Here is a 71,722-nt window from a genome sequence, read left to right as displayed (position 1 = left end):
ATTGTATTTGGTCTTCGCAAAATCAGCGGAGTGAACATGATATCAGTGACACCTTCAGTTTGTGATCCGAAAATATCGGGAGGGTACCGAGCCCAAATGCTTCTGAGCTCAAGTCTACATGCCCTCCTCTACCAACTGTGCATCCTCTTCATAAAACTTGGAACACCTTCCATCAAAGAGTGGGGTAGAAAATCTTTACTATACTCAAATTTTATCAGACAATTCGTTAAATCTGCTATGTCATCGACCTTAATTTTTCGACGGAAAGTCATGGTCTGTGTGGGGCACGGAAATGCCCGGTCGTCTGGTGGCACAAGAATCTGCAACATCCTTTGACTTTTCCTTTGCCTTATCCATTGACCTCTGCTTGGTGTTTGCTATGTGCCATTTATTTACAATATCTGAGTCCTCCTTCTAGTATGACTATATCACTCGTGGTACATACAACTGCCCAAGCTATTGTTGTTGTGGTGGGTGAGCCGGTGCCGTGTGCGCTCGTGGTGGTGATGATACTTTAGCTGGTGGCGGTGAAGCTTGAGCTGCTGGTGGCAGTGAAGCTTGAGCTGCTGCTGGTGGTGAAGCTGGAGCTGGCTGTGGCCATGCTGGAGCCGATGGTGGCGATGCTGGAGCCGGTCGCGGCGATTCTGGAGCCGGTGGCGGCGATGCTGGAACCGCTGGTGGCGATGCTGGAGCTCATGGTGATGGGGCTGGTAGATAATCTGGAGCCGGTAGTCTGCTGTGCCGGCCCTTCTGGTGAAATAAGAAGTATGATATCTCGTTTGTGCCATAGAATGGTGATGCCAATGTACTATCCAAGCATGGTCCACCCATCCGAAGTAGGGATGTCTATCTCATTGTCCTCATAGCTTGTTTTCAGGAGCTCTTGCACTCGGACGCATGCATATAGGGGCGGGATTGGTTTTCCATCAAATAAACCCGCAATAGGATCCACATGGGCCTTGGCAACTTCTTTCGTATTTCCAGCTCTGCCTATTGGATAGAGTAGCATGCATGGAGTAATACTTGTTATACAATCTACCGGATATGGTTGTGCTGTGGTTGAGGCAACACTGCTCTGAGCACAGGATGTATTCACTTGGGCTAATACCAGAGGGGGCATCGTCACCATTTGGCCAAACTGCTGCTTCCCCAACTGCAACGGATTCATCCATATTTGCCCAGATTGCTGCTCCGCTAATTATGCAAACATTGCTTTAAAGTTTGATTCCGCTGCTTTCTCGGCCCCTTGTATCATCTCTTCCTTGTAGCGGTCATGCCTCTTTTAGGTAGACCAGTCCTCCTCGAATCCTTCCCTAAAGGTCAACTTTGAGGACACGCCTCTGACGCGGCCTCTGTGCTCTTTCATCCCAATGGCTGTACTTAGCACATCCTTGTCCCTCTTGACTCTAAACTTTCCTTCTTTCTGAAGCTCGGTAAGTTCATACATTTTTTGTGCGACGGCTTCAGTCTCAGGTTTGTCAAAATGTGGCTTACCTTCCACTATCTTAGGCTTCCTTGCTTCATGCCAGAACCAGCCACGCTCAGTAAGGCCAGCAAAAGAGTCAGGTTGCCCTGCGGCTATTGCAGCCTCTCTTTCACGCCGCCATGTATCGGCCTTCCTTTGGTATCCACCTGGGTCAAGATGTCCCTTATTGAAAGCATCGACACTAGGCCTAGAGGGGGGGGGGTGAATAGGCCTGTTTAAAAATTCCCTGAAAAACTTGGCAGAAAACGTCAGGGTCGAATGTTCCAGCCTAGGGTCGGATGATACGATCCTGGTCAGGCCCGTATGACCCGGCCAAGGGTTGGATGATCCGAAAGGAGAAGGGAATCTTGCACGAGATTTGAAATTTACTTAGCTTTTGACGATTCCCTTTGAATACAAAGTTGACAAACAATATAACCAAGCCTGTAAAGCACTTTAGCACAAGAGGAATACAACTAACAAGTAGATCAAGACAAGATTAACACAAGAACAATAAATACAACAATAAATGAAATAGACACAAGATTTATCCCGAAGTTCACTCCACAAAAGAGCTACGTCTCCATTGAGGTGCTCACAAACAGCAGGGTTGCCTTTTAACCCTTTCCCTCACTCAATCAACCACTTAGGAGGATTGAGGTGCTCCCTAGCAAGAGTCCACAAAGGATGGGTAATACAAACTTTCGGCGGCTCAACCACAAAGGAATGGAAGCTCACCGGCACCTCTAACCGTCTAGGAGCAAAGCTCCAAGAGTAATAAACGCGAATCAATGAATCAAGGTTGCTTCGAATGCTTCTTGAGATGAACAAGTGCTAGCTCACGGAGTGCACTCAAATCACACCTCGAATCTCACTTCCTCTCAATCCCTAGGTGTCTCCTTGCAAGAATCATGCTCTAGGATGGAGAGAAGTGGAGGATTTAATGTTTTGGAGGCGAGGTTGGTCGGAGAGAGAGAGAGAGAGAGAGAGAGAGAGAGAGAGAGAGAGGTAAATGAAGGGGGAGAAGGGGTATATATACTCCCACCACCGAAAGTGACCGTTGTGTGTTTTCTGGAGGAGCCCGGATCATCCGGGGTAACCTCGGATCATCCGGGGTGTTGACAGAAAAGGCTAAATACACACTGAATTTCCCAGGTCCGGATCATCCGGTGTAGGGCCGGATCATCCGGCTTGGCCTTGATCTGGATGCTCACATGTCACCAGGTCCGGATCATCCGGCCCATGGCCGGATCATCCGGACTTACTCCGAAACTTTGGGCACTGTTCGGCCGGACCCAGTGCAGAAACTTTTAATGTGGAGTGTTTTGTGAGTTCTTTCTCTCAAGAATTGCATCTCATGTGAAGCATTCTAACAACCAAAAATTCATTCAAAATGCGTCCCCCTTGATAGTACGGTGAATCCTATACTAAAATTCAAACCGAAAATTAAAATTAAATCCCGATTGAATCCACCATACTAATTTTGAAATTGGGGACCTTCCTTTCATCTTCTTCTTATTTTTCTCATTTTATTCCTGCACACACTTTCTTCAAAGCATCATATCCCCAAATTGTGTGAAACAAACCGGGCCCACCATACTAATTTTGAAATTGGGGACCTTCCTTTCATCTTCTTCTTATTTTTCTCATTTTATTCCTGCACACACTTTCTTCAAAGCATCATACCCCCAAATTGTGTGAAACAAACCAGGCTATGGAACGGACAACCCGACTCCCTGTATCGTCGTGATAGTCCCAGCTATCACATACAGAACTCATTTCAATTACATATCATAGCCATGCTTCGCGATAAAACACAACAAAGGTTTAATTATTACATAATCCAGCGGATTGTGGTACAAAATCATCTGGTACAAGCCCATTGGATAAAAGGGAACAACCAGAAAACGGAAGCGGTAGCTAGACTTCTGGGGCATCCTTCATCTTGACATCTTCTTTCATCCGCAGGCAAACTTGAGCGAAGCACGAGTCGTCCTTAGTCCTTCCTTCAAAGTCATCGTCGATCTTCGAGTCGGATCTTGCATCTACCAAACTATCCCCAAGGACGGGATAGGTTCACATCACCATCCGTATGCAAGCTTTAAGTGGATGCATTATGGTATAAGAAATAGTCAACGGATAAGGCTAGGGTTTCCTATGCGTAGCATCAATAAAGTATAGCATCTGCCAAGTCACCTGACGCGGGCCATTCCGGCATCCCGGACTCCATTCTGGCAACCCGGACTCCCGATCAACTCACACCTCCGAGACTCACCCAAGACCCTGATAACCAAGTCGGTGCGAGAACTCCCTCTCCTCGCACCTCAGCTGCTATCCAAGCAGGAAAGTAGGCTAGAGGGAGGTAGAAAAGTATCAAGTCACACTAACTAATGGAAGTAACAGAAGAGTAGGAATGTACATGACCGAGTACGCGGCTATACGTATAGTTTTCACCCTGCAGGGGTTGTACACCTATACCCACTCGCCCCATCGCCAGCCAGCAGACAACTCCGACTGACTACGAGGCACCGGTCTACTGAGAACAAGAACTAGCAGCCATGGCACCATCCTGCTTTCCCGGGTTTGGGCGCGTTCTCTCGCAAGAGGTCGCCCCGGGACTGTGAAGCCATCTAAAATAGGATTCCCATGAATCCCGCGAATCGGGGAACGTCAGGTCCACCCCTGCTCCCCCTGCACCGATACTACATCTGCCTACAGGCTTGGCACCACGCTTACTAGCCTCGGACCGGATCCACCCGCATAGTGGATAAGTGGTGTGCATGCTCACAAAGTCCCACTAATCATAGTTACACCAACCGGTTCCTTATATGCTGGGGCGAGCATCTCCGTCCTCATGCGTATCCACCACAGCGGTCCGCGACTGGCACCCATTACAGGTAAGGCCCACAAAACACCTCCAGAGTCTAACTGTGTCCAACGACACCAACATGCACCCGCAACAGGTGCTCACAGGGTGTGCCCAACACACACCCCCAGCAAAGTCAACTTGCTCGCCCCCTGCTAAAAGCCCTAATCACCAACTCTTGATATGGTCGATCTCCACTCACGCCAAGACTATCATATCACGAGGAAATCCCACACATACACATGCAAGCATATCAACTATTCAAACATGGTTTATATTAGGAGTTCAAGGAATAAGGGCACACAATTGGCTATGCAGGTTCATCTCATAACAGTAATAAAGCGATAGCAGTTCTAGCAAGCAATGTCTAATAGGTAATCAAATCATAGATGGGCGTGAACCTAAGACTTCTCGTAGTCGTCCTAGGTCTTTGGAGTCATCTCGTAGTCTGGGACGTCCTCCTGGGTCCTCTGGGCGTCCGGGACGTCGATCAGCTCCTCCTCGCTAAGGGCCTATTCGTAATTACGAATTACTAAGGGGGCCAAAATGCAAAAGTGCACAAAAGTATCCAAATAAGATCGAAATCACACCAAAACCTACTCTAACGGGTAGATCATGATTTTAGAAAAATTATGAAATTGGTTTCATAATTTTCGGAGCTCCGGTTAATTAATTAATAATTTTTGAAGCCTAAATCTATTTCTGAATTTAACAAATGATTTTCGGAAGAGAAAAACACACAGTCAACGGTCAACGTCCAGGTCAGCGGGTCCGCGGTCAGTGGAGCCCACCAGTCAGTCTCACAGGAAACACTAACATGCGGGTCCCGCATGTCAGCAGGGTTTAAAGCAAAAGAAAAGGAAAGGGCGGCTTGTGTTCGTGGGCTCAAAGCAGCTGAGCCGGCTCGGCGGCCCAAGATCTCGGCTTGGCTTGATCCGTTCCGCGGCTCGGTGTTTTGAGCTGGCTTTAGGGAGCAGCTCCACTGGCTGGCTCAAGGTCCCGATGGCTCGGCTTCAACGGATTGGGCCGGCTCAGGTTGACGGCCCACTTCTTCTCTTCTTCTTTTCTTCTCCTTTCCTTCTCTTCACGGGCTGTCTTGGGCCAGCGCAGCACGGGGGCATGTGGCCGTGTGTGCTACAGGGTGGGTGCTAGGTAGAACAGAGAGGCGGCGGTCCAACGGCGAGGTCCGGCGGCAGAGCGGAGTACCGGTGACGGTGAGCATCTCTGCGGGGCAAAGCTTGGCGGTGGTCAAGGTAGGACGAAGGCGGGCTAGGTACGGGCAAGGCGCTGGCAGCGCGGCAAGATCCGACGGCAACAGGGCGGAACCTTGGTGAGGTAGCTCCGGGGCGGCGGTGAGGATTCCCGGCGGTGACGACGGCGTCGGCGGGTGGAGAGCGCAGCGGCGGCTCGTGTGAAGCAGGAGGCGTTCTGGAGAGGTGGGGCAAGGGCGAACCAGGGCAGAGCAGATCAGGGCCGCAAGGCGCGGTGGTGGCAACAAGGTGGAAAGGGACTGGGCGAGGCGTGTGACTGCGTGTGGAGCACGTCCACGGCGTGGGCGCAGGCACCATGCGCGTCGCGACCACGGCGGGGCACGACGGGACGGCAAAGCCGGCGGCGACGAGGGTCAGGACGACGGCTCAAGGCTAGGGTGGAGCGGAGCCAAGGGCGACACGGCGAGAGGCGTGCGCGTGGGGTGCAACGTGTGCATGGCCACGGTGAGGCGTGGTGCGTGGCCAGGGTTACGTGCGTGCGCTCGGGGCGCAGCCACGACGTAGCCATGGCATGGCCAAGCGGCAGTGGAGACAGGGTAGCACTTGTTTGGTCTGGTGGTGGCGGTTCAGCGCGACGCCAAGCGGGATGTTGCAGCCAAGGCGCACAGGCGGTGGCCGAGGGGCACGAAGGTGAGGCGGTTCAATCCAGCGCAAGGCAGGGCTAAGGACCGACCTTGGGCACGGACGTGTGCGCACACGCGCAAACGCGCGCGCGGCGAAACCATGGCGAGGCCATGGCGGCGGCGTTCGGCGGCGAGACGTCGCGGGGCGGCTCGAAAGGGGCAAAGGCCTGGCCTAGGTGGTGCACACACGCACGCGGGCACCTAGCTTCCAGGGCCGTGGCGTGGCAATGGCGAACACACTCGCCATGGCGGCACAGGGTCAGGGCGACAGCGGGCTACGGGGTTACACGGCGGCGTGGCTCGTCGGGTCCCTACAAGCGAGGCACACAAAGGGGATCCTAGGGTGGCTACGGCTCATCGGCAGCGAGGTGGAAGACGGACGGTGGCCTACCGGCGGCTCGGGGAAGAACAGGGCGAGGCGCCGTGATGAGTCGAGGCCGCGGCGAGTCGGTGCTGTGCAGGGAGCGAGGCAACGTCGATGTCGTCGATCGGGGGCACCGGCGTGATGAAGAGCTCCAATGGGCGGCGTCCTCGGCGGCAGCGGGATCTCCTCCTCCTCTCCTTCTTCTTCTCCTCTCCTTGCCCTTCCTCTGCTTCTCTTCTCTCCTTAGCGGCGGCTGGGAAGGGGAAAACTCCCCACGGCTAGGGTTTGTGGCGGCCGCGGTGGGGGTTTTATAGTGGGCGCTAGGGCTTGTGCACCACGACGGGCCCGGACGCAGAGGAGAACGGCACGGATGGGACGGCTGGGTGCCGGGCGATGTGGCGGCCATCGGACGGCTCCGCGCCAAGGGTTTTCGCAGGCTCAGGCACGCGTGGGCGGTCAAGGGCCCCGGCAGGCGTGACGCATTGCAGGCAGCGCGATGTGCGGCGGCGGTTGCGGCTTCCTGTCGTGGAGCAGGGATGGTGTGCTTGCGAGTGCGCGAGCAGGTGAAAAAGCAGAGGAAGGCGGTGTCCTCCGCATGGGCGAGCGGCGTGAGGTGGGAGGAAGGGGAAAGCTGCCGGTGGGGACAGGGTGTCAGCGGCTCAGGGAGAGGGGTGAGGGCGCCGGTTGAGCTAGCGTGCGGCTTTGGGCCGCGGGTTTGGGCCGGTGGATGGTTGAGCGGGATGGCAGGCCAGAGCGGTGCAGGCCGGCTAGGCGATCTGGGCCGAAAGCACGGGTTGGGTTGGTGGCATGGCTATCGGGCCGTGCAGGCCAAGAGCAGGACGGGCTTGGTGGGTTTGGTTAGATCTTGTTAGATGGGTTGGGTTAGATGTTAGTTGGGTTTTGTTCCAAGGCCAAGTTAGAGATTAGCATTGATTTCAAATTTGAATGGCTCAATTCAAATTTGAAATCCACACAATTTTCAAACAAGTGATATAAAATCAAAATTTCAAATAAACAAGGTAGATCCAAAGAAAATCAAATAACTCCAAATGTTCACACTAGCAATAAAGTCCTTACTTCAAACAAAGTTTCTAATTTACTAGGAATTTGAGATAGAAGAGAAGACATTCTTAAATTATTCTAGCTATTACCTCATTCAGACAAAAAGTTTTTGAAATCTCACATTTTTGGAGAATATAACATTCCGTAAAAATACGGGATGTTACATTGTGATTGTCAAAAATCACCAAAATCAATTAGGGGCCTAAATGCACTTTCAATCTCCCCCTTTTTTGGTGATTGATGACAATACCAATTTGGACTCAAAAAGGGAGAATAAAATTCAAGAATTCTAAACAAGAGATAGGAGAGCTCCCCCTAAATATGTGCATAAATATTTCAAAGTCGCCTCAAATGCCAATGCACATATTTAAGTGAGCTCCCCCTACAACATTGCATATTTGTGCTTTTGTGTGATATAATATCCGTGATGCATATGACAAAATCATCACAACAATAAAGTGAGAAATAACATTACACCATCCATAAGCATCACACATTAGATAAATAAAGGATTCAACATCACACTAGCAAATTAAGTCTTACAAATAGAAATTGTTCACGTGGCACACACCACACATAACACCAAATAGTTCTTACATGTCCATAACATAAAAAAAGATAGATAAAAAGATGAAGAGCGATTGAGGGGCCTCCAAGTGCCAAATTCACTCTCCCTTTGGCATCAAGTGCCGAAAAGAAAGCTACTCATCGTCGTCGTCATTGCCATCTCCATCTCCATCTCCGTCAGACTCAGTCTCCTCATCATCATCACCCTCTTCCTCTTCTTCATCATGAGCTTGACCTGGCATTTCTTGACCGCCATAGTCAAGCTCAATGTCCTCATCTGGATTCTCTTGTGGAACATAGTCATCCCAAGGATTGTAGACTCTAGGAGGTGTGGGAAAATCCCGAGACTCACGAACTGGAGAGTAGGGAATATCAACCTTGGCCATGATTTCTTTCTGCCTCCTCTCAAATTTCAGAAGCTCCTCATCCATATGCCTTCTGTGCTCACGGATCTCCTGGGAGTTCTGGCGACACATATTGAAGCAAGCAAATATCCCTTGAGCAATGAAATCTAACTTGCCTTTCTTGCTTTTGGGAGCACGTCACCCACGTGAGGTGGAAGGTCCTGTAGGTGCTGCCCGAGAAGATGAAGGAGCTCCTCTAGAGGGTGGAGGAGCCGCTCCAGAAGATGATGCACCAGGAGCAAATGTAGATGAATAGGCACCAGAAAAAGGTCCAATAGGATCAATACCAGTGCTATGATTGCCGATGTGGAGAGACTGCTCAATCTTGCCCTTGCTGCTATGATACGACACATGAGAGGTGTTGGGCACAATGTTGAGGTGAGTCACATTATTGATCATGTGAAATATGTAGGGAGCATAATGACAGGCACTAGAAGGATCTGATGCACAAGTGATGATCTCATTCCAAATGAACTCCATGACAGCAAACTTGCGCTTCCCAGGAGCCATCTGTACTAGCAAATTCTTGGCCCTATGTGATATATTATCCGAGTCACCCCCTGTAGGAGTGAGAGTGAAGCGGAACAATGTGTTGATCAATCTATAAAACAGACCGAGACCCTTGAATTGCCCAAGCACTATATCACCATAAGCTCGATCATACATAAAATGCATCTTGGAGGCATCAAGTTCATTACCTTCATGTAAATCCACCTTTGACGCATCACAATTCACAATATAGCTACCACCATAGGCAACTTGATCTCCACCATGACCAAACAAGTGGCAAAACTGAGCCATGGTGTATGTGAACCTCTTTCCTCTAATGAAAAATTGAAAGATTCTTTCATCATCACTAATATGAAGTGTGGCTTAGAATTGGGCCACCACTTCCTCATTCCAATCACAAGTGAAGCTCATAATCTCAGTCAAGTCCATCTCCTGACAGTGGTCAAACACAGCATCTACATCTTCCTTGAGAGGTGAAGCTAACCCCTTCAAATATTTCCAGTCAATCCACTTCATCTGTGTGGTGACACGCTTCATGGTCATGATAACCGACTCATACCAATCGGCTTGATGGGGAAACCAGAGGCGAGAATCTACAAGAAAGATGCACTCAATCTCAGATGGAACTTCACTGTATCTCAGATGCTCAATAGAATTCCCACCTTTCTTGTAGTTGACCATATGTGGATCACGACGGTGACGAGTTGGGCATTGAACCGTAGCCATGACATTCTCAAGATGTGAAATATCAATATCAGGCAACGGATCAACTAGAGCAGAGCTAGATCCTCTAGACGTACCTCTGCCACGCCCTGGTGGATTTCCTGAGCCATGGCCTCTGACATTCCTCTTGGATGCACCCTTCTTAGTGATTTGTGGCCTAGCATAGACTTCCTCTTCAGAGCTCCCCCTATAAGATTTATCACTGTCTGAGTCGGTGGGAGGACCCTTCTTCCTGCTCACTTTGGTTTTTCACCATCTAGAACACAAGATAATTAACCAAGATTTAGGATACGATGGATAGGAATTGAAAGATTCAAAGAAGTGATAGTTCATCCCTGGACGTAGCCGGATCATCCGGGTATGCACCGGATCATCCGGACCTGTCCAGGTCCGGATCATCAGGGTATAGGCCGGATCATCCGGGCTAGGCTCGGGATGAACACCACATCCATGAATTCGAGGATTTGACCAACAAAAACTTATGAAAATCTAGGCATGACCTCTAGATAGATATATGAGATGATTCACCGGAGGAAATCCTCTAGAACTTCCTACATTAAGAGATCGGGGTGAGAGGATTTTGAATCAAAATACCTTTGAGTTTCCCACAAGAATTGATGAAGTTCCGGAGGGGTCCGAATCTTCCGAGGGGTGGGGAATCAAAGGAACAAGAAAGCTCGACAAATCCTTGGTCCAAACTTGTGATCACCGCACGGAGTTTTGGAGGAGCAAGAGGTGGCGACAGTGAAAAGAAATAGGGTTTGGGGCTCCCCTACCGCGGGCCCTTATATTGGGCAACTGCTAGGGCCGGATGATCCGGGGTACTGCCGGATCATCCGGACTTGACCAGAAGGTTTGGGGCTCTAAGGGCCGGATGATCCGGAGCAGGGCCGGATCATCCGGTTTGGCGCAGAAAGTTTTGGCCGGATGATCCGGCATAGGTCCGGATCATCCGGGTTTTCCCAAAATGTTTTGCCTAACCAAGATAGATTTGAGAAGAGATTCTTGATCCGATGATTTAGAGAATAATGTATGGACATATAAGATCCTTGACTTAAAAAGATTAGGCACAACCAACAATACATAACAATAATCTTTTGAGGCAAGGGGTGATCCAATGATCACAACATCAAAAATTTTAGAAAAAACTCACACAAATAACAAGTTTTTCTCTAGTCTAGGCAACAATACAAGATATGTGCAACATGTCAAGCCAAGTTACGAGAATCCAAGATATTTAGCTCACTCCTAAGAAAACAAAACCTTTGCTCATCGAGGGGCTTTGTGAAGATATCGGCTAGTTGCTTATCGGTACTCACATGACTTAAAGCGATATCTCCTTTGGTTTCGTGGTCTCTTAGGAAGTGATGTCTTATGTCAATGTGCTTGGTTCTTGAGTGTTGGACAGGGTTGTTGGCTAGTTTGATGGCACTCTCATTGTCACACAAGAGAGGTATCTTTTTGTATTCACAACCAAAGTCACTCAAGGTTTGCCTCGTCCAAAGTAGTTGAGCACAACAAGCACCGGCTGCAACATACTCGGCCTCGGCGGTGGATAGCGCAACGGAATTTTGTTTCTTAGAGCTCCAAGACACCAAGGACCGACCAAGAAATTGGCAAGTCTCCGTTGTACTCTTTCGATCAACTTTGCAACCGGCATAATCCGAATCGGAATAGCCAAGTAGATCAAAAGTGGAGCCCTTGGGATACCACAAACCAAGGTTTGGAGTTAAAACTAAATATCTCAAGATTCTTTTAACGGCTACCAAATGGCATTTCTTAGGATTGGCTTGAAATCTTGCACACATGCACACACTAAGCATAATATCTGATCTAGATGCACAAAGATAAAGCAAGGAACCAATCATGGAGCAATATACCTTTTGATCCACGGATTTTCCATCTTCATTTAGATCAAGATGTCCATTCACAACCATAGGAGTCTTGATAGGTTTAGCATCGGCCATGTCAAACTTCTTGAGCATATCATGTGTATATTTAGTTTGACATATGAAAGTCCCTTCCTTCATTTGCTTGATTTGAAAACCAAGAAAGAACTTCAATTCACCCATCATGGACATCTCGAATCTCTTTTGGTCATGATCCTACTAAACTCTTCACAAAACTTTTCATTAGTAGAACCAAAGATAATGTCATCAACATAAATTTGACATACAGAAAGGTCTTTATCTACTTTTTGAGTAAAAAGAGTAGAATCGGCTTTGCCCATTACAAAGTCATTCTTGAGAAGAAATTCCCTAAAGCATTCATACCATGCTCTAGGAGCTTGCTTAAGCCCATAGAGCGCCTTATGGAGCTTGAACACGTAGTCGGGATGCTTGGGGTTTTCGAAGTCCGGGGGTTGCTCTACATAGACTAGTTTGGAGAGTGGTCCATTCAAGAAGGCACTCTTGACATCCATTTGATATAACTAGAAATCATGATGAGCGGCATAGGCTAGCAATATCCGAATTGATTCAAGCCTAGCCAACGGAGCATAGGTTTCACCAAAATCCAATCCTTCAATTTGAGTGAAACCTTGAGCAACCAATCTAGCCTTGTTTCTCGTGATGATGCCGTGGTTATCTTGCTTGTTCCGGAAAACCCACTTGGTTCCAATGACATTTTGCTTGGGTCTTGACACTAATTCCCAAACTTCATTTCTTGTGAAGTTGTTCAACTCTTCTTGCATAGCCATTACCCAATCCGGATCACCAAGTGCTTCATCTACCTTAAGAGGTTCCAAAGAGGAAACAAACGAGTAATGTTCACAAAAACTTGCTAAACGAGAATGAGTAGTTACCCCTCTTCGGATACTCCCAAGAATATTGTCAACGGGATGATCCCGTTGTACACTTTGATTCACTCTTGGATGAGACACTTGGCATTGTGGTTGAATAGGTTCACCATCATCATCTCTTTCAACTTGAGGTGCTTCTCCTTGAGTTTCTTCACCTTGTGCTCCCCCTTGATCCATGCCATGATCATGATCGTCACCATGATCATGACTTTGATCTTGAGGAACTTGAGAGCTTGATGGCTCAACTCTAGTGGATGATGATGGGTCGTCATTTCTTGCTTCAACTGTAGCATATCTCCTTTCTTCTCGTGGCCTTACTTCACCAAAGCCCATCCTCATGATTGATAGATTTGGAGGTTCTTCATCATCTACAAGGTTCATATCAACTTGCTCTACTTGAGAGCCGTTGGATTCATCAAACTTCACATCTACCATGGTCTCAACAACACCGGTGGTTTTATTGAAAACACGATAGGCATGTTCATTAGTACCATAACCAAGTAGAAAAATCTTCATCAACCTTTGGTGCAAACATTGAGCTTTTGGCTTTCTTGTTAAGTATGTAACACTTGCAACCAAAAACTCTAAAGTAGTGCACCTTAGGCTTGTTACCGGTGATTATTTCGTAGGGTGTCTTGCCCAAGTACTTGTGGATGTAGAGACGATTGATGGCATGACACGCCGTGTTGATTGCTTCGGCCCAAAAGATATCCGGAGTTTTATACTCATCAAGCATGGTTCTTGCGGCTTCAATCAATGTCCTATTCTTCCTCTCCACAATGCCATTTTATTGTGGTGTATATGGAGCGGAGAACTCATGCTTGATTCCTTCTTCATCAAGATATTCCTCAACATTGGTGTTTAGAAATTCCGAGCCATTGTCACTTCTAACATTCTTGATCTTCAACTCAAATTCATTTTGAGCTCTTCTAATGAATTTCTTGACAATCCCTTGTACTTCGCTTTTATCATGCACAAAGAGTACCCAAGTGAAACGAGAAAAATCATCAACTATAACAAGACCATATTTATTACCGCCAATGCTAATGTAGGTGATTGGCTCGAAGAGATCCATGTGTAGAAGCTTCAAAGGTCTTGATGATGTCAAGATGTTCTTAGGAGGATGTGGAGCACCAACTTTTTTCCCGGCTTGATATGCACTACACAACCGATTTTTCTCAAATACAACATTGGTTAGTCCTAGGATGTGCCCGCCCTTTTGAAGTTTGGCCAAGTTCCTCATGCCAACATGGGCTAGACGGCGATGCCAAAGCCAACCCAAGTCAGATTTTGCCACTAAACAAGTCTTGGGCTCAATTTTCTCTTTAGAGAAATCAACAAGATAAACTTTGGCCTTTAAAATACCAGTAAAAGCAATAGAGGAATCCTCCCTTCTAGTGACGGTCACACCCTCGTTAGTAAAGAGACAATTATAGCCCATCAAACAAAGTTGTGAGACGGACAACAAATTGTATCCCAACTTTTCAACCCAATAAACATCATTAATTGAATTATTATGAGCAAGAGCGATTTTACCCAAACCGATCACTTCTCCTTTGCTATTGTCTCCAAAGACAATAGTTTCTTTGGTTATGTCATCCGTTTCCAAAGAAGTGAACAAGTCCTTCTCCCCAGTCATATGATTTGAACAACCACTATCAATCAACCATGCACTTCCACTGGAGGAGTATGCCTATAAAACAAAGTAAGGCTCAAGATTTAGGAACCCAAACTTGTTTGGGTCCTTGAAGGTTAGTATAAGCCATCTTGGGCACCCACACACTCCTCAACTTTTTTGTGTGAGCACCAATGTACTTGACCACCATCTTCCCATTTTGAATGACCACGGTGTAGTCAATGGAGTAGTTGCGTGATATGGGAGATGGCACATTCTTGTTGCTTGAGTTGACTTTTGTTGTGTTCTCAATCTTGTTCTTGCCTTGGTCAACATCCATCTTTGTGCCACGGTGAGCCATGTTCATCAAGTCACCAAGATTTGCTCCTTTCTTCCAAAGAGGGACGGACTTGCCATTCACAATCTTAGTACCATTTGCATTGTTTCCTCTTGTGTAGCCAAGTCCATCATAAATGCTTGGAAACCTTTGAGCCGTGTTATAAGCTGGGTGTGACTCAAAATCACTCTTTGGCTTAAGGTTTCCCTTTCCAACTAGCATGTTCAACTTGTAGATTTGAGCATCTTTGGCCTTGATTGCTTCTTCTAGCTTTCCAAGGTTAGTAGCACAAGCATTTATACCATGATTATGACATTTCAAGCACCCTTTGCTAGTGGAGGCATTAGAGTCAAGAGTAGCTTTGGAATTAGACTTGGTTTTCTCCCAAAGAGTGCTATAGTTCACTTCAAGATTTTTGTAAATATCTTCAAGGCGTGAATGCCTCTCTTGAAGCTCACTATGTGTATTCTTTAGGCTAGCAAGTAAATCATTTGTCAAAGCATGATTCTTAGACATCCTCACGTTTGAGTCATTGGCAAGAGACAAGTCCATTGCCAATTTCTCAACCTTATCCTTTTCCTTGGCTAAAGATTCTTCTAGAGCAAGGTTTTCCCTCCTTCTCAAGGATGAGCAATTCTTCTTGTTCTCTAAGAATCTCTTTCTTTTTCTCTAATTTCTCCATAAGTTTCTTAATTTGTTTATAGCCTAGTTTGTTCCAAACTTCTTTATCATGTTTTCTTTGAGTTGGGCCTCCTCTTCCTCTAAATCATTTTCTAATTCACTAGATGTGGAGGTAGGAGAAGATGGAGGGTTGGCATAGTTTGTTACCTTAGTCCCTTTTGCCATGAGGCACATAGGGCCTTCATCTTCATCATCGGAGAGGTTATTGAAGAGCTTTGGTGTTGATGAAGTAGAGAGCAAGGCAAGAGATGTTGTGCCCTCATTGTCGTAGTCGTCACTAGACTCCCATTCTTCACCGACATGTGCCTTGCCATGCTTCTTCTTGTACTCTTTGCTCTTCTCTTTGTACTTTTTCTCCTTATCATAGCTCTTGTCCTTGCTCTTGCCCTTGTGCTTCTTTTCTTCATTTTCATCATTGTTATTTTGAGGACAATCCGCTATGAAGTGATCTTTTTCACCACACTTGTAGCATGTTCTTTGTTTGGTCCCTCTCTTGAAGTTTCTTTTCTTCATAAATTTCTTGAAGTTTCTTTTCTTCATAAATTTCTTGAAGTTTCTCACCATCATGACCATTTCTTCATAAATTTCTTGAAGTTTCTCACCATCATGGCCGTTGACTCAACTTTCTTCTTTTGCTTTGATGGCTTCTCACTTGTTTTAACTGTCTTGCTAGGTTCGGCCTTAAGAGCAATAGTCTTGACTTCATCTTGACCAATTGACTTGGCAACATCTAGATCATTCATCTCATGAAATTGCAACTCATTCAACAAGTTGATTGGCTTCATCTTTTTATATGATTCTTTGCCTCTAATGATGATTGCCAATATTGGATTCTTGGGTCCATATGCTCTAAGCACCTTCTTAGTGACCTTGAAATCATCCCAATCTTTGTTACCAAGAGTTTGAATCTCGGTGACAAGAAGAGTGAGCCTATCATGCATTTGTTGAAGGGTTTCATCATTTTTCATGACAAATGCTTCCAACTCTCCTTGAAGAAGATCCATCTTTCCTTCTTTGACTTCCTCATTGCCTTATCATTCCTCTAACTTTGTTGTACTCTATTGTGCAAAGAGAGCTTTCAATGACTCTCACGGCTTGGGCATTGCGAAACAAATCATGCTCATGTTCCGGAGTAACCACTTCGCCTTCTCTGAGTTGGGGTACACCAACACACACAATGGTCCAAATATGTGGATTAAGTCCATATAAATGCACTTGCATGTCATCGCTCCAACATGCATAATCGGTTCCATCAAAATGAGGTGGTTTGCCCATTGGAACAGTAGAGAATGAAAGATTGGAGGATTGGAAGTTTGAACTCTAATATGTATGAGACATCGAGTGAAATTCTTGTTGATCCTTCTTCTCACTTTCCAACTTCATCTTCTCATTGAAAAGAGCTAGAGCCTTCTTTTCAACCCTTTCACTCATCTTCTTCTTGATCTTTTCTTTTCGCTTGGTTGCCCGTTCTTGCTCAGTCATTTCACCTTCAACATCACTAACTTCGAAGTCACTATCATTGACTTCGTATGCGGATGGAGCACCACCACCACTTGGGGACTTCTCGGAGGCCATAGTGTTTTTTCCTTTAGCGGTTAAGCCTTAATCAAGAGATTAGGCTCTAATACCAATTGAAAGGATCGACACTAGGCCTAGAGGGGGGGTGAATAGGCCTGTTTAAAAATTCCCTAAAAAACTTGGCAGAAAAACGTCAGGGTCGGATGATCCGGCCTAGGGTCGGTTGATCCGACAGGAGAAGGGAATCTTGCACGAGATTTGAAATTTACTTAGCTTTTGACGATTCCCTTCGAATACAAAGTTGACAAACAATATAACCAATCCTGTAAAGCACTTTAGCGCAAGAGGAATAAAACTAACAAGTAGATCAGGACAAGATTAGCTCAAGAACAATAAATACAACAATAAATGAAACAGACACAAGATTTATCTCGAAGTTCACTCCACAAAGGAGCTACGTCTCTGTTGAGGAGCTCACAAAGAGCAGGGTTGCCCTTTAACCCTTTCCCTCACTCAATCAACCACTTAGGAGGATTGAGGTGCTCACTAGCAAGAGTCCACAAAGGACGGATAATACAAACATCCGGCGGCTCAACCACAAAGGAATGGAAGCTCACCGGCACCTCTAACCGTCTAGGAGCAAAGCTCTAAGAGTAACAAATGTGAATCGACGAATCGAGGTTGCTTCGAATGCTTCTTATAAAGAACAAGTGCTAGCTCACGGAGTGCTCTCAAATCACACCTCGAATCTCACTTCCTCTCAATCCCTAGGTGTTTCCTTGCAAGAATCAAGCTCTAGGATGGATAGAAGTGGAGGATTTAATATTTTGGAGTCGAGGTTGGTCGGAGAGAGAGAGAGAGAGGTAAATGAAGGGGGTGAAGGGGTATATATACTCCCATCCCCGAAAGTGACCATTGTGTGTTTTCTGGAGGAGCCCGGATCATCCGTGGTAACCTCAGATCATCCGGGGTGTTGACAGAAAAGGCTAAATACACACTGAATTTCCCAGGTCCGGATCATCCGGTGTAGGGCCAGATCATCTGGCCTGGCCTTGATCTGGATGCTCACATGTCACCAGGTCCGGATCATCCGGCCAATGGCCGGATCATCCGGACTTACTCCGAAACTCTAGGCACTGTTCGGCCGGATCATCCGGCCCTAGGCCGGATCATCCGACCCAGGGCAGAAACTTTTGCTGTGGAGTGTTTTGTGAGTGCTTTCTCTCAAGAATTGCACCTCATGTGAAGCATTCTAACAACCAAAAATTCATTCGAAATGCATCCCCCTTGATAGTACGGTGAATTCTATACTCAAATTCAAACCAAAAATTAAAATTAAATCCCAATTGAATCCACCATACTAATTTTGAAATTGGGGACCTTCCTTTCATCTTCTTCTTATTTTTCTCATTTTATTCCTGCATACACTTTCTTCTAAGCATCATATCCCTAAATTCTGATTGTCAAAAGTCACCAAAATCAATTAGGGGCCTAGATGCACTTTCACTTATGTACATTGCTAAATCAGTATTTTTCTTGCTTAGCGCTAGAGATTCTTTGGTGCTCCTTGGCCGAACAAACTCTTCCCATTGTGCTGGTGTGATTTCCCCATAATCTGCAAATGGTGTTCGGCCCCTTTTCATATACTTAGTATTTAGTTCACTCTTCCACCAGCGAAAACCCTCACCCAACATCTTCCTAGCATAATTCCTGACCCTATCTTGAGTTCCTCTTGACAAAATAAAGGTTTGCCTTAACAGCTGCCACATCGCCTCCTTCCTTCCCTCAGGAACTGTTGGCCAATTGGGGATCGTTGGATCCAAAACCATCTTTGTTCTTATTATAGAACCGATTTTGTTCCAAAACTTTGCGCACACCTCTGGAGGATCTATGGGCTCGCCTGCTGCACTAACTATGTTGACCACCCATTGGCCTTCGAGGTATTTGTTTCGTCCACACTGACCCCGTTTCCTTTTTATTTTGGCTGCCAGAGCAAGTAGTTTGAGGTTCCGGACCAGAGCTTTCATTGCCTTCAAGTTCTTCCTCTGTTGCATTTGCAGGTTGGCCTAGACGTCTACTTCTTACTGTCGGAGCATCCTACAAGGATCGTACCCGAATTCGACAACTTATTACGCGTATTCCTTGAAAATGTATAATAAATGCTCGGTTGTAAGTCCTTACTCGAACTAGGCTCGAAACGTAATCTGGATCAATATCCAACAATAAACACCTTCGTTTTGGACCGAACAGATGTAGATCTATTGGATCGTACCACACTCCTGCTACGTAAGCCCCTTGTCCTTCCTGGGGACCTTCATCATCCCCATGTTCAACTCCGGTGTCGCCCTCATCGTCCCAGTCCATCTGAGATACGATTCGTTCAAATTCCTCGTCTTGCGACATCGGAATTTCCCTTTGCGGGGAAGATGGCGACGGATGAGACATTTACAACTTTTAAATTAGAAAGCACAAGAAGATATTTTGAATAAAATGATATGTTACAATAGAAACATATGAATAAAATCATATTTGAATACAAGAAAAACTAGTATGGCCAAACAAGTTTGTGCGTCATTAAACGAGTTGTATCATGCGAGGATGGCCAAACGAGTTTAGTCGTGTCATGCGATGGCCAGCAAGCGGCAAGGGAGGCGTGAACGGAATGCGACATTAAACTCCACAATTTAAGTATATATATACAACAATAAAATCCTTAAAATCCACAATTTATATATATACACAATAATAAAGTCTTTAAAATGAATAATGCTAAAATCCTTAAAGTCCACAATATATATATACACACACACACACAACAATAAAGTCCTGCAAGTCCATAATATATATATATATATATATATATATATATATATATATATATATATATATATATATATAGGACAGGGCTAATCCCTACCTTGGGTAGGGAATAATATTCCATACCCGAGCCAATCGGCGGCGCGCACTCGAGCGCCCCCCTGGCACAGCCCGCTAGCGGTTTTTCTTCGAGCGCGAGCCGTTCCGACGCGGCTCACCCGCACGCACAGAAGCGAGCGCGTTTGGTTTTTTGTTTCTTGACCGACGTGTACGTGGACCGAGCAGGCAGTGCTTGTTTTTTTCTCTCAGTAGTCAGTTGCACGCACGCACGTCTCCGGCAAGCATCGTTCCTGTCTCCGCCAAGCATCCTTCCTAGATAAATCTTAATCGCTGGAGGAAAATGATCGCTAAATTTTGGAAACGCTATCTCTGCCTGTCTCCATCTCCGAACATTGTATTCGAAAAATGCATTGGCAAAAGAATTTGCGAGAGAATGTGTCACGGATAGGCAGAAGAACACCATCAAATACAACAGACTGACTTTACTAGCAGCATATGTGTTCACCAAGTTAATTTGTGTAACAGGGTAACATGTATAGATGGACAATGAAAGGAGGCACTGGGACACTGATCTAGCTAGCACACACTATACTTCAGATAAATATTTAAATGGAAGGGGAACCCTTCAATACTAAACTAGAGAAGCTCATCGGTAATGCAGCATCTCATCCCTCATCCCAGCTGATCGTGCCTGCAAGAAAGCAACTATAATATTTTAACAAGAAAATTGGGGTATTGCAGAAATGGGATGTAGTTTAAGAAAATAATATACTGTGCTTACCAGATTTATATTAGTCTTTAGGCAGCCATGGCCTTTACCATCACAGTATTCCAGAATTTTCATTGCATAGAAGGCAGTCATTAAGAGACTTCTGGATACATTATCCGCACATCCGAATGCACTGACATGTTGAGAATCATATCAATCATCCTAATTTGCTCCAATGCACCTGCTCGATGCCTCACCTATGATGATTGTATTAGATGATCTCCGTGCACCAATAAACTCATCAACAATCACACTGCACTGCGCAGCCAGCTTCAAACTTAGTCATTTAGATTTCTGGCAACTCACCCACTCCTGTATCTTCACCTCCTCCCTCTGGTATCTGCAGCATCACACGTAGTAATATTAACAAGTAAAATATATAAGTATTTCTTGAAGAATTTACAACTTACAAAGAGCAATTCAAGTTTGACTTGGATGAAGATTTTCCATTTATTATGTTGCAACTTGCAACCTTTGAAAGCAAACAAATCCAGGCAATGTTGAATTTTCTAGAACTAAATGTGTGTGCATTGCATCTCTGGACTACCACACACTGGTGGACCAAACATGGCTCATATTGCTAAACTGACTGAGATGCATCATACCTCAAAATACTGAGTGTGAGACTGCACGGTTACAGGAACTAGCAATTGTTTCATGAGAAAGATGGGAATGAGATACTGGCTAATCCACTAATGCCCAAATACAATAATAGTTATCTCCCTTGACCTGATGAATTGGTAATGCCTCCATTAGCTGCAGAGTTTGATAGTGCAAACTGTGTGTGCCCAGATTTTAATTATTCTTCCTTTCGTCACCTGGCAGAACATTGAACACCAAAGATCATTGTTTACACAGAAATCAATCAAAGGCATAGGGCATGTATCACAAGCATATAGATGGAACAAGACATATTTATCAGGGAAAATATAGTACAATGAACCATTATTTCCTCTCTTGAGTTAGATTAGCAAAGTATATTGATCCGAACATATGATCTCATATATGAGGCATTAGGCAATTAAACGATCCAGGATTTGGCCTAGTTCCAAATAATTGGTTGGCTAGTCCAGTCTCTACAAATTTTGGATGTACACATGAAGTCATTAGGCTCAATCAGATCGACTAAGATCTACAACTGGATGGGATTTGTCTGTATTATACCTGGAATTCCACCACTGTACGCAGCTGCACTTGCCGATCCGGTGATGTGAAACTCATTGTCCACCTCTAGAAACCTCGTAGCAGCTTGCTCGATGCCGTCGCCGTTGGACCACCCACAACTGCCAGCTCCATGCCGTCACCATTGCCTAATTCCCCGCATCTGCATGCCGGTTCAATAGAGTTCAATGATGCTAAGACTGAAAATACAAAGATAGTTACTTCGACCAGAATTCCTTTAAGAGTATTAATGGTGAAGTTGCAACTACTAAAAAGCATTCTTTAATTCAGGTGGTAAATAATACTCGACCCAATCATAAACACCAAAAAATTCACATGATACATTATGCAATGGTGGTACCCACGGCCAACAATGGTAGTCTGTGAATAAAAAAAAGATGTGGGAGAAAACTTATGTTTGTGAACAGAAAACCCAACTATTTTGTAAAAACTGGTCCACCGACATTGTAGTAACAAAAGTGAATACAATGATTTTGCAAGAGCCAATTCATCTTAGTCGTGGTAATAAAAAATGGGTAGTTTGCAATTTGCATACGTTGATTTTTGTGAGAGTCAGTAAATAGCATTTTTGTTGCATTCAAAGACTGACAGCATAAACCATGAGCACATTTCAATGCGTAACCATGGCTTTAATGATCATGGAGGGGTAATACGGTAGTGAGTGAACGCCTAAGCAGTCACCTAAATTCTTAAGAGTAACTTATCGCTTGAAGGAATGAAATGTTGAGTTGGATTGATTACATAAATCAGAAATGCATATAATGACTACTGGAATGAAAAAAGTGTGTTAGACATACGAATGCACATCAAAATCAGGCTGGTATCAGACTCCGTCGGCGTATTATTCTAATTAGCACTTCTAATTCAGAACTATGCACATACAAGTTGAAAACATATAGCCTATAATTTGGCATTCTACAAGCTCTTTAGGATAACACAAATAACCATGCAATTGAACCTTTTCCTAGGCTCAAGTATCAGCACATGCTTGAAGATTAATAGTCAAGAATATCTGACTGGAATCGAAGTTTCTCCATCTATATTTTGCTTTTATATTTATTATTATTAGTCCCTATTTCATGAACACAATGAACACGAAACCTCTGTAGGGTTACATGGTCAGGACTCAGGGCCTAAATGAAGAATAAAGCAGAGGAGAATTTTTCATCCTGTATTTCCATGTAAATTTACACATTTCTTGAAAAAAAAGCAAGTAGATCCATTTCCCATGTTTAGCACAAGTTCAAATGGTTGGGAAATTTGGATCTGTACCATTAAAAGATCACAACGTTAGATATATACCATCATTATCTCACTGACAGGTGGGGTTCACATGAGTCAATGACATGTGGGTCCAATGGTATATATCTAACTTTTGGATCTATTAATGGTACAAATCTAATTTTATTAATGGTTTTATGTAACTTAAATATTGTGTTGAGCTAAATCTTCTCTACAATCTCACGAAACCGAGACTGACATAACACTAAACTAACATGAGAAAATTCTAAAAGGCATTCCTGTCCAACTACAAGATCTCCGCAGCGGCGACCATGGTGTTCAATGGGACAGCACAAAATTAATCGTAGGAACAACAAAACATGAGGAAATTGAAGGGGACCTTGAGCCGGTGGGGGAATCACCTGATAGGAAGGCAGGCCGGAGGAGGATCGCCGGAGACGGGAGGGCAGATCAGACTCGCGGAACGGCGATGCGAGAATTGAGCGGCGTTGGGAATGGGAGATCGTCTCCATGAATGCGGGAACACGCAGGGGCTGGCTAGCAGCGGGCGGTGGGCGGCGCCAGTACCCGGATCAGCAACGGGAGGAACGGCATCCGAAACAGACCACGAGCTGGGAGGAGGGAGTGCCATCAGGAGGAGGGGCGGCGTCAGGCGGAGGCAGCGCCATCGGCCCGGGAGGAGGGGAGCGCCATCAGGAGGGGGCAGCGTAGGGAGGAGGGAGCGCCGGGACGCCGAGGTAGTCCCGGCTGGCCACGTTGAAGACATGCTCCTCCGGGTTGTGCTCCTCGGCGGCGCGAAGCAGCAAGGACATCTGCCAGGCTGGGAGCGCCCGGTCCGGCATGGAGATCTAGATCTCAAGGCGGCGAAGGTTGGGGTGCCTGGCCCTAGCGAGCAGGCCGGCGAGCGTGTCGAGGTCAACGCGGAGGAACACCAGCACATCGAGCTCGGTCCAGAGCGGGCGCCACCGCTGAGCGACACTGCTTGTGCATGCAGCCTTGGCCGTGGATCTGAGGCAGGCAAGCACGAGGAGGAGGAGCGCGTCGGGGAGGGCGACGCGCTGACGTCCAGAGGCTGTAGGTAGCCGGCGCCGTAGGACCTCACCGGACGGCAAGGGGGGGGACAGGACCACGCCTCACCAGAGGGTCGCCGGGGAGGGCCCGAATCGCGAGATTGGGGACGGGCGAGGGTGCCTCGCCGGGTCGGGAGGGGGGCCGGCCGCGCAGCCCTTCGCGGGGGTAGCCCGAGGGTCACCGACGGGAAGCCCGCCGATGGCAGCCGGTGGCGGAGGGCGACGCAGGGTGTTGCAGGGGTGGGACGAGAGCCGGCGAGGCTGGAAGGCACGGGTGAGGGCGGCGCCCGGCGCATCACCGGAGGATCGCCGGCGGGAGGACGGATGGAGCGAGGATCTGTTTCACCGGCGGGAGGACCGGTACGGAGGATCGTGGGTGGGGCATGATCTATTTGCGAGCTGGGGGACGGGGAGGTGGGGAAAAACCGGCGGGCAGTAAAAAAAACAGAATGAAAAGAAAAATAGACGCAAGTCGAGTCCGGTCGGGTCCGACAGGTTAGCTCGGGTACGCAGTACCTTATTTCATACCCAGGGTACCCAATAGACCTACTCTATATATATATATATATATATATATATATATATATATATATATATAGATAGATAGATATATATATAGACACACACTCAATAATATATATGAACTAAATTACATAATATATGAACTAAATTATATATAAATTACCTATATATATATATATGAATAAAAAAACTTGCCGGCCGGGGACGCGGTGGCGGCGCGGCGTAGACAGGAGAGGCTTGGCGACGCGGGAGACTGGTGCGGACAGCGGCGCGGGGGAACGGAGAGGACGGCGGTGCGGGGGAGTGGAGAGGAGGGCGGCGTAGGAGACCGGAGAGGGAGACGGCGGCATGGGGGACCGGAGAGGACGGTGGCGCGGGCTACCGGAGAGAACGGCGGACCGGAGAGGGTGGCGGCGGCATAGATCTGCGCGCAGACAGCGAGATGGCGGTGGACCGGCGAGGACGGCGGCGCGCGGACGTAGAGGACCGGAGTGAGCTCGAGGAACGACGCGGCGGTGGGGAAGGAGTGCGGTCAATGCAGGACGCAGCGGCGGCGGAGAGCAAAGGACGGCGGCGACAAGGGCGGAGGAGGACGGCGGCGGCGGCGAAGGTCGAAATTTTGGCAACCAGACTGCGTCCGTGTGCTCTCCACAAAAGTGGCTAAGTCCCAGTCGCGCCTCTGTTATTTATAGGGAAACAATTTGTAGGGGTGGGCGGTGGCGTCACCCGCCCCTGAAAACCATTTCAGGGGCGGCCGGTGGCGTCACCAGCCCCTGGAAATATTTTTCAAATTATTCTGAAAAATATTTTATGTCCAAATAAGTAACTAACATCCAAAAATTTTGAAAATTTAACCCTAGCATTATTGTCACAAATAGAACAAGGGAAAAATATGAGAACAGTATTTGAGAATGTATTATATGTTCATAGTGTACAAATCACAATATAGGCTCTCACTACTATAACATAAGCCCATTCTTTGAGATTTTCACACCCTAAAAGATTTTCACACCCTAAAAGAAAATATACATTGGGATATAATTTTCATATTTTCTTCTTGTTCTACTAGTCACAAAAATGATAGGGTTAAATTTTCAAGGTTTTTGGATTTATTTTGTTATTTTTTTGAAATTGATTGATTTTTCTGATGTAAATTGAAAATTAATAGTAGGGGTAGGTCTTTAGTGTACCCACCCTTACAAATTCTTTTGTAGGGCGGGTGACAAAATCACCCACCCTTATAAATGGTTTTGTAGGGGCGGATATTGCTACCACCCGCCCCTATTAGTATTTTTCAAAATATCTTTCAAAATGTATTATATACAGGATAAATAGCAAAATAGTTCCAAAAATGTGAAAATTTAGTTCTAGCATTATTGTGACCAATAGAGCAAGAGAAAAATATGAGAACAATATTTCAGCATTTATTTATAGTTAATAGTGTGCAAATCACAATGTATGGATGTCATGCTATAAACATAAGCCTATACTTTAATATTTTCACACCCTCAAGTAAAATATACACTGGGATACAATTTTCATATTTTTTCTTGTTCTACTAGTCATAACAATGATAGGGTTAAATTTTCAAGTTTTTTAAATAAGTTTTGCTATTTTTTTTTGAAATTAATTAATTTTTATGAAGTAAATTGAAAATTATTACTAAGGGCGGGTGACGCCACCACCCGCCCCAAGAATCATATTATCAGGGGCGGGTGGTGGCGTTGCCAGCCCCTCGTAAATGTTTGTAGGAGCGGGTGATACCACCACCCACCCCTAGTAAATATTTGTAGAGGCGGGTGATGCCACCACCTGCCCCTACAAAATACTCCTATTTATATGTACAAGCCTCAGCTCGCTCACGAACGCCGACAGTCCTGCCAACATTAGATCTCGCCGCCGCCGTCCTCTCCTCCCTGTGCACGGCACCACCGCCGCTGCCACCTCCCGTGCCTCCCCACGCCTCCATTGACCAGGTATTATCTTCTTTTTGTGTTATTCTTTCCATTCCAATGCAAACATACTTAGTTAGTGATTTAGTAATTTAGTTAGTGATTTATATACTGATGTATATACAATGATGCATATATATTGATGTATATATAGTAATTTTGTTGCATTTTAATTTTGAAAAAATGTGATTAAGTGAATTTTTGTTGCATTTTCAATAAATGAACTCATGTATATATTGATGTTATATAATTTTGTACATATTTTCACTCTAATGATGTATATATTGACGCTTTTTCAATAAATACACATGTTTCTAGGAAGGGCAGCACTTATATATGGCAAGTGGTGGCTTTGGTCATGGTTTGCCACATTAGGATTACCCCTTGCCCCAGGCTCATAATCCTGGCATCACTTTTAGCAGAGTCAACAGGACTAGACCAAGGCGATGTTCTCAGCAGAACAGTCCAGCTCCAAGCATAGTAAGAATCATCTTTTGTTTATGATTCTTTTTTTATCTGATTAATAAGAATGCTTAATACTTATGAATGTTACATTTGCTCTAATGCAGCATATCAATATGTTTAAATGGCTTACTGAGGTACTACAATACCTAGGTGGTACACCTCTTCGGGTGGTAACCACATAACGCCAATAATTCAAGAAAATGACAATCTCTTTCGAGATACCATCAAGACAAGATCTAGGTACCATGATTCCAATAGTGGCTAGTGGGAAACAATCACCAGTTAAGATGACTGATGAAAGAAGTGCCATAGAAGCCTGCCTTTTGGAACTTGAGAATTATGGTTATCTGATTCCATGTCATGGTTCAAAATCAAAGCACTTCGACAGAATCAACATGATATTGTTAGTCTCTGTAAGACTCTTTCACAAGAAAATCTACATGATATAGTATGTGAATTTTGTTAATTTAAAGAATTATGATAGTTTCTTTGATTGTGCGAAGCAGTTTCTGATATTTGCATTCCATTTCCATTGCAGGATATAATTGGTAACACCTTCACGACAATGAGAGAACAATTTGAGCATTAAAATTAACCCAAAAGCTTAGAAAAAAGTAGAATTAGGTGCTACTTACCTCCTAGAGCCTCCAACTCCAAGGAAATCGATTTTAAAACCTTCCTTCCCCTACTTATGATTCATGCAATTTTTGGACAGCACCTCCCCCGAGAGTGCACTGTTCTATCGAGAGGAGGAAGAGGATGCGCCTAGATATTTATGACACTTTTCAGGAGTGGGTGGCCTTATCACCCACCCCTATAAATGGTTTTCCAGGGGCGGGTGGTGGCATCAGCCGCCCCTGAAAATAGGACTATTTTCAGGGGCGGCTGATGCCATCACCCATCCCTGGAAATTTATTCTTTAGGGGCGGGTGGCGCCACCACCCGACCCTGTAAATGAGCCCTATTTTTAGGGGCGGGTGAATGCTACAGTACCCAGCTCCTGTTGTAGGAGCAGGGTGCATTTGCACCCGCACCTGAAAAAAAAGGGTGTCCCTACAAAACATTTATGTAGTAGTGCATGGATGAAGTCCAAACGATATCCGAGATGTCCAATTCGCTGTAAAGATATCCAAATCATAGTGAAAGGTTAGAAGGAAACAAGTGGAGTTTGATAAGCACAAGAAGGAACCAAGAAAAATTAGTTGCTCTGGAATAACCAACTCACTAGTACCGGGCTAATTTACTGTGTGATTGGAAGTCAAGTGTAAAACCAAAGTACGACTGGTTTATCCGACGGTACCATCGGAGTAAGCACTGGGGCATTGTCCAGAGAGCTTGTCAGGGCACCGGAGGAAAAGCCTTCAACACCGGTTCAACCGAAGGTGCATCGAAGCAAAGCATCGGAGCATCGGAGCAATGACGTCAGCATTGCAGGGAGCCAAGGTGAAAGAACTTCAGCACCAGTTTATCCGACACCCCATCGGAGTAAAGCATTGGAGCAATGACACGAGCCTGCCACTGTGTCAGTTGTCCAATGGCTATTATTTAGGCATAGTGTGACCGGTTATGCCGCCCATCGGATCTTCCGATGCCCTACGCAGAAAATGGACAAAGACCACAAACAACTAATTCGAGTTGGAGGGCTATATATATGCCTCACCCCGAGCAATTGAAGCTGGTTGGAGTTCAGAGAGACCCTATACACATTGAAGAACATCTTCAAGCCATCCAAAGAGCAAGTTGATCAAATCCTTAGGTTTAGCACAAGCTTTATGAGTGAGAGTGCTATGCTAGCTCAAGTCTGAGTGTGAGAGCAAAGTTGTGTGCCTTGTGCTTGAGAGCTGCTCAAGCTTGTACCTTGATGCACCGGCCATCCTTGGTATCTTGGTGGCTCGCCGACACGTCTTCGACCCTCCGACTTAGCGTCGAGCGGCGTCGACATCTTTGTGCAGGGGACGTGGAGACCCCTATCCTTCATGGAGAAGCTCCTTAGTGGAAACCGGGGCCAAGATGACCATGGTGACTTGGCAAGCCTTGGTGGCAAGTTAAGAAGAGTTCTGAAAGAGACTTGGTGCCCGAGAAGCAATACTCTCGATAAAGTGCTTCAACAATATGGACTAGTGGTGGCTTAGTGCCTACCGATACCACGGGATAAATCTTCGTATCGAGAGTTTGCTTCCTTACATCTCCTCTTTATATTTCTTCATTTCATACTTGCAACTTGTGTGACTTTATATTTGTAGTGCAATATCTTGCTCAGATTGGCTATATGTTGTAAAACTCTTTTAGGATGAGGGTTTCGCACAAGATGAACTATAGATGCACACATTTAGATTGAATGTTTTAGTTTAAATATTGTGCAAACTAGTTGAAGCCCTAAGTTAAGATTTTAAGTTGCCTAATTCACCCTCCCCCTCTTAGGCTACAGGCGTTCGATTGCTTTCGGAAAGTATAAATAATATAGCAAAAATGATAGAATAATTAGGCCCCATTCAGTATGGATTTTTAAATAGCAGCCAAACAATGTGACAAACCTGTTTTGCATAAAAAATGAGTGAAACATTTACTTTTTACTAGAAGAATGGTCCAATTTTTTGTTCTTTATTATCATCCATTGTTATTAGAGTTTATTTAGATTTTTTAGAAATTATCCTCTTTTATCCGTTTTGTGAGGATTAACAAGTCCTCTGATTTTTAATACCTCGCCAAATGAAGGAAAGAGTAATAACATACCTTGGCAAATGACCAAATCCACCTACATTGAACTTGTCCAATTTTTATAGCGATCCTACACGAGATAGCATGCAGTCACACTTATAATTTAGCAGCTAGTCAACGTGAACGTTACGAATTATGGATGGCCAGCACGTGTCACACAAGCCATGTTTTACCCGTAACTGATAACAGTACCATGAAGACATGTACCAACCAGATCCATTTGCTTTGATTACACACTTATTTATGGCTCAATAAGTCCCACCCGACGCATCCTGCCCTTGTAGAAACTAGCAGGAGAGAGGAAGCAGTACGGCGAAAATGTCGAAAACTTCACCGGCTTCCGTCCTATCGCTGCCGATTCTCTTCCTTCTCCTGACAGTCACTTGTAAAGCGGCCACCGGTGCTCCAACTTCTTGCACACCTCCGCCTTGCCAAGGAAGTCAGTATTCACTCTAACTTCCCCCTTTCTTCGGACGATTTGTTTCATGGGGCCTCTTCGATTTGTTCTATTCATTCCCAAAACTCTGTTTATGACTTTGTATCTGATGGTTTCTTACGTTTCTGAGATTGAGCAGTTGCTGATCTGGTTGTCCTGACCATGGATCGCTGTTGCAGAGCAAAGCTGGCCGGAGCTCGTCGGGAAGGACCAGGACACCGCGTACTTGGTCATACGGCGCGACAACCCGCAGGTGACGGACGTCGTCTACTTGATCTCAGATGTGCTCGCGCATGCTCTCGACAACAAGAGGGATGTGCTCGGGGCGGCCGGCGACGGCAACTTCTGCTGCAACCGCGTGGTTGTGGTGCTCGGAGATCTGTCCTCCGGCGGTGAAGGGGTCGTCAAGGTGCCAAAAGTCGGCTAGAATTAGTGTGTGCCCGTCTGGCCGTACATGGCAATGCAAATGGTAACTCAACGAATTTGCTAATAAGATGTTGAACTTCTTCATACATCTTTCCTGTTTTTCCTGGGCTATACGTATGGCGATACCGTGAGATGAACAAAAAGTCAGCTAGGTCAATGCTCTTGCTCAGAAATTACCATACCCCTACAATTGGGACTCGGATGGGTGGCAGGACTTGCAGCTTCCATAGAGCAAGGTTGCCCTTTACATAGCTTCTCTGAAATTATAAGAGTGAGCACACTACTACACAAAATTTAACAGAGGCGGGCAAAACCGATTAACAGAGGCGGTTTTCGCAACCACCACAGAGCAAAGGTCACAGAAAATGACCTATTTTCTGAGGCGGTTGTGTGCCCGCCTCAGTTAATGAATAAAAAAATAAAAAAATCCGTGACGAGCCCGGCGAAGCCCATCACGGGCCCACCAAAGCCCATCTGAGCTCCGGCTGCCTCCTGCCACCCGCTGCCCCGGAGCGCACGGCACCGCTCGGCCAGGGCCGCCGCCCTCCGCCCCAGAGCCCACCGCGCAGTCGAGATCGCCGCGTCGCGCCGGCCGGGGCCGCCGCGAGCTCGGGGTCGCTCGCGCCGCCACCGGTGGATGAGTGTGCCGCCGCTTAGGCCGGATCGAGCCGCTCCCCACGTGACGCCGGATCCAGCTGCTCCCCGTAGGCCCTGCACGGCGCCGGTGGAGGGAGGGGAGGGGAGGGAGTGCTGATGAAGAGAGGGGAGGGAGAAGGGGGAGCAACTGGTGGCCGGCTGTAACCCTAACTTCCCTATATATATGAAGATGGTTCTAGGGTCTAGCCTGGGCCGAGTGGGCCTCGTTCTTTTTCCGAGGCGGGCCATATAGTATGACCACCTCAGTTAATATATTAACTGAGACTTTTGTCGTAAGATGACCGGCTCAGTTAATAATGATTAACCCTGGCAGATATTTTAATGTGCCCACCTCGGTTAATCGATTTTGTGCGACAGTTTTTGACAACCACCTCAGTTAATAAAAATGACCACCTCGGTTAATGATCGGCATTAATTGAGGCGGTTACAAATCGTGCCCGCCTCTAAGGCCATTTTTAAAGGCTGCAGTTAATGTTTTTTTTGTAGTAGTGGCAGCATGGAGATGGACTGGCTGATCATGAAGATGAGTTGGAATTTCACCATCTAGATGCAATCTTAGACGTTGGGTCGCGGGAATACCTATGTAAAAATGTGAAAGCACTCTGCTCCCACGAGGAGCCGCGTTATTTGTTATATAGAGCTAGGAATAATTCGCCGTAAATCTGACCGATCTAATTTATCAACAAAGGTTTATTCAAACTTTTGTAATTTCGTTGCATTCTAGTAAGAAAATTCAGGTTTGCCCACTCTAGGAAAAGAATTGGGCTGAGCACCAGAAAACCTGTTGTCTCCCCGACTTCTCCTCACTCTTCCACTAATTTCTAAGCTCAACCTAGGCAGAACTACACCTCCAAGGAGAACTCCAAACTCCCGAAAGAGAGTGAAGAGTTGATGTGTTGTGTGTCTCCATTTTCACCCCCTTCTCTAGTAATTATAGGAGGGAACCAGGGTGCTTTGGTCGGCAAGGAACCTGAGGCGCCCGAAACCGCCATCTAGAGCCAATGGGGAAGCAACACGTGCAAGCTAGAGACGAGAGGACCCAGTGGCAGGGCTTGTTGACGTCAGCATGGTCCATGCTGACAATAATGTTGACTTGGTAAATGTTAACGGGTCAATGGGTCCATGGTCAGCGGTCAAAGGAGACCACGTGTTAGTCGTGTTTTCGAGAGAAAGAAAAAGGGTGGCTCGGTGTTAGGCCAAGAAGTCCGACTTGGCTCGACGGTGTTACTGGGCCATGGCCCACTTCTCCTCTTCTTTACTTCTTTTCTTCTCTCCTTTCCCCCTCTGGCCGACGGAGCGGACCCACATGGCAGCGGCTCAGCTCCTCTTTGACGGCATGTCACCCCATGTCAGTGGTGGCTGGATCTGTTGTGACTCCTCCCAGATCCGGTGTGGCTCGACTTGTGCATGGACGTGCATGTGGCTGGTGTGTGGTTGAGGTGTGCAGCGGCTGGGTGCACACAGAACATGCAGCGAAATTTTGTAGAGGTGCTCGCGCATGCCATGCCACGACGTTGTGATGGAGGTGAGCCCTGGGTGGTACGGCAGCAAGACAAGGGTAGGGCGGTGGCTTGGCTTGGAGCAAGGCGAGGCAAAAGCCCGGCCTTGAGCACCGGTGAGGGGGTGCACACACGCTAGCATGTGCATGGTAAAGCTCGGGTGCGCGGTCATCGCCCGTGGCAAGGCCAGAAGCGGTGATGGTGAGGTCAGGCACGTGAGCACCCTTAATTCCGAGGCCGCTGCGGCGGAGATCAAGGCACGAGTCAAAGGCTTGGGACAGCTGCGATGATTCAGGGTCACGGCTCGGCCTTGACAAAAGCATGGCCCTTGGCTCTGCCGGTTGGGGTTTGAGCACACGCGTGTTGACGCTCACTAACAACCATTTCCAGGTGTCAACTTGATCAGAAAATCATGAGAGTTTGCATTTCTTACATGCATCCTTATCCAATAAAGTTCCTAAATCATACTTTACCCTTTAGAATATGCAAGTTGTGTTTTCAAGCTAATATGCAGGTTACAAGCACACTTTGGCCCGACACAAAATCACAGAAAATAGCAGAGTACCGATTCAGGCTCAAATGGACCAAGTGAAGCCCAAGAACTGAAGCAAACCCAGCTAGGGCAGGCCGTGCCTCAACTTTTGCACAAGGGGAGACCAAGACAAGCCCACTCCAGGAAGTTGGGGGCGGTTGGCGGCCCGGGTAGGCCGACCGACCTACCTAGTCGGCCGACCAGGCACGTGGCGCTTCCTTGTTGGCTGACAATATCGGTTTGGGATGGTGCGGCTAGTGGCTCCCTACTATAAATAGAAGGGGGGCTAGAGAATAGAACACACACACACATCTTCCTCTCTTGCATTCCTTGCATAGTCTTTAGGCTTAGTGGAGTTTAGGATAAGTCTAGGAGTCATCGAGTCGGCGGAGTTGCTCGACAGTCTGGTATGGGTTCATCTCTAGCTCTCTCTTGTAATATTCGGTCGTTTGTAATAGAATTAGACTATGGTTACTCATATCTGCTTGAAGTATATTCTGAGTTATCGAGTATATGCTTCTTATCATGGTTGTGTTATTATTCAATGCTTGCATTGCATGATCGCCCTGTGCTGGAGATGGTTAGTCTTTTGTTCTTAGAACTCTATCAACTGCACCAGTATTCATATGATTGCTCTAGTGTGATGTCTGTCCATCCGGAGGGTGGGGGCTCCGCGCGGGACACTAGAGTATCCCTTACTAGTGTAGACATGGTGTCTAGACTAGCTAAGAGTTGCTGGATGTCAACTATACCCACGGTTTGTAAAGGTAGCCGGCAGGTGGTGACAGCCCTGTCCGTGCCTTTTAGAAATCCTCCACATTCGGTATGGGGGTAGGAGATACATAAAGTCGCCGGGGTGTACGGGCTCCTCTCGTTACTTCGATAGCGATCTCCCTGTTGTGTAGTTTAATCTCTGATGAGCTAACTAATGAGAAAGTGTAGATATAGCTAGCCTAGCACAGCTGACTCGAGCTCTCACTTTTACCGTGCTCCCGGCCTAAAGTAACCTTTATTCTTTTATCCAAGAGAGTAGTTTGTGTGTGTGTCACACTACCTCCTACCATGTTATTATCTTACCCCTGTTTATGCATGAGAATATCCAATCTAGATAGAGCACACCAACTGATCTATATATTCTCTCACTCATCGCCTTCTGACACCCCGGTATACTCTCGGGTAAAATGTACAGCAGTATTCTGTGCGCTTGCGGATCTATTCGTGGATCATGAAATACTGCAGTCCCAAATTGGCGTCTGCGGGCGTCATCGCTAGGTGACGTTGGTAGGCGCCAACAAGCTGTTGACGGTCACTAACGTCCTATTTTGACCGTCAACTATCGTGCAAAAGTCGAGCATCAGAAGGAATAAATGTTAGCATAGGATGATTATTTGACAAATTCCACAAATGTTGGTCTGAGAATGTGTGCAGGTGAATTTGGGCCAAAACTACATGTGACAAGCATATTATCCAAGGCATAAATTCTTGGGCCAAGCACAAGCAGCCCAAAGGCCGCAATTGATTGGTCAAAGGAGGCAAAGCGTGCTTCCGAAGTGATTCGGATTAGCCCAACCTCTGCAACCATCACTTGTTCTATGAAGGGAAAAATCATAGAAGCTCTTCATGACCCTGCTGCTGAGGTTTGCATCTTACCCGAGTGCCTTTTGGATACTCTTGTGGGTAACAAGCCTCTAACCCCAACTGACAAGTACTTTAAAAGTCCATCCGGACTATACTTTGAATGTCGGGGGATTGCAAGGGACGTGCCTATCACAATAGACAAACTCGAGGTGCATTTAGATTTTTATATCGATGATATCCTCGATTTTGATCTTCACCTAGGCCTCCCACTAGAAAAACTTCTGGCATCTCATGGGATCCTAGATGAAAAGCTTAGGGAAACCGGCTCAGCCACTGCTACTCCTTATCTAGAAAATCTTCTGGCCAAGCCACTTCCCGAGCGAAACCCACTCAAGGAGATGATGCATACATCTCCATTCATATCATCCAAGCCTGTTCTCTTGGGAGTTCTAGAATCCTCTGAAGAATACGACTCGGAAGATAGCCTTCACTTTTGTGAAGAAGAACGTCCATCATCACCCTTGATCGAGTTTGAGCCTCTTCCCGATGACCTAGAATTGGTTGTTCTCGACCTTGATCGAGGTACAACTATGATCTTTCACAATGAATCTCCTGAGATGGAGAAATCATGGGCCAAGGAATTTTGTGAGGGGCCGACTCTGGAGTCCAATGAAAAGGATTCCTCAAATGAGCATGGGAATTTTACTTTTGACATACCATGTAAACCATGCTCATTCAATGCAACTCCAGAGTCAGGCATTCTTAGTGCACCGTGCACACACGAGGACTACAACCAACTCAAGGTCCTCTTTTGCAAAATTTTCAGAAGGTTGGTTGTAGATGTATATGTTTATCGTAAACATTGCAGATTTCGTGCGTGCACCGTGGCACTAACCTTGTAGCTAGTTTCAATAATTGGTGGTGAAACAATGACCCATCACCAATGATGGCTACAAGAGTTATCATAGTCGAGCTTATGACCAAAAACAAAGCACTGCCAGGAGATAGCCCGGACTACTATCTTTTATTTACTTCTGTATTTCCCTTTCAATAAAAAGCAAGAGCATGTTCTAGGATATAGTTTTCCTTTGGGTATTTTTGGTTGCTAACCATTCCAGGGGAAGATCAAAGAGAATGATTGGTAGACAACGCCTATAAACATGTGAGCTACACCGACTACAACACCTCGATATGCCTTAATGAAGGAACAACTATAGAAGGAGACTTGAACTCCATACACTTGATGTTTTGCAAACTCCAAGTGTGGGGGAGGTATGTGAGTACCCCAAAGTAAGCTCTTTTCTCAATTCATATCTTGTTTTGGAATTGGTGTACATCCTCGCTCCTTGCTCCATAAAAGAAAAAATGAAAAAAAGGGAGGAGTTGCCATGGTGACAATATTATCTCCATCAACAAGATGCCGTGGTAAGTACTCTCAATGTCCTGCTTTTGACATTAAACAAAGCCTTGCCGGGAGGTCGCCCGAGGATCACTAGGTACAAACTCATGCCTATCTCTCTTCGAATAATGCTCAATCATGCTTGGTGATCCCTTTATCTGTTCTCGTATGCTCTAGTTTGAATGTATGATTGCAACATACATTCATAGGCTTTTTAAATCAGGCATGGTGTTTGGGTCAAAATGTCCTCTTCAGTCAACTAGACCTCGTGTCTATATTGATTGACGTTCTTGGAGTTAATACTTGTATAGATGTTGATTGCATATATGGACTAACCCCTGCAGAAAAATCAAATCCAATTGGGTGAGTCAGCGAGCTGAATTCAAATGGAAAGGTAAGCCAAGGTTTTGGATTAATGTTGCACAACATACTCATGCGGATGCAACCTTGATCCAGCCTTGCTTGAGTAAGTATCTTGGTGAGATTAAAAATTTAGTTTCAAATAAATTTTAGGAGCTCCCTGGTTCTTAAAATCGGTAGAGCTATTAGTTTGTTTCCACATTTTTGTTTTTGAATAAGCACCAGGTACAAGGAGAAGTTTGGGGGAGATCTCTTGGAACTTTCATGCATATACACTCGAGATCTCCCACAACACGTACACAACACTGAACGAACCAGCATGCAAAAGGCCAAGACGAATCGGTGCTAGCAAGGTTAACTGGAACTACCACCATTCGTTCTTCATCGCGATGGTTTGCACACTCTAACCCTCACTCTCCTCAACCTATGAGTTTAAATGGAAGTCATTGCTTAATCATTAAAATTAAACTCAAGGATATCCTCTGGTTCTATGCTTCTCAATGATTGGCTTGCATACTTTTTATTCTTTGCTAAACCTGAGCTTGTGAGTCATATTATTAGGGAACCCATAATTGTTAAGTTATTGACTAGTTAGATATGGTTTGATGGAAGAATCCTTGCTTTATCTGCTTATGTGTTAGGGAAATTTTTATCAAAAAGAAAACCTCCATAGCTTTACAACTCCACGTGTTTGTCCTACCAAAGCCATATGTCGATCTTCATGATACAAACCTTTACACATATGTGCCTTGTTGTTGCTTTGAGCTTCTTCAAACTTTGTGACCCTAGTGAGATATCTTTCACACTTGTTTGATCAAGATCATGTGCACTCCACCAGCTGAACTTCTACACTAGAAGTCAGTTATGCCATTCCATCCATCCACAAAATAAAACTCCATGTTGAATAATCTCTCTCTCTCTAGTATCTTTCAAATGAGGCATAGGCTATCAAAAAAAAAGAGAGAGAAAAGATGGCATGCCCAAGAAGCATGACCCAAAAAAAAGGAAAAAAATGGACACATCAATGTCCATGAAGAAAGAAAGAGAAGAAAAAAAAAGATATATATATAGCCATGTCCTCATGTTATCCAAATAAAGGAGAGAGAGATTCATAAAAGGAGTATTTCATTCCATCATCCACCTTCCACATATGTGCACAATCTTGATCAGCTTGTTTGATTTGTTATCTCCATGGATCCGTTGTTTGATTTTGCAATATATGTGACACAAGTGCATGCTTCCATTTCCCTACCATGAGCTCCACATAAGCCATCTTTAGAAGTAGGATGAAAACAAGCAATGCCTTGGTGAGGATATATATACACAGTGAGCGACATGAGAGATCCTATGGAGAAGTAAAAGCTATGGTTGGTCTTTGCAAAAATATTTTCAAAACCCCAGACATATGACAGGAAAGTGGAGGAGACTAAAGTCAATACCGTTTCGCTCTTCAACTTCCCAAACATTTATGGTTGACACATCAAAATTCACAGGCAAAGGTAAGGCTTAGAATAATTTGTATGCAGGTGTCATATCATATGAAGTCGGGTCCGCCTTAGTTCTTACCTTTACTCGAGGACGAGCAAAGAACTAAGTGTGGGGGATCTTGTTGACGGTCACTAACGTCCTATTTTGACCGTCAACTATCGTGCAAAAGGCGAGCATCAGAAGGAATAAATGTTAGCATAGGATGATTATTTGACGAATACCACAGATGCTGGTCTGAGAATGTGTGCAGGTGAATTTGGGTCAAAACTGCATGTGACAAGCATAATATCCAAGGCATAAATTCTTGGGCCAAGCACAAGCAAGCCCAAAGGCCAAAAGGGCCCACTTGGCAGCTGCACATGAGTGGGAAACTCAGCCCACACGCGTGACATGTCATCGATCCAAAGCAATTCCTCCTCGACCATTCAGACGCGATCAAGAAGATCCATGGACCCACCAGGGCATGCAACCGACATAGTTTCGCGCCAAGTCACCAAGAACCGACCTAAGGGCCCACTCATTGGTCACGTGTCCAAAATTGTGGGCGAAAGGCGGTGGCCAGAGGTCGGCCGACCAAGAGGTCCGCCGACCTGGCACTGGGCCCTCTCGCCTCCAGCTTCCACGTGTCACTTCCCTATTGGCTCTAGAAGGCAGTTTGAGGAGGATTGGCTGCACTCCCAGGGTGGCTCCCTCCTATAAATACAAAGGGAGGGGGCTCAAGTGAAGACACACAACACACAACACATCACTCACCTCCAAGTGTAGAGCCTCTCTAGCTTGTGTTTAGTAGGAGATAGGACTTGAGGTACTCAGGAGGGGCGCCGACAATGGCGCTCTTCTCCAAATTGTACCTCTATGAGAGTGAGGGAGATAGTTAGGGGATGTGCCGGGCTTGTCGGTGCTCTTCTCCGCTTGTACCTCGACGGATGCTTATTCGGTTGTAAGTGTTCGAGACTTTCTTTGCTTATTTAGAATTAGACTTTAGATCGTAAGTTATCATCTCTGCCTTATATTAGTTGATGTGTATGCTAGCGAGTAGCATTTGACTCTAGAGTTGGGCTCCGGATAGAAAAGGATAACCCTGTACACCTCTAGAGTTAGTAGGGAAAGGCGTAGACGTGGTGTCTAGGCTGGACGATACCACTCAGTTGTCTGATAGTCCCATGGTTTGTAGAGGTAGCCGGCAGGTGGTGATAGCCTTGTTCGAGCCATTTAGTAATCCTCCATGTTCGGATATTGGATAGAGCACATATTGGAACTATCGGCTTGTATAAGCCGGTTGATACCTTTAGCTCGAAGTATAACAGCGACGTGATCTCTTCTTCTAAATATAGATTCTAGATCTTAGAAAGTCCTCTCTTTCCTATCCTCCTACACCACCGTGTGTGTCCTTGGACAGCCTAAACCCGTAGGTAGTGTACTCACATTTCCTAGTGGATACGATACCCTGGAATACTCTTGGGTGAAAGCTACAGCGGTATCCGTGCGCTTGCGGATTTTATTCGTGACGTTACAAAATACCAACACAAGCATTTTTGGCGCCGTTGCCGGGGAAGGCGTAGAGTAAAATATATAGACAAAGTTGTGAACAAAATCAAAATTGGTATTCGCTTGCTAAACAGGCTAACTTGGCTTTGTTTTCTTGTCTTTGTTGATATGAAAACAGGGTAGTGTATGACCGATTTCGACTTTTCGCAAAACTTTCATTCCGATCCAGAGTCACTTTTGAGGAGGACGCGAGTTCGTCTCGTATCACTTCGCAGATCACTCTCGGCAGTTGATCCAGTCATCGCATCGTTGTCAGCTCCTAGAGCTATGGCCCAGAAGACACTCCGTGATTACTCTGCTCCGTCTGCTAGCCAGGTCCCGACCGGACCCGAGGAGAAAATTTCGAGATCAGGACGGGTCTCATTACGATGGTGCAGGCCAGCCTATTCTGTGGCAGGGCCAATGAGGATGCCAGCGCTCATCTCCAGCAGTTCCTGGAGCTCTGCAGTACTTTTGTTATCAAGGGTGTATCGCAAGATGCAATCCAGCTCCGTCTGTTAATGTTTTCTCTCTTGGGGAGAGCAAAGCAATGAATTTATGCTAACAAGGCTGCTGTGGATACTTGGGACAAATGTGCCAAGGCATTCCTCTCGAAGTTCTTCCCGACGGGCAAAACCAATGCTCTTTGTGGTCGGATTTCGAACTTCCAGTAGGCATCAAATGAGTCAATTCCAGAAGCTTGGGAGAGGCTTCAGGAGTACATTCTAGCGTGTCCACACCATGGAACGGATAATTGGCTCATTCTACAGAACTTCTATAATGGTTTGACACAGTCATCCCGTGATCATGTGGATGCCGCTGCGGGTGGAGCTTTCTTCTCGCTGACCATTGAAAGAGCCACATCATTGATCAAGAAGATGGTTTCCAACCAAGGTTGGAGCGATGATCGCCTCCAACCGCGCCAGCGAGGTATGCACTCCATCGAAGGAGACCGACATGCTCGCTATGAAGATTGATCTCCTCCTCAAGAAGTTTGAGGATTATTCCCAAGATAAGGCTCAGATGCAAACACTTCAAGTCTTGAAAACTCGCATGACATGCGAGGTCTGTGGGAATGTTGGACATTCGGGCAACAATTGCCCAGAAACCCAAGAAGAAGCTCTATTCCTCAATGGCAGCAATGGGTTTCGTCCAAAAGGCGGTCAGGGGTGGAATCAACCACGCCCATATTACCAAGGAGGTAATGGGAATTCGAATTCTTTTGGTCCTAATCAGCCTACCTTGAGAGATCTTGTCTACGGCCAAGCGAAGATCAATGAGTCCCTTCAGAAGTAGTTGGCCGCTATGGACAAATCTATGGAGACTATCCATGCCAAGATGGACGGATTCTCCACGACTATGAAGAACCAGCTGAGTTTCAATAAGGCGCTAATAACTCAATTGGCTCAACTAGCTGCTGCTACACCTGCTGCTGAACTAGGGAAGATTCCGAGGCAACCCGAGCCTACTCTAGAAAGCGTGAATGTTATCAATGCTATGTGGAAAGAGCCCCTTAGCAGGACACCCCTCAGCTATGCAGAGAAGCTCACACGCCCAAGAAGAGGTGTGTGGGGCGAGCTAGCAGCCACAATAAGAGAAGATCCTGGAACCCCAGTGATCAGCTGCTCAATCTCTGATTATGAATTTGATCACGCCCTTTGTGACCTTGGAGCCAGCGTCAACATCATGCCCAAGGTGACTTTCGAGAAGCTAGGCTATCCATTAATTTTCCCTACCACTATGTATGTTCAGCTGGCAGATTCCACGATAAGATATCCCGAAGGAGTTGGGGAAAGGTTAATGGTCAAAGTCAAGAATACCTACATATTGGTGGACTTCGTGGTCCTTGATATGGAAGGAGATCTTGGAATTCCGCTCATACTTGGGTGACCATTCCTCAAGGATACAAATGCCAGAATTGATGTGGGGAGAGGAAGAATCAGCCTCCGTATCATGGGAAAGACCATAAAATTTAAATTCCAAAACAAGAAAGAGGTATTCCTGATTCATGAGGATAGTAAGAAATAAGGGCTATGGGCAGAGCTCGGTTTGGATGATCAAGACTATCATCCCTCTTCCAAGCCAGCTTGGGAGGATTGGGAAATTCATACTCCACCAACCGAGCTAGTGGAAGATGATCAGAAGATCCCTGATTTCATCACCAATACAGTATGGAAAGATCTGGAAATCGTATATCCAACATCCGAGGATCCTGTTCCTGCGCCGCCCTCGCCACCAAAGAAGACCAACAAGGTGTGGCACAAGAAGAACAAGACGACATCGACCGCTACTACTTCTCCAGGTACGGACGAAACGACCTCAACCTGATCAGGTATGGAGAAAGGTCCTGCTTTTTGACCCTAAACTAAGAGCTAGTTTGGGGGAGGTTCCCTCCCCTAAGTCAACTATATCCCTTTATTTGCTTTCAATAAAAATTGATAAAAACTTCCAAAAACAAAATAAAAATTTACTGCTTTATTTCCCTTTTCCATGATGCACGGTAAGAATGTTTTAACTCCCTTTTGATAACTTGAAAGGATGAGTTTTGCTTTGCTCTATCATGTCTGTTGTGCCTAGTTGGAAAATAAGAGTTCTCTTGAGTTTATATTCATTGGTTATACAAATATACTGCCAATAAACCTGAAAGTTCCGTGGGTTGCATATGCTTGATCCGAGTCTAAGTTGTTGTGAGTTTAGATATGGTAAATAAGGTTATGCAAGCTTGTTCTAGTGATGCTTGAAGTCTGGAGTTGTTTTCGAAAAAAAAGACAATTTAAAAAAAAAATAAAAGGCAAGTTTCCCAGCAATATGCAATGTCCTACCAGAGCCATATGTCATATTCCATGAAAAACCCTTATACATATGCTGCTTGATATTCTGTTGAGTTTTGTCAAATTGGGTGACCCTAGTAAGATGCTCTTCATGCTTTCTCGATCATAAGCACGTACACGTCCCATCCATTTGTTATATTCCTACACTGGGAATTAGCACCACCATCCACTTCACATCTATAAATGCTCCATGTCTTGGTGATATCTCTCGTAGAGCATTCCTAAAATAAAATAAAGTCAAATTATGGTTGCCCTAAAAGAAGAGAAAAGATGGCATGCCAAAGAAGCATGACCCAAAAAAAGAGAGAAAAAGGGGGTAACCATGTCTCAGAAAGAGAGAGAGAGAGAGAGAGAGGGATGATTCGAGAGAGAAAAGCCATTACCTCAAGGAGTAAGCCTTATTCATCCATCTATCCATCCATTCATACACTTGAACCTTTTGATCGAGATTGCATGACTTGTTTCTCTATGGATCCTCTCTTTGACTTTACAATAAATAGAATACAAGTGTGTTCAGTTCTTATCCTACCTTGAGCTCCACAAAGGCTTGTAGTAGTAGGGAAGATCAAAGGCAAACACTGCCCTGGTAAGGAAATATAAGATGAGTGCCTCGAGAGAGTTATCTTGGAGCTTTGCCATGTTTTCAAAAATCTTTCAAAAAAAAAGTGTCTCCAGATGGATTGAGGATCTATGAACAAGTAAGGACTGCTTTATACACCATTCTAACTCTCAACAGCCCAAGACAAGGAGACAGCTAAAAAGCCCCATGAGGGAGTAAGGTAATTGAGCAAAGATATGCTAACCAACTTATTTAAGCTTATAGATGAATCTCTTTGCTTCAGACTATAACATGACAAGTAAGGTAAGGTACGAGTTAAAGTGATTTTCTGATCAACAACCTGATTTGTCCTACTTTGCTCGGGACGAGCAAAGAACAGCTTGGGGGATCTTGTTGACGCTCACTAACGACTATTTCCAGGTGTCAACTTGATCAGAAAGTCATGAGAGTTTGCATTTCTTACACGCATCCTTATCCAATAAAGTTCCTAAATCACACTTTACCTTTTAGAATATGCAAGTTGTGTTTTCAAGCTAATATGCAGGTTACAAGCACACTTTGGCCCGACACAAAATTACAGAAAATATCAGAGTACCGATTCAGGCTCAAATGGACCAAGTGAAGCCCAAGAACTGAAGCAAACCCAGCTGGGGCAGGCCGTGCCTCAACTTTAGGACAAGGGGAGACAAAGACAAGCCCACTCCAGGAAGTTGAGGGCAGTTGGCGGCCCGGGTAGGCCGACCGACCTACCTGGTCGGCCGGCCAGGCCCGTGGGCCCCACCGCCTCAACCAAGGCACGTGGCGCTTCCCTGTTGGCTCACAATGTCGGTTTGGGGTGCTGCGGCTAGTGGCTCCCTGCTATAAATAGAAGGGGGTAGAGAATAGAACACACACACACCACACACCTCTTCCTCTCTTGCATTCCTTGCATAGTCTTTAGGCTTAGTGGAGTTTAGGAGAAGTCTAGGAGTCATCGAGTCGCCGGAGTTGCTCGAGAGTCTGGTATGGGTTCATCTCTAGCTCTCTCTTGTAATATTCGGTCGTTTGTAATAGAATTAGACTATGGTTACCGATATCTGCTTGAAGTATATTCTGAGTTATCGAGTATATGCTTCTTGTCATGGTTCCGTTATTATTCAATGCTTGCATTGTATAATCACCCTGTGCTGGAGATGGTTAGTCTTTTGTTCTTAGAACTCTATCAACTACTCCAGTATTCATATGATTGCTCTAGTGTGATGTCTGTCCATCCGAAGGGTGGGGGCTCCGCGTGGGACACTAGAGTATATCTTACTAGTGTAGACATGGTGTCTAGATTAGCTAAGAGTTGCTGGATGTCAACTATACCCACGGTTTATAAAGGTAGCCGGCAGGTGGTGACAGCCCTATCCGTGCCTTTTAGTAATCCTCCATGATCGGTATGGGGGGTAGGAGGTACATAAAGTCGCCGGGGTGTACGGGCTCCTCCCGTTACTTCGATAGTTATCTCCCTGTTGTGTAGTTTAATCTTTGACGAGCTAACTAATGAAAAAGTGTAGATATAGCTAGCCTAGAACAGCTAACTCGAGCTCTGACTTTTACCTTGCTCCCGACCTAAAGTAACCTTTATTCTTTTATCCAAGAGAGTAGTTTGTGTGTGTGTCACACTACCTCCTACCATGTTATTATCTTACCCCTGTTTATGCATGAGGATATCCAATCTAGATAGAGCTCACCAACTGATCTATATATTCTCTCACTCATCGCCTTCCCTGCGGAAATATAAATGACACCCCGGTATACTCCCGGATAAAATGCTACAGCGGTATTCCGTGCGCTTGCGGATCTATTCGTGGTTCATGAAATATAGCCGTCCCAAATTGGCGTCTGTGGGTGTCATCGCTAGGTGACGTTGGTAGGCGCCAACAGTGCGCGAATGCCTGGGAAGCTAGGGCCTTGGACGACAATAGCGAGGTCTGGTGACGGCGGTTCTACCGGTTTTGACGGCGGCAGAGGTACCTGCACAAGAATGGGTAGGGGAAACCTAAAGGGTCGACTACAGATGGGTCATCGGCACTTGACGGGTAGCAGGAGGGCGGTGGAGGGGCGAGGAGGTCCTACCGATGGGCCTGGGGGTGTCAGACTCGGCGCAGTGACAAGGCGCTGCCGGGGCGAGGCAATGCAGTGTACTGGAGCGCAAGGATGTCGAAGAAGATGATCTGAGCGCCGGCTTGGTGACGAGCTCTGGCGACGACGGTGCTCCTCCTCCTCGGGTCTTGGTCCTCCTCCACGACTTCTCTCTGCTCCTCTACTTCTTCTTTCCTCCTCTGCTTCTGAGTGGTGTTGGCGGCTTGGGGAAAGAAGGCTCCGGGGGCTAGGGTTTAGCAGCAATCGCAGTAGGGTCTTTATAAGGGAGGCGCTAGGGTTGGAGGCAGCACAGACGCCGGGGATCGGTCGGCCTGGCTCAGGACACGCGCGGTGCTATGTGGCAGCATCAAACGACAGGTGTGCCCGGGGCTAGGACCATGAAGCCGCGGGCAGTCAAGGGTTTGGCGCTGGGTGGTTGCACTGCGTAGTCGTGGAGCGAGGCGGCGTAGATGACACGAGCAGGGCAAAGAGGTGCGGCGAGTGCATGGGTGTGCGGGCAGATGAGAAAGGCAGGGTGAGGCAAGACGAAGTGCCAGCGGGTCCCAACGGGCAACGGACGAGCGGCGTGGCCAGGGGAGCCGATAGGCTCTAACAACTGTGCGCTTGTCGGCCACTTCCGTGGTCAAGCCATTGCGCACGCGCGGAAGGGCGAGGCAGCGTCAGGAAGAAGGGGAAAGGGCAACAGGGGAAGGTAGTTGGGCAGCTAATAGGTGGGCTAGGGTTGTCAGTGAGCGCGGGTGAGGGGGTGAGCGAGCTGGGCTGGTTTGGGTGGTGGTGTGTGGGTTGGGCCGCTACGTGGGCTGGTGGGTTGGGTAGAATAGGTAGGTATCGGGCTGAGTAGGTTAGGAATTTAGGTCTGTTAGTAGTTAGTGTTAAGGGTTTTAGTTACCTTCTTCATTTAATTTGAATGATCAAATTCAATTTAATTACCACTCAATTTCAAACAAAAACTATTCAAATAAATTCTGAAACAAGGTAAATCCAATAAGATCAAATTGAAATCCAAAGGTCCATACTAGCATTATTATCCTTATAATTATCTAGATGTTAATTTACTAAGAATTTGAGAGGGAGAATGAAGCCAACCGTATATTGTTCTAGCTATTAACACTTCCACACAAAAAGTTTTTGAAAAAACACATTTTTGGAGTATATAACATTCCATAAAAATATGGGATGTTACAATCTACCAGCAGTGTTTTGTTATGGTGATAAGCTCGACCATGGGAATTCTTGCAGCTATCAATGGTGATGTGTACTCATTTCAACGCCGATTGTTGTAGCTCTAGCTACAAGGGTAGTGCCATAGTGTACTCTCAAAATCAGCAATGTTTACGATAAACATATACATCTACAACCAAACTTTTATAGATTTTAATAGAGGACCCTAAGGTGGTTGTAGTCATCATGTGTGCGCAGGCCACTAAGCATGGCTAACTCTGGAGAAGCATTGAACAAGCATGGTATTTCAAAAATGATGGCCCCATGGTCATCTTTGGAATCCTTTCTTGGACTCATCTTTTCAAAATTCCATGGCATATGGATTCTCCATCTCAAGAGATGAATCGTGAAAGATCATATTTGTATCTCGATCAAGATTGAGAACAATATATTCTGGGCTAGCAGGAAGAGGCTCAAACTTGATCAAGGGTGATGATGATCGTTCGTCTCCACAAAAGCGAAGGGTATATCTTCCGGACCATACTCTTTGGAAGTGATGGGTTTTGCAATCTCAAAAAGAATGGGCTCGGATGATATGAACGGAGATAGATGCATCATCTCTTCAAGAGGGTTTTGCTCTAGAAGAGGCCATATGATTTTCTAAATAAGGGGTCGAAGTAGTTTCTCTAAGCTTTTCATCTAGGCTCCCTTGAGATGCAAGAAGTTTGTCAAGTGGGTAGCCTAGGAGAGGATCAAAATCGAGGGTATCATAGACGTAGAAATCTAAGCGCACATTGATTTTGTCTATAGTAATAGGCACGTCCCTTGCGATCCCTCGACATTCAAATAAGAGTCCTGAGGGACTTCTAAAATATTTGTCAGTTGGGGTTAGAGGCTTGTTACCCACGAGAGTGTCCATGAGGCATTCGGATATGATGCAAGCCTCAACGACAGAGTCATGAAGAGCTTCTATGATATTTCCCTTCATCGAACAATGGATGGTTGTGGAAGTTGAGCTAATCCAAATTGATTTGGATGTACACTGTTCCTCCTTCAACCAATCCACTAGGGTGCCTGGTACGAAACTTCATCAATGGTCTCATAAACACACAACGATTCCATAGGCTTATCGTGCCTAAGATGATTCGAGGTATTTCTGATGTTTCCTAAAAGATCATCCTCGAATTGAGAAGAGAACATCGAGGGTTGAATTTATTCTCACTCTGTTGTTCCTGGATCGGGCGAGGGTTCTATGGCTTAATCTAAGGACGTGGAAAGGATTGGATTCAACCGCTGGAAAATCCTCTTGGCTCGACTCGCGCTCTTTCTTCCATTGGAGTTGTATGTGCAAATGAACCTCCGGCGGGGATATCGAGGTATAGGGCAGACTTCATGTCTAAACTCGAGCAAAAGATGTGCAATGATACATCATCGGGTAGAGATAAGCCTGGGTTAGATGCCAAAAGGCATAAGAATCTACCCCATGCTTCTCCTATAGACTCCTTCGCTAAGTGCTCGAAGATAAGGATGTCTATCCGTAGGGAGTCTATAAGTGCTGAAAGGGAGAACGAGCGATAGAAGTCAACTCAAAGTTCTTCCCAATCACAGCTCACACTTCCTATCGTGTGGATGTACCATTATTCCGCCCCCTCCATTAGTGAGAAAGGGACCAATTTCCACCGCAAGGCTTCCTGTGTCATGCCTGGGATTACCAAGTTCGAACGCAATTCCTAGAACACTTCCAAATGATTGTAGGGATCGCCATTGAATGCTCTAGAGAAGGGTTTTGAACCATTGCTTTGAAAGCAGGGCGGGGTTCACCGCTTGCCAAAAAGAATGAATTCTGTGAGGATGGTAGATTCTAGAACACGCCCACAGAGATAGAGAGCTGTGGAAAAGATAGATGCTCCATCGGTAGTGGGGGTAGAGGTAGAATAAAGGAAAACAAATAAAAAAGATATGAGTACGAACTAGGTCCTACGATAATATAGCTGCTATTCCCCGGCAAGAGCACCGAAAAGCTTGTTGACATTTTGGAACGTCACGAATAGAATCCGCAAGCGCACAGATATCGTCATAGCTTTCATCCAGGAGTATTCCAGGGTATCGTATCCACTGAGGAACGTGGGTATATTACCTAAGGCTCCAATTCATCCAAGGACACCACACTATTGAAGGGGTAAGGGGCGAAGAGGATTTCTACGGCTAAGAATTAAACATAAGGTAGAGCTAACTAGTTGTTTACTTCGGGCTACCAACTTCCCCTAGATAAGACCACATATTGCTAGTAATGCGGCTATTGCAGTACACCTGAACATGGAGGATTTCGATGGCACAAAATAGGGTTGTCACCACCTGCAGGCTATGTCTACAAACTATGAGGCTATACTACAACCAAAGGTAGAGTCTAGTGTGGACACCACGTCTACACCATCTTTTACTAACTCTAGAGTTGGACAAGATCATCCATCTTTATTAGCAGTCCAACTCTAGAGACATCAACTAAACTAGTGAATGATGGTCCTGTAAACAACTAGGAAACTAGCACTACTTAATTAATAAGCTAAAACACAAAGAAGATCATGAACATATACTATGATTGATAAGTATCTGTCGAGGTACAAGCAAGCGGAGGGTCCTGAGCACCGGAATACCCGGTGATTCCCCGACTTCCCATCACTGTCGCCCTAATTTCTAAGCTCCACCTAGGTAGAACTAAGCCTCCAAGGAGAGCTCCAAACTCCCTAAAGAGAGTGAAGAGTTGATGTGTTGTGTGTCTCCATTTCCACCCCCTCCTCTAGTATTTATAGGAGGGAACCATGGCGCTTCAGCCGGTAAGGAAACATGGGGCACCTGAAACCACCCTCTAGAGCCAATGGGGAAGCGACATGTGCAAGCTAGAGACGAGAGGGCACAATGGAAGGTCGGTCGACCATGGTGCTCGGCCTCATGGACACTCTCGTGGGCACAATGATAAGTATCTGCCGAGCACCATGGTCGACCGACCACCACGTGGCTCCAACCACCTTCTCTCTTTTCCATGTGACTGGTGAGTGGGTCCTTAAGTCAATTATAGATGTACCATGTTGTCCTAAGGTGGTTAACCCCCTCTAGTGGGTACATGGATCCTTGTGCTTGCGTCCGGTTCACTAAACAGGTGTCACCTTGGATTGATGATGTGTTTCTCTTGCTCTCAAGGTGTGCTTCCTGCTCATTTCCACGGTTAAGAAACCCGCACACAAATACTCACCAACACATTGTGGAATTTGTTAGTAATAACTCCTACAACTAATGTTGATGCTCGTATTTTATGCGTTCATGCAGGAGCTGATGTCCTGGACTTGGCACGTAGGAGCTGTCGACAGTGGCCCAGATGCGGGCCCTCGGATTCATACTAGGCTAAATGACGTGCTCTGACTGATCAGATTTTGTAGCTTGGAGCTCATGCTTTACCTGCATTTCTGCCCAAATTCCTATATAGCAATATTTTCTAGTGGACACGTGTAATCTTCCCTGTTTGGATAAAATATGCAGGCATGAGATCTTAATTGTCAAGATTTTTAGCTCAAATTGACGCTTAAAATGGATCGTTATCGAGCATCAACAATGGATGCTAAAGAATTGCATAAAAATTGCAGTGCCCCTGTCCTGCTCAAAGCCAGCCCTAGAGGTGCGAATTAAGTTGTGCTGGTCATCTCGTTGCTGGATGCAATGGTGCACAGAAATTTGTAGAGGTAATGTTCTATAATCCATTCTAACGTTTCATTTATTTTTTTTTCTTGCCAGCATTCATGCATTCGAATGTTTACTTGGTCACGTTGTGTTTATCCTCATGATCGGCGCCCCTGGCATGCGGCGACACCAATCAACCTTCCCTGTATTTCACATTGACGATGAAAGATCGAAATCTTTGGTGAAAAAATGCTAGAGGTAAGAATTTATTATCATTTAACATTTAACGATCGGAGTATGATGTTTTCAAAATATTTCATTTCTAATAACCGTATATCCGATTTCGCTATCCTGGCTGACATTTGCCGATTTCGTTTCCGTTCGCTAATAAAAATACGTTAGGTTCTTTGCCGACCGTTTCCAACCGCTTTCATAGACAAGCCTTAAATCACCGTTCCCGACTACTTTCATCCCCATTTGCGAAGAAGCCCCAAATTGTGATGAACTGAAAAGAAAACAAGGAGAGGAATTGGGCAATCCTACCTTCTCCATGGTTGTGTGTCTCGCCCCAAAAAAACATTATCAGCTTGAAGAATAAAATTTGATTCATCTTTTTTGAACCAAGAGTTGATACAACAAAAAACAGAGTACTTCCAGCAGGAACTGAACATGGACAAAAACATATAGAAATCATAAGATGAGCATGCACGCATCTGCCCCATTTTTGCAATTCGATGTTTTCATATCACCAGTAACTGAAGAAGAATACACTTCTCCACTTTATTATTAACAAATGAGAAATCCATGATCACAATCAGATTAAGAACCATATACACATGGACATGACAAACAGAGCAGGCAGTATATACACACCACCCAGATCTGATAGACAGGACAGCGCATAGCGAGAGGAATGGATGGCCTCGTCCGGCATGTCTTATATGCAATTTCACGAGATCGGATCAGATCTCCTCCACCACGATCCAGTCCTCCTCCCCGTCGGAGAACTCCACAGCGATTGTGATGCCAACCATGCAGAACCCCATGTCTTCTTCTCCATCCTCATCTTCCTCGACATCATCGCCGTCCTGCCCCGACTCTTCAATTGCATCGGTGTCTCCTACTGCTAAGTCAGTGGCACGCGCCGGATCAGCTCCCTCCCCGCACAGCACGGTGACGTTGGCGTGACGGCCGACGATGAGATCGTACAGGTTAGAGAGCCCACCGTCGATCGGCGGAGCAGTTTCAAGAGAGGCACCATCGTCGTCGTCCTCGTGCCAGCTGCTGCCGCTGCCCGCCAGGTAGGCTAGCAAGGATGACGCCGAGGTGCCCTTGTAGTTTCCTGGGATTCCCAAGCTCCCGGCGCCAGCGCCGTCGACGACGCGCCAGGATACGAGGCGGTGGTTCAGCGCGACGTCGCAGGCGTGCAGCTTGTGCGCCCCCTTGGCTTTGTCCCGGGCCTTGGTGACCGGGTGGTAGTGGCAGCCCGCGCAGCGCGGTCGCCGGCACTTGCCCGTGGCCTTAGACGCGTTCGTCGGCTTGGCCGGCGCCTTCCCGAGCTCCATCGCCCCAATCGCCGCCTCCTCGCAGTCGACTGCTGCGGCGGCGACCCTGAGTAGCTTGTTGCGGTTGATCCTGACGGTGCCGTGCTGCCGTCCTTCTCTCTTCATCGTCCTCCCGATCGACGGCTTGGAGCTAGCTGATTTCTTGGTGGGTTAGCTTTGGTTGTTGTTCGGTTGAAAGGCCTCATCAATGGGGAGGAAGCGGGCGGCTGGTGTTTTCATACAACTATACAAGCAAAGGGTAGAGGACCACCACCATGTCCGTGTGTGGTTGGGCAAATGTGTGGGAGTCACCAATGTACCCAAGGGCGGTTGTTGGGATCAAATGATAGAAGTGGTGGGCAAGCAAGATTTACTAGTTGCTACCTGCCAGCATCCCGTATGGATCCGGCTCACGGGACTATATATGAAGACAAACAATGAGGTCAAGGAAACTAATTCTAGCGGATACGTACGCGGTTGCTTGACGGAATCGTAAATGGATGGTTCACACACCCACGTTGACACGGCACGTAGCTTGCAGATTGATGCCAACGACGGTGGTTGGCATAATCTAATAACAAAATTATGACATCACACAGAGAAAGGGCCCAGCAATATCTTTTTGAATTTTGATAAATCTATATCTATACATATTACTAAAACGAGTAAGGTTTCCACCTAAATTTTTGATTTGGTCCGTTTTATGTCATTGACAGGTGTGCTCTTAGTCCACCCTATATGCAAATCGGATAAACCCTTCGTCCACAACTTGATCATATAGATCCGTATAGATTAACGTATATATATCCAATACTATATCAATTTTGTCAGTAGTAGGCATATATGTATTTAACCATGCATGTCTGCCCGATCCGTTAAGGAGGGAGGATTCACTGCTACAGAAACACTAATTTGTCCCGATTGGGAAACCCTTTTTGTCCCAGCTTCCCAACCGAGACCGCCAGGCCGGGACAAAAGGGGGTCCTTTTGTCCCGGGTCTGGCAACCGGAACAAAAGGACCCTTTGGTCACGGTTGGTAACACCAATCGGGACAAAAGAGGCTGTCAGCGCCATGTGGTTGGACCAACCGGGACAAAAGGTCCCTTTTTTCCTGTTTTTCTTTTCTCAATTTTTTTATATTTCAATTATACTTTCGCATTTCAATTAAACTTATGTATTAGAATTCAGTGTGTATGATCTCCACTAATATATACATATACATATATAGTTACTTATATAATATCTGTCCTATATAGTTTTCATATATAAAGTAATTCACTTATATATATGTATATGTATACACATATCTATATGTGTGAATTTCTTTACATATGAAAATGTTTAGCACTAATATTATATAAACATATATATATACATATATATTATTGGAGAGCTTATATATATAATACATACATACTCATAAATAGATATATAATACATACATCCACACATATATATATTTACGTAGGTATATTCGTTCTTAATTACACATATACGTATATATTATCATATTTGCTGTGATTGTTAATGTGAGAGTGTCCATCATAGTAGAATTTGCCTTTTGAATCGAGGACTTGCTCAACAATAAATCCAGACAATTGTTCTTGAATCGCCATAATCTATTCCTCTGGTATGAGTTGATCGCATCACCTCGACCTATGGAAAAGGGGGATAATTAATTTCGACTAATTACAATGCGAGTTCAAACACTAACAAGTATTTTACTTACTTCGGCCTCCCAATCTGCCATGTCCTTTTGAGGACCTACCAGACCGTGGATGTTCTCGCATACATAGTATACGCATAAATTAGTGCCTTGTTTCTGCCTCATACACTTTAAGATAAAAGAAATTATCAGGTATTTACATGAATATATAATAAAACTAATGAAATGTGCAAAGAATCATCCAAGTGCGTACCGCAAAATCTGTCTTAATCTTCAATTCCTTGCTGAATTTACCTAGATGATTTTTAACGAATTGTTTCCAAACCCTGTGCATGATTAGAACAATTATAGTCAAGTAACAGAGTGATTCAAAGTACCGATCATCGAGGGAGTGGTGGTAGAATTACTTTTTCATCATGTTAAGAAGATCACTGTATTGTTCTGTAGGTCTCCTTAATGAGTCCATAACCACCATCATGCTAATACCGACAAGTATGGAAATTAGGACCTAGTGTTCACTGCAAGATTATACAGAATAGTTAAGGTTTAAACAATTCGATGATACATAATAGAAAGAGTTAGACGGTAGGAATCACTCACACAAAGTTGTAAGGAAACAATATCATATGCTTGTTGTGATAAAATCTAAAGTACTTGAACAAGTTTTGGAATATCTCATCAGAATTGTCACGTAGAAGCCTACAATTACAAGTAATTGGGTCGATCAAGCAGAGGTGAGAGTATCCCTTTCTCCTGTAAGTTTGTATCTCCATTCTACATGATACCGAATAAATTAAGGGATCAGTATATTGAGATCATGCAAAACAATACGTAAGGAGAGTAAAATACTTACAGAACCCACAAGCCGACCATAGAGATGTCGAGGTCCTCCTGATGGAATAGTTGGTAAACTTCTTCCCAGTTTATCCATATAATGGCCTCCCCCCGTAAGAAATCGTCATCTTTAATCCTTGCGCCCTGCATGAAGTTGCATTCGGCCATCGCATGCATGTAGTGCTCGTGCAGCTTATACATTTGCGTTGGAAGCACACACACTACTTCGGGGGGTACAAGAGATTTGCCCAGCTCATACGTCCATTTGACGACCACTTCGGCCTTTGGAATTTCTTCTCCCCCGGCAATCTGAGCCACCGTCAGGTTTGCTTCTTTCAAAAATGTAACAAAGTCTTGTTGTTGCGTCGTCTGTCCCACTACGAGAGGCTCTATTGATTGTTTCTTTTGGGCTCCGAGCTGTGGAACGTCGGACGACGACGACTTTGATTTTTTTCTTCTTTTTCTCAGCAGTTTTCATAATTGTGTGGTCATAGTCTGAAGGGGGGTCTTTCGGAATGAATTTTCTCTTATTTGCTTCGCACATTCCATTAAAAAATTTCAAATCTTGAGGATTTATTACTTTCTCGGGCTTCGGCTTCGACTTCGGCTTGAAGTGCTCTTTTAACTCTTTCTTGAGTTATCCGATCGCATTCTTCAAGACTCATGTCCTAGGGTTTAATAGGAGCCTCCTTGGTTTTTTTCTTCTGTTCCTTCTTCTTTGGAGGCTCCTTAGCCGGTGCAGCTACCTTCTTTGCCGGCGGCTGTTTTTGCTTCTTTGCCAGCGGCGGAGGGGGTTACCATGGAGGTGACGGTGATGCTTGAGTGTTCATTAGCGCATGAGATGATGGTGATGGAGAATGTACCGGTGAACCTTGCTGAGACAGTGCTGCCCTTGGGGAGTTTTGCGGAGATGACAGCCTTGGAGAGGCATGCTAAGATGCCGGTCGTGGTGTTCGATCATCCGACTTTAGGATGATGTAGCGCTTATCCCATAGGATGTAGCCATGAATGGCTTCTGCTAGTGTCCTCTCCCCGTCGCCTCCAGAAATATCAAGCTCGAGCATCTCCCAACCCTGGCACACCTGCTCCATGTCAACTCTAGTGTATCCTGCCAGAATTTGCTGCCCGTGGTACACATCACCTGGTTGGGTTGGCATGGCGGTACCGTACGCAACAGTGAACATTAAGTTCTTAATGGCAGTCTGCAGGTCACAAGGTGTCCGCTGGGTGATCCCATCCACTCGAAACCACTGCGGGGCCGTCGCTTCAACTGCGGCCTGGATTCCCGTTGTCTCGATGGGGATGTCTGTGGAAGCGTAGCTGCTTTTCCGCTGAGATTGATGATCGACTGCGACATTAGGCTCCGGAGGCACCCGTTATGCTTGTTGTTGCTGGATCATTGCTATGGCCATTTGGCATTGAACCTCTTCCGCCAGTCTTTGATCGTGTGAGAGGAGCTGTTCCTCTAGCCTTCGCAAGTGCTCCCGCTCATCATTCTTTCTTCTTTGCCGACTTCTGTATGATTCAATGTAATCTTTGAACCCATACTTCCACGGAAGCACGCCTTTGCCTTGTGTGCGGCCTGGATGTTCAGGATTCCCAAGAGCGTAAGTCAACTCGTCTCTCTCTCTATCCGGCTGGAATGTTCCCTCGGCCACTGCTTGTATGGCTTCCTGTAGTCTTTGGGCTGCTTGCTGGATTTTTTGCCCATAGATGCAAGACCTAGTCACTGAGTCCAAGCTTCCCCCGTGACCATAGAACCAGGTCCTTGACCTTTCAAGCCAGTTCATGGTTGCAGGTACGATACCTCTGTCAAGCAGATCATGCTCTATCTTCTCCCATTTGGGTATTGCGAGCTTGTAGCCTCCTTGCCCTAGAGTGTGATGGTAGATTTTCTTCGAGGCATTATCTTTGGCCTACACCTTCTCAATCCCAAGCTCGAAAGTCTTGTATTGCACAAAGGTATCTCAGTGATCTTTTATCTTTTCGAGCTCACTGGTAAACTCTGGCGTGGTCCCGGTCTTGATATATTTCTTCGCTAAAATTTTCTTGAATGTCTGCAGCTCTTCGGCCATCTTGCTCAGGGTCCAGCGCATGCATTCTCTTCTGATTCAGCTGGAACCGTGAAGTTCTTTTTATGCTCCCGCCAGTACCATTCTTTTTCTTTTTCGGGTACCCCATCCATTTGCTCGCTTGGATTGTAAGCTTTCCATAGCCTGAAGCTGAACGGGATGTGGTCCCCGACAATACATCCGGATTGTCTTACGAATTTTTTGGTGGCAGCTTCTGGAGCGATCGGTTTACCATCTGGAGCAACTTCCGTTATAATGTATCGCCCTTCTAGTTTCTTTGTCGGGCCTTACTTCGTCTTTTTCTGCTGCGACGATGATCCAGACGGCTATAAAAAACACACACATATTTATATAGTATTCATATAGATTCAAAATAAAAATATGATTTTCAATGCAAGTAAGTATAGTTGTGATATGTATACTAGCACTTTGTTTATCAGCAGCGTCATTCTGAATGGATGGTGCCTCAAATCCGTCACCATACATATTCAAATATATATTGGTATTGCTGCCATCATCAGCTTGTTTGGGGGCATCTCCTTGTGCACCACCACCTTCGGCAATCATATTCAACAGGAATTGTTCGTCTTCCACGTCTGATTGTTGTCGTGGGTCCACCTTAACTAAAAAATAAATACAAATAAAACCCTTAAGAAAATTCTCTAAATAATTCACATCAATATTGACTAAGTAATTCTCCAAGTATGTCACTAATTAACCCAATGAAATATTCACTAAGTATTCCCATATTATGACTTTACAGAATAGATCTAGTCACAAGGATTCCAAAAAGTCCTTATTTGCACCGGTCGAGAAGGAGACTACGTTTGGATCGGACTTTGTTTAGCTGGAGGTTTCTTTGGATCGTCGTATGTTTAGATGGACGAGGAATGGATTGGACGACAACGTTTACATGGATGAGGATTGGATCGGACGACTACATTTACATGGACGAGGATTAGATCGGCGTATGTTTAGATGGACGAGGATCGGATCGGCGTACGTTTAGCTGGACGAGGATTGGATCGGTGTATGTACACACATACACGCATATACATACACATATACATACACACATATACATACACATTCATATATTTACAAATTAAATATAATTTCACTATAAATTAACTCATTGAACAAATTAACACCTAATTTACATCAAATTAAATACCATAATTTACAATTTATGAAATTCACACAAAAAAATTAACACATTAAACAAATTAAATTTACTAAAATGCATTTTCAACTAATTTCATACTACATCAAATTAAATACCATAATTTACCATTTACAAATTAACACATTAAACAAATTAAATATATTCAAATTTGTAAATTAACACATTAAACAAATTAACACCTAATTTACATCAAATTATGGTTTTAATTTGCAAAAAATTCACTAAAATTTGAGCCTAGTTCACAAAAATTATAGGGTTTGGGGGCCGGGGCGACGGCGGCCCACGGCCGGCGTGCTCACGTACGGCGGCGAGGTCGCGGCGGCGCACAGGCGCGGCGACGGTGCACGGGCGAGGCGGAGGTCGGGGATGACGAGGACGCAGCGACGACGGCGGCGTGTGGAAGCAGCCGGCGGCCGGGGACGAGGCCGCTGCGCGTCGATCCTCTGGGTGGGGAAGTCCTCCGGGCAGTGCTCGGGGAGGACGATGGCGGCGTGCTGGGCGGGGACGTCCTCCGGGCGGCGGTCGGGGAACGCGACGATGTGGCGGCGGTCGGGGTCTTGTTGGGGCAGCGCGGGGAGCTCTCGGGGTGGGGTGGCACGGAGCTCTCGGGGCGGCGGCACGGAGCTCTCCGGACGACGGCGGCGAGGAGGAGACGGCGCAGATCAAAAAGTGGCTAAGTGTTGGAACAGAGGGCGAGAGGAAGAAGGGGAGCTATATATGAGGGGGGCTTTTGTCCCGGGTCAATCCACGACCCGGGACCAAAGGTCCTTTTGTCCCGGGTAGTGGCTTGACCCAGGACAAAAGACCCCCCCCCCCTTTGTCCCGGGTCAAGCCACCATTCGGGACAAAAAGGGCCTTTGATCACGTGTCGTGGATTGACCCGGGACAAAAGGGATTGACCCGGGACCAAAGGGTGGCCTTTTGTCCGGGTTGGTGGCTCCAACCTGAACAAAAGGCCCCTGCCCCCCTGCTGGCCTGGCTAGCCGTTGGACCCGGGACAAAAGTCACATTTTGTCCCCGGCCCAAAGGCAGTCGGGACAAATAGCCTAGATCAAAGGCATGTTCTGTAGTAGTGATTTGCCAATTATTAGGAGATGGGGAATGGAAACTATAGGAGAGTGGGTTTTTTTCATTTTTTTCAAAAAAATAAAGATGGGTAAGAGATATGACAAACTATTGGAGTTTATCTTGTATACCCAGGTCGCGTTCTCAAGGACTCGTCGGTACTGGAATCCGGCGTCGTGGCGGTCGACAACAAGCCCCTCTATGAGGCCCTGCTGGAGTCCATCATCGGGGAGCACGGCATCTCGCCGACCGCAAAGCTGAGCGTCGCGGCGAGGGTGTCGCAGCTCCTCAAGGAGGCCTGGCCTGGCCCGGCCCGCGGCGCGCCCCAGGGGGTGGAGTCCGCGGTCCCGGTCTCGACGTGAGCGGGGCCGCAAGGGGAGGAAAGAGTCAGCGAGTCAGGCGATGGCATCTGCCGACCTTGCGAGAGGGATGCCGCGGGCACGCCTATATAAAATCGGTGGTGTCATGTAGGTTAGGATAAAATTTATATTATCCGTAGCAATACACGGGCACAATGCTAGTATATATATATGACAAATTAGAAGTTTAGAACACCTTACAGCAACTCCAACAGCCTCCGTAAATCCATTTAATTAGGTAAATTTGAAAATGGTAAAAATCCCTTTTCCCTCCGATCGCTATCTCCTTTTCCCTCCTATCGCTATCCCACTCGGCATCTCAGGACCTCCACTAATTTTTTTTTTCCTAAGCCCCTCCCCTCGCCATCTTGCTTCTTGCGCCCGTCCCCGAAACCCGTCGCTCCCCCCCCCCCCCCCCCCCCATCTCACAAAACCTTCCATACTGGCCTGCGCATCCCGCCGGCCTCCAGCCTCGGGCCCTAGAGACCCGCGCGGCGTCACGCTATCGATTCTTGCCACCGGCGGCACGCACTGGCCTGCCTCTGCCACAGTCAATGCCTCCCGCCTCTGGCTTTGCACCGCTAGTCGGTGCCTCCCGCCGCCATCTCTCACCGCGCTGTCGGGAACGTTGATGTCGCAGCCCGTGCTCATCAAGTGCCGCACCGCCAAGGTGTCACTATGCCGTGACGTGCAGTGCAGTGCGTAGAAGCCTCCCGACATGCCCTCCTCAAGCGCAAAATTGAGCATGACATGCTCAAAGTGGTCAGGACCGAATCTCGCCAAGAACAGCAAGGTCGAAGCCGCTCTTCCATCCGCCGGAACAAGCGACGGGAGCCGCGGACTCGCCGACCGAGTTCAACAGCGTGATGTTAGCACAGGCGGCATGCGGGCGGGTGGGCGTGCGGTGCTACAGCACGCAGAAGGCGGCGCGCAAGCGGGGGTGTGTGCGCATGGGCCACTACTGCACACGGGCCGCGGCGTGCTGGCGGCGGCGTGCGTGTGGAAGACGGCGCATGTGGGCGTGCGCATGGAGGCATGCGCACGGGCTGCTGCGGCACGAGTGTGGGTGTGGGTGCGTTGGCTAGCCCCGCAGCCTCCGACCCCATGGGACAGAGCTCCGCCTGGTGCGCGGCGAGGCACTGGGGGCCAGCAGGACGACGGTCTCGAGCACAGGAGCACCTCTAGGGAACAAGAAGGGGAAAGAAGGGGAAGGAGGGGGATGATAAGTGGGCTCCATGCGACAGATCAGTTTTATGGAGTAGAGGAAAGGATGGATGGAGAGGTTGTTGTATCTTCCACCCTTTGGCTAGTTTTTTATTTTCTTTACCTAGTCAGTAGTTAGCAATTTTAGCTAGTCTGTTGAAGTTGCTCCTCCGACGCTCAGTTTCATCTGGCATGGGGGTCCTACCAAATATGCTTTTTCGTGAATCGCTCTTTACATTTACAAAATCAAAGAATCCGAGGAATGCATTTTTAATCTTGACAGCTACAAAGGTCATACTACATCCTTAATGAGGATGGCAATGGGCCGGATTCGGTTCGGGTGGAGTGTCTGGGCACCTTAAACCGAAACCCGAACCTGCCCCGAACTCTAATTCGGGCCAGAATTCATCCCCAAAACCGAAACCCGCGGATACCCGAAACCCAATCAATAGTCTGAAACCCGAGCTCCGAATCTCCCTGCTCCCTGGAGCTCGGTAAATCCCTGGAGCTCCCCTTCCCCTGCGGACCATCATATTTTTTTCATGCTTGGCTTGCAATTTTCTCTTGGTCAGCGGCAAAGCACCTCCATGCCCAGACGGGTGTGAGCGTAGCAGCGAGGAAGCGGAAGCGAAGCGCAGGCACCGGCAGGGCATCGTACTCATACGCGGCGGGCCCTCACGTGCCGCCCATGCGACGAATGTGCCACCCACGTCGCGTCACGCAGATCCCTTAGCCCTTGCCGCCCTCCGCCGTGCGCCGTGCCGTGCGGGGCAGGCGGGCGCGTGCGCGGCGCCTGCATGAGTGCCGAGCGCGATGCAGGCTGTCAGCTGCCGGGATGCAGGTCGCACCCCTCCATCACGGGATGGGTGAGGTACTGAGGGGGGCAAGCGGTGGCGGCCAGGTGGGTGACACGTGAGGGTGAGGATAGGGTTTCCAGGCTTATATAGTTAGGGTTGTTAGGTAGGATTCTATTGGGCTACTTGTTTTCGGGGCCCGATGGAGTTCGCGGATATATTTTAAAATCCGCCCGAAACCCAAAATATTTCGGGTATCCGAACCTGCAAATCCGCGGATGGAGATTAAAACCCAAACCCGAAATCCGCGGATATCGACCCCGAACCCGCCCCGCTGCCATCCTTAATTCTTAACAAAAGAGAATTTCTCGGCCCTTTACCATTTACCGTCACGTACGTCTCTATTTTTTTAAAATATTTTCCTCTTCTTCATTCTGCATGTTTCTACATGTATAATATGTCGCTGATATCGAGCCATAAGAGTCTTAAAAGTTAGCCTAAATAATCTAAGGGCCGGACACTTATCTTATGAAATTTTAAGCTAAAAATATATAAGGGCTAAGTAGGATTATGAAGAGACCACTAGGGTCATACTCCATTAACATCCCTATGTCGAGGATAGATTTATTTGACTTTTCAAGATGGAATATATAAAGAATATTCTGTTAAAATACAAATCTTCAATCTCATTCTCCTCTGGAAAAGGTAGCAGCATCATACCCACTAAAGTTTGCTCGCTCGAACATGCGACGTAATAAGTTTTGTGCTGGTAGCTGAGAAGATGCGTTTGGTTTCATAGCATCTCCTAGAGATTCTGTAAAATAAACTGGATAGCTAAAAATAGCAAAAACTAGAGTAAAAAATGAATCCTAACAGTTCTCCATTTTTCCCTCCACGCTATCCGGCTAGCTATCCACTCCCCTATGCTTGGTAAAATTACCGAGCACGAGCTACTAGCCATCCGCTCCCACGCTCGCCGCCGCGAGTTCATCCCACCTTCCCCACGCCGCCCCTCGGCTCCCGCCAGCACCGAGGAGAGGCCCCACCCACCCATCGCCGAGGAGGACAGAGCTCCCCGCAGCGCGTCCCACCGCTGAGGAGGACGAAGCAGCCCCTCCGCCCCTTGGCTATGCCAGCGGGAGATGACCCCGGCCGCATCCTCCTCCTAGTCGCTCGCGCCTTCTCCCCGCCGGCGACCACCGCGGCCGCCAGGGTGCGTGACGTCAGGTGGTGCCACGGCCCCGCCTGCCATTGTCATTGCTCGTGCTCGCCGTGGAGCTCGTCCCTCTGGGCACCCCATGCTCAAGCCAAGCCTGCAAGCGCCACCCCCTCAACCTCCTACAGCTCTCTGACCTAGTTCATAGAGGTGATGTGTCATGCTTATGAACCGCTTCGCCGAGCTGGACACCCCCGCCTGCGTGCGTGTTCACTCCATCTTCACCAGCCTCACGAAGCTAGTCGACGAGCTAAACGACTTCTACGCGTGGTGCAAGGCCACCACCGTGTGCCTCTTGTCCGACTCGGAGATACAACGCGTCAGGTAGAAGAATCTGGACCTAATGGGTGAGTTCATCCGCGACAGGCTAGCGTCAGCGTCGCAGCGATTTCGGCTTGCCGCGTCCCCGGCCATGGCAAGGACCACATTGCAAGGCCCCTAATCTTGTTAGGTCCTTTGTGCAAGAAACCACCGCTGTTCGGATTTGCAGAATGGAAAATAGAGAGTCTGCTAGAGTAAGCCTCTCAATATATATAGATCAATATAGAGAGGAATTTGTTTTGAGAGTGAAATAGAGAGTCAAAAATAGCTATTCTCTTAGAGGTACTTTTACCTATTTCCATCTATGCATTTCGTTGAGTTCTGTTGATGTCAAAATTTTGCAAAGCTAATTTTGGTAAAAGGATTGATGCTGATGGCAAATCCTGAAGGGGGCCGATGGCTCACACGTTCCAAAGCTGTTAGAAGACTGGTCAGAGATGAGGGGAGCACGGTGACCCGAGTCGTCTCCCCGCATCCGCCCCGAGCACCCACGGCCGAACAGCAGTGGCTGGTTTGGGCGGTGGGAGCCATTGAAAAGGCTGCCCACCTTCCTGCCTTCCTTGCTGGCCATATATCACTAGGGATAGCAATTGCACCCGCGGATGCGGGTATTCGCGGATTTTAGACCCGACGGGTGCGGGTGCGGATCCTCCCATATTACGGGTGCGGGTGTTGGTTTGAGGTTCCACCCGCGGGTGGACCCGCACCCATCCGCAAACAAAGAAACCCCAGCCCAGATGCTTAGATAAGGCTCAGCTCAACTATCCTAACTATAAAATGAGAACAAATTTATGGGTTGTTGCTAGTTTGTCCTTATTACTTTGAACTTATGAATTTGTTGTTAGTTTGCCCTTATTATTTATAAAAATATGATATTTGACAGTTTAAATTGATAGATTTGTGTATTTTTATTATATAAGTTGTCACACCCGTGGGCACCCGAAACCCGTCCGAAATCCGCGGGTGCCGGTGCGGGTGCCGGTGCGGGTGCAAAAATACACCTGCGGGTCTACCTACGGGCGGATTTTTTCCAACCCCGCGAGTTTGCCAGCGGGCGGGTTTTCACCAAATCCGCAAACCCGCACCCGCATCCATGGGTGACATCCCTAATGTCACAGCCAACGATGGCGTCCAACATGGCTGATTGTTTGTGGCTCTCATTATATGCTTGTATTTTGAATTATATTGGATGGATTTGGGCTAAGAGAAGTTGGATCAGAGTGAATTGGATGATAGAGACTTATGCTTGGATTGGATTGAATGGTTGATTTTAGTTGGGCTTCAATTGGATTCCATGGATTGGATTGTGAATGTCAATCCAATCTCAGCACAGCGCTTTTTCTTTTTTATATTTTTAAAAAATAAAAATTTCAAAAATATATGTCCGTTTTGAAATATTTCAAAAATACCCCCGGTCGCCCCCCATAGGGCGACAGGCCTTAAGTGTAATTTTTTTTTAAATTCGCAATGAGGTCCCTGGGAAAAAAAAGGCCCTGTCGCCCCCCCCAACGGGCGACAGGGGCCTGTCGCCCACCCTTGGGGCGACAGGGGCCTGTATATGCCGCCGTTCCCTTTGTCATTTGAGCCTGCCATATGCCGCCATTCCCTTTATCATTTGAGCCTAAAAATTCAGGAAAAAAGAGGGGTGAGAAGAAGAAAAACGGCGAAGCTCTGCCCCCGAATTGCGTACTTTTTGAAATGGTGGAAGGGCACTGCTATTGGGTCACGTATGTCTGGGCAAAGAATGCCACATTTGGGAAACCCGTGCATCGCCGTGCTGAGCAGTGGCAACCTGTGATCTCGTACTCGCAGCTAGATACACTATGGTTCCTATTTTGAGCTATTCGAGCGTGTAGTCGTCATCATCGTCGGCAGGATCTCGGACGCTAACTCCTACCCCACCTAACTTGTCCTTCATTAAATCACGGGAAAAAATCGCAAGAACTTCCCTTATTTCACGAGCATTATGGAACCCACAAACATAATAAGTTCACATCAATAGTATGAATAGAAACAAATGACAAGTAAACTAGGACAATCATAAACATCGGATATAAATAAGCGGTCCACAGCTATCTCATTACAAATAAACATCAGATATATCTAACCACCCCTAGGGCGTCGGACCCTCTTAGCCCTCTGCTGGGCACGGACATGGCCCTCGGAGTAGGTGAGAACATCCGGAGACCTCACCTGTCGCTCAGGACGCGCAAGAGGCTGCGGTGTCTGCTGCTGAGAGATCCCAAGTGGTGCTCCTCCTAGCTGTGAATACCCCAAGACATCGGGGTCACCTTGCGCGGCAGGCTCTTCTGGACTCAAGCTGTCAAAGTCGTCTAAGGTGAAGGTCTCGTTATCTGGTCGAAAGGAGGAAGAAGAAGGTCCGGCGCCCGCATGGGGGTAGAATCCTACGCAAAAAATGTGGATGTTAGCGTACGCTCGTATATTTCATCATGACATGTAGAAACCGAAATACGAAACATAAACTAACCTGTGTAGGCCGGTATCTGTGGCCCCGGTACCATCCCTGGATACGGTCCGCCAACTGGTGTTTTCCCTCTAAACATTCCAGTATGGCCGAACGCAGTAGCTGGATCGTATCCTGTATGTGATATTAGTAAATATGTAGGAACACTTGATGTAATTTTAAAGAGATATGTACGTTACCTGCACTTGGGAAGAACTGCGACGTCGGCCCGTGCACGGTCGACGGACACGGGAACGACGACGAGGCCTGAGACGACCCGTGGCTGTCTTCGTACTGCACACGGCTTCCGAAGTTGTGCACTACCTGACGCAACTGATCACGCTGCCTCGACCATGCCTCTGTCTGCTCAAACTGGGTCATTGGGGATCCGGCACGTACCCTCGTCAAGTAAGTCGAGCAGTCCGTCTCCATCATGTTGCAAAGGCGAAGCTGCATCAATTCAGTAAAGGTACAGTTACAAACACATGAATTATCTTATGAATATGATTATATATATATACAAATATGATCAAGAGACTCACCGCGCCAGCTAGTGACTCCACGTGGTGCCGGGCATAGCCATCCTGAGACCTCGCCTGGTGTGGCTGCGGGTGAGTGTCAACAAAAACCAGACGAGCCCGAGTCCGGAGTAAGTACCAGGTGAGGTAAGCCCTAAAGGAGCTGTCTGTGTGTGGTCCTGTTGGATGGACCAAGTGCTCGTCTGCCTGTTCCCATTGGTCCACCCACGGCTGGATCTTGGTGAGCCAATCATCAGAGTACGGCAAGCCACTCCTAGACAACCTACAAAGTGGGCCACGAAGAATCGTTAGATTCGACACGAATGTATGAGCCAAGTTCATTCATAATTACCTGTGGTCCTGGCGACTGACACGCTCCAACGCGGTGGGCACCGGAAACTCCTGGCACTGCTCAAACTGTCTCCTGACTCTCCAGGGGCAATATGCCTCAACCGTGATGTCATAAACCAGGACGGCGGAAGTAAGCCACAGGCTCGCATTCGCGGAGCAGTGCGAAGACAGGCCTGCTGGTGCACGGGTAGCCACAGCCTCTGGGCTGTAAGGCTCCCAGACAACGTCCTCAGGTGTCAGCATGTCGAGCTCTGAAACAAACTCAGGATATGCGCGTCTAACCTGCGCATGCGCCCAGGACCTCTGCATTCGGAATAAGTAACATTAAAAGTGCGCTAATGCATCATGTAACAATGAATAACAAAATTAGATGTATAAGAACGTACCTGACGCCAGATCCAGATAGTTCCCATAGCGGGCCTCTCGTCCTCCTCTTCGCCGTACATGCCCTCGTGGTAAGGCTCATGGCTGACCATGGGCCGACCAACGGCTAGCCTCTCGTACGACCAAAGCTGTAGCAGTAGTGGGCACCCTGCCAAGATAGCGTTCTCATGTGTCTTCATGCAGTCGTCGCAGAGTCCACGGTAAGTGGCTGCAAGTACCGCCTCACCCCAGCTGTAGGGCGGTACGTCCTCGTCCCCATCCGCAATCTCCCGTGCATACGGAAGGAGAATCCTATCGACCGAGTTGCCATGAGTGTTGTTGAACATGATGTAACCAAACAACCAAAGTAGGTACGCCTCCAGCGATCTGGTCACACTGTACTCATCTGCATCCGCAGCCAACAGGGCAGGCTGCATAAACAATTAAGATTAATAGTTTCAACTGTCAATGGAACATGTGAATTGTAACAATCAAATTCTATACTGCATATGCCAAATTCTATTCTAAATCATAATTAATTTATAAACACGTCTCTAATAGTACTGCAATTGTTATAATAAATGCGTAGAACTAATTTTCTAAACTAATTTACTACTACGTAACTACAAACTAAAGTATCATTAAACTCCTACTTAAATGGTTTTATTATAGCACTAATTAAATTAAATTACTCACCCCTACTTAAATTACTCATACTTAAATACGTAGTACTTAAATATAACAATATATAAACTAAATGTACTAACCTGCAGATCACAAGTGCTGAATCCGGCAGGGCTTCGCCGCTTTCCTTCTCCTCACTCCTCTCTTTTTTTCTGGATTTTTGGTGGAATTTTCGGGCTCAAATGAGGAGGAAAGAGGAGGGTTGGAGCTTATATAGGGGGTGATACCCCGGTCGCCCGAGGGGGGGCGACAGGCCCCCCTGTCGCCCGCGGGGGGCGACAGGCCCCCCTGCCGCGCTCGTGGGCTGGGCCCAGCGGTCGCTGTCGCCCCCTGTCGCCCGTGGGGGGGCGACAGGGCCTTTTTTTCCCAGGGACCTCATTGCGAATTTGTTGAAAAAAATTACACTTAAGGCCTGTCGTCCTATGGGGGCGACCGGGGGTATTTTTGAAATATTTCAAAACGAACATATATTTTTGAAATTTTTATTTTTTAAAAATATAAAAAAGAAAGAAAAAAGCGCCTCAGCACAGGCGGCGCTTGGCCGCACGCTTGCGGCGCACAGGCGCGGGGCAGGCGACCCCGGGGCGCGCAGCTGCCACCGGCGGTGGCCTGCAGGCTGCAGCCCGTAGCGTGGCGGCGTCTGCAGCAAGCGTCGCGTGGCCAGCGCACCTGCTTGGTGCACGTGGGCCAGGTCGGCGCACGTGGCCCAGGTGGCTGCTCACAAGCCCAAATGCCCAATCAGGAGGCCGATGCGGAAGCTGTGCACGTGAACCATCAACAGCTTCCGTCCGGCCAATTTCCCGACCAACTCTTTCATTCCCTTTTGGTAATTACTCCCACACTATTCCGTTTAAGGATTCCAGACGAATCCATCCCAGTCCTCATATTTGAGGCCCAACACCCCACCGTTGAGGTTCCTCTCATCCTCCCACGGGCCTGTGCCAATTCTCTTTTCCCCCGGGTTCTTTCGGTGCCAGTTTCTCTCTTCCACTTTGACATGCCAAAAATCATTTCGGAACACAGGGAAATGCTGGATTTAAATGGGTGGGGAGTAGAGTAAAAGTTAATTTTAACAACATCGTTATTTATGGTTACAAAATATATACACACAAAATATAGGGAAAAAGGATAAAAACAAACGACACAAAAGGATAAACACACACACTTTATTCTAGACATCATTCCACAAAGTTGTTCATATAATCTTCTGGAAAAAAAACTTTTCTAAGAACCCTCTCACAGTTTTTGATTGCTTTGTTTGGAGTCTTTATTTTGTACTTGCCCTGTAAAAAGACAAATACAAAAGAGATTAGTTTATAAATTTCTGTAAAAAATTATAATGAAAGAAAAATCATCTAAAAAATAATGAAATAAATTGAAAAAACAAAAAAACCTAAACCCAGAAAACTTTGTAATGAAAAAATGGATAAAAATAGGGAAAAATTGAGGAGACATATTCTAGAAAAAAATTGCAGAATAAAGTTAAAAAAATTGGGGGTAAAACTTTGTGATAGAAAAGTACCAAACACTATTTAGAAATCAAAATTAAAGATATTGAAAACATAGAAGCAAAAAATCATACAACAAAAGTATACCAAGAATTTTGGATAAAAAAATGATGGAAACAAAAAATTTCAGGAGCAAAATTCAAAGAAACAAAATCCAAACAAAGAAAAAGTTTGTTATGATAAGTTTAGTACCAGAGTAATGAAAAGTTTCTAGTAAAAAAATTATGTACAAAAAGGTGTATACAAAAAAATGTTATCTAGACAAGGTTTTGTACAAATGCTGGCTAGAAATGTTATACACAAAAAGTATATTGGTAAAGTTATGTGAAGTTATCAAAAAACATTCGTTACAAAAGTTTTGCAATAAAAGTTGTTTTGAAATGTTAGCAACAAAAATTTCATGTAAAATTCCACATTGCCAAACTTTTTGACACAAATTCATTTGTGAAAAAGTTAACTACAAAAATTTATCTAGAGAAATTATATGAAAAACTCATAGAAGAAATCTTTCTTAGGAAAATTAGGTTTGTAAAGATTTAGCCTACTCGAGTTTAGCTTGCTCTAATTTTGACTTAAGCTTGGTGTGAACTTCAGCATTTCTAGTACTCATTACTCAACAATGCAGTTAAGCTTGGTTTAATCCTCTTTTCTCTCATATTTTCTTCAAGACATTTTATACATGTTGTTGTATTGAAGGGTAGTTTCGGAGTTCTTTAAATCGAGCTTGACCTTACTTGATCTTTCAGTTGAGTTTTTATGGCATATTTTTCTCTGGAAGAGTAGCACTCGGCTCCCATGACCTGAAGTTGAGCCTACTCAAGATTCCTTCTGATGATTGAGCCTCCACTATCAATGGATTCTTTTCTTTCCATGACTTGTTCATCACTAAGTAGGACCTAACTACATTTAGCTAATTGTAGCTACCCTCCGGGATTATCATTAACGTTGACATTTAGTGATTTGCAAATGCTAAAGGTGGGGATACTTTGTTGATCTTTTTTGGGGCCTAAACTTGTTTGCCTGTATGAACAACTACCGAACCATTTTCATATATGGCATATTAACAGACTTGTAGAGAAATGCAATTCAAGGGGGGAAAATACTGGTAGGAAAAGCTTTGTGGTGAGCCTGTCTGGATATGCTTGTGCTAGAATATGCTCTTTTCTTTGTTACTTCAGTTTCAGTAGCAAGTCAGTAACGATATGGAGTATGGTTGGGACAGGGATCTGGAGTTCTTGATAGGAATGGTAGCCCACAAATCAAATCTCCCAAGTGCATGCCCAACTGAATTTTGTTCTAGAAAAGTTTCTTTAAAAATTTTCAGCAACTTGCACCTCCGTTTGCCTCACTGTTGCTGCGGTAGGGTTGCGTTGCCGCCGCCTCACCGGGTCTCCACCCCTCACAGCCGCGGTGCGAGGAGCACAGGGACTCTGGGTGTACGCGGGCGAGGAGTTCGGGACTCCCAGAGGCGGCAGTGTAATGAGCTCGAAACTTCCGGAGCCGTCACCGGGAAGAGGATTACGGAGGAGATTACGGAGGAGAGAGACGTAGAGAAAGAGAATGGGGATCTGGGAAAGAGGTAGCAGCAAAAGGAAAAGAAAATCGCGGTGCCGTGGCGGATCGGATTCACCGTGAGTTTCTAAACCTTCGATCGACCGTGGAATTAGCATTGGGAAGAGGACCTGGGCAGTTTTATAAAATTTGTTGTTGGTTTTCTCTGTTTCGATGGCTGAATTTTTTTTATTTGCGCTCAGCTCCTACACCAGAAGTTTGGCGATTTCAAAACTAAAAATGGCCCTTGAATGAAATTTCCGCCATGTTCACCAGAGAGTGGGTCTGAATTCAAGTTTACAGCACTATAAATTATGGATAAGTTTGCGAGAACATAACCAAGTGAATCTACAACACCACGCGTACCACAGCCCCATATACCCCCCCCCCCCCCCCCCCCACCATCAGTCGACACCCAACACGAACAAGAATACGCGTCTCCTCTTATAGTACAAAAAACACAAGAAAAAAAATAAACGAACCAAAATACGTAGTGCTCGATCGATGGCCTCTGCTCTGGAACGCGCATTTCCGGGACTCTTAGGCCTCGAGCGGCTTGCAGACGATGGTGGCGTGGTTGGCGATCTGGTTGCTGAACTGCCCGGGCTTCTCGGTGGTGTCGACCTTGTCCTGCCCCGGCGGCGGCAGCAGCTGGAAGTTCTGCACCAGCCTGCCCAGCGTGATGCCGATGATGGGCAGCGCGAGGACGATCCCGGGGCAGCTCCTGCGGCCGACGCCGAAGGGCACGAACCGGAAGTCGTTGCCGTGGGCCTCCACGGCCTTCTCCTCCTCCAGGAACCGGTCGGGGCGGAACTCCTCGGGCTTCACCCACCGCTTGGGGTCGTTGGCGAGGAACCACGCGTTGACGAGGATCTTGGACTCGGCGGGGATGTCGTAGCCGTGGAGCTTGCCGTCGTTGAGGTTCATGTGCGGGACCAGCAGCGGGATGGCCATGCGCAGGCGGAGGGTCTCCTTGACCACGGCCTGCAGGTAGGGCAGGCGATCCAGGTCCGGCTCCGTCACCGCCACGCCGGCGCCCAGCACGGAGGTGATCTCTTCGCGGAGCTTGGACTGGATCGCCGGGTGGTTCACCAGCTCAGCGATACCCCACTCGATCGACCACAAGGTAGTCTCGATCGCTGCAATGTGCAAGAAAGTAGTTTCTTCAGTGTGCTTGCTCCTTAAACATTCAAATTTAAACAAGCTTTCTGCTCTTTTCCTAAGCTGATATCACATGACCACAAAGGTATCATCTCATCTCGTGTTTTTCTTTCTTTGTTTTTTTTTTCTGAAAACAGGCAGGAGCACTGCCGATGCACCGACAGTTGGTGGCAGTTTGACTTGTAACCAATATCTAGAAAACACAAGTCGTAGCGTGATCACGTGGCAGCAGTTCCAACAACCATTTCAATCTACCCCTAAGGTCCATACCGGTATTTTGGAACGGAACAGTGATCCACGGCATCATGACGACCCATAGGCAAGCTATTTTAATGTTTTCTTCTTGGACCCTACATGTATATAATGCAAGTGGGCACGTAGCCATGTGATATGTTGTGAAAAAGGCTATTTCTTTTCTACAAAGGCAGAGCATCCCCTGCTTCGTTTTAAGAAACAGAGCATATTCTGTTTCTGGAGACTCTGTAACGACAGCTAAATTGAGCAGAGATTCTGGATTTGAACGGGAGGAGTTTGGTGGGAATCTGGAAATAAGAAGAGTAGTTGAATGTAATTATAACCTGCGACGTTGATGTTCTCAACGATGTAGAGGACGTTGTCGTGGTTGATCTCGCCCCTCCTCTCGGCCTCGAGGATGTGGTCCATGGCGCACCGGATCTCGCCAGTCTGCGCCATCACATTCCTGCGCACGCACCCATGTCACATGTCAGTAAGGTTTTTTATTTGAAAGACCATGTCAGTAAGATTTGCCCAACCAAATGAACTAATGAAGTGAATCAGAACCTTCCTTGCGACTGTGCAGTTGCAGCTACAAGTCAACAAGATCGCAAGAATTTCATATGGATATATAACGGTGGCGAGCGTATCATCAGCCTGCACGTTCACTCGTGCGTGGGCCCGATGGGTTCATCGACCTAACCCAACTTGGGGATCAACAAATAACTAGTCCATTATTTGCCTGCCGATATGAGCGTGAGGCCGCGAGGCAA

General features: G+C 46.4%; 4 protein-coding genes and 1 long non-coding RNA gene across 6 annotated transcripts in view; 1 reads left to right on the top strand and 4 right to left on the bottom strand.

The window, feature by feature from the left end:
* Positions 1–15,312: 15,312 nt before the first annotated feature.
* LOC120667800 (nucleolar protein of 40 kDa-like) lies at positions 15,313–15,852 on the bottom strand. The gene has a single exon (XM_039947795.1). The coding sequence runs from the start codon at positions 15,850–15,852 to the stop codon at positions 15,313–15,315; it is 540 nt and encodes a 179-aa protein (XP_039803729.1).
* Positions 15,853–20,147: 4,295 nt separating this feature from the next.
* Positions 20,148–21,755, bottom strand: LOC120668161. 2 transcript variants are annotated; one of them, XR_005672266.1, is made up of 4 exons: positions 21,617–21,708; positions 21,182–21,270; positions 20,465–20,792; positions 20,148–20,374 (listed from the first exon to the last, which is right to left on the bottom strand). It is a non-coding gene; the product is annotated as an uncharacterized LOC120668161 (long non-coding RNA). The 2 variants fall into 2 exon arrangements; XR_005672265.1 differs by lacking the exon at positions 21,182–21,270 and having other exon boundaries at positions 21,617–21,755.
* Positions 21,756–29,850: 8,095 nt separating this feature from the next.
* On the top strand, positions 29,851–30,551 carry LOC120668160 (trypsin/subtilisin inhibitor-like). The gene is made up of 2 exons (XM_039948074.1): positions 29,851–30,042; positions 30,219–30,551. Exons 1-2 carry the CDS (start codon positions 29,922–29,924, stop codon positions 30,464–30,466), a joined length of 369 nt encoding a protein of 122 aa, XP_039804008.1. The 5' UTR covers positions 29,851–29,921; the 3' UTR covers positions 30,467–30,551.
* A 20,041-nt stretch (positions 30,552–50,592) lies between these two features.
* LOC120665913 lies at positions 50,593–51,789 on the bottom strand. Its single transcript, XM_039945634.1, has one exon. The coding sequence runs from the start codon at positions 51,523–51,525 to the stop codon at positions 50,818–50,820; it is 708 nt and encodes a 235-aa protein (XP_039801568.1). The 5' UTR covers positions 51,526–51,789; the 3' UTR covers positions 50,593–50,817.
* Positions 51,790–69,834: 18,045 nt separating this feature from the next.
* LOC120665912 (trans-cinnamate 4-monooxygenase-like) overlaps positions 69,835–71,722 on the bottom strand; it is a 4,882-nt gene continuing 2,994 nt past the window's right edge. The window contains exons 2-3 of the mRNA XM_039945633.1: positions 71,294–71,415; positions 69,835–70,693 (exon numbers count right to left, since the gene is read on the bottom strand). Coding sequence (XP_039801567.1) covers positions 70,095–70,693; positions 71,294–71,415 — 721 coding nt within the window. The 3' untranslated portion in view covers positions 69,835–70,094. The remainder of the gene's footprint in view (positions 70,694–71,293; positions 71,416–71,722) is intronic.

This window comes from Panicum virgatum, chromosome 3N, assembly GCF_016808335.1.
Source record: "Panicum virgatum strain AP13 chromosome 3N, P.virgatum_v5, whole genome shotgun sequence".
Taxonomy (NCBI): domain Eukaryota; kingdom Viridiplantae; phylum Streptophyta; class Magnoliopsida; order Poales; family Poaceae; genus Panicum; species Panicum virgatum.
Note: the sequence above shows the minus strand (reverse complement) of the source record. Positions and strands in the feature narration are given on the sequence as shown.

What these genes read in the sequence shown, in the direction of transcription:
- LOC120667800 (XM_039947795.1), bottom strand. Translation starts at nt 15,852, where the DNA reads ATGGTGAGAAACTTCAAGAAATTTATGAAGAAAAGAAACTTCAAGAAA.
- LOC120668160 (XM_039948074.1), top strand. Translation starts at nt 29,922, where the DNA reads ATGTCGAAAACTTCACCGGCTTCCGTCCTATCGCTGCCGATTCTCTTC. An exon ending in ACCTCCGCCTTGCCAAGGAA is followed by an intron (nt 30,043 to 30,218) that starts GTCAGTATTCAC and finishes TCGCTGTTGCAG; the next exon opens with AGCAAAGCTGGCCGGAGCTC.
- LOC120665913 (XM_039945634.1), bottom strand. Translation starts at nt 51,525, where the DNA reads ATGAAGAGAGAAGGACGGCAGCACGGCACCGTCAGGATCAACCGCAAC.